Source organism: Macrobrachium rosenbergii, chromosome 52 (assembly GCF_040412425.1).
Source record: "Macrobrachium rosenbergii isolate ZJJX-2024 chromosome 52, ASM4041242v1, whole genome shotgun sequence".
Taxonomy (NCBI): Eukaryota; Metazoa; Arthropoda; class Malacostraca; order Decapoda; family Palaemonidae; genus Macrobrachium; species Macrobrachium rosenbergii.
Window position 1 is genome coordinate 15,604,587 of NC_089792.1, and position 69,834 is coordinate 15,674,420.

Sequence of the window (69,834 nt, forward strand, 5' to 3'; positions counted from 1 at the left end):
AAGAGCATTTAGCATGTTTTGGGATAAAAAGTAGATCCATACCATTCCCTGCACAACAGCTTCAGACGAGGAGATGACATTTTCAAAGTCTACCTTCGTTTGTTTCTGAGTAACAACAGTTTGAATGCCTCTTCAGGATTGGGTAAATTTTTTTTAGAATTTTTAAAGGAGAGAGAGAGAGAGAGAGAGAGAGAGAGAGAGAGAGAGAGAGAGAGAGAGAGAGAGAGAGAGAGAGAGAGAGAGAGAGTAACCAGAACGACTAACGGATTCATAGCACTCAAGTGTGTCACCAAATGTTCAGCCTCAGTAAAAATATATATTTTCCTTTCTCAGATATAGAATTAATATATTCTTCAGGTCAGAAATTATAACATATTTTGTATTCAGGGAAGTAATCAAAGTATGCATCCACTGACAACACAGCAGTAATAATAATGATAATAAAGAGTAATTCCCCTTCTTAGTTCGCCATTTTATCTGTTATTCGCATTTTCATCGAATAAATTCTGTAGTTGGGTTATTCAAACCCATAAATTCTGCTGAACGATTTATTAGAAGCCCGTTAGCCACTGACGATCACCCAAGCCCACTTAATTCAGACAACTGCGCTTCACTGAGCCTCCTCCCCGTCACATGCGAGAATTCTCAAGTGTGATTGGCTCGCCATTTTAGTGATCAGCCACTCTCAGAGACCTCGCAGCAACGCCCCTAGGGCACGTGATCCAAAAGAACCCAGTTCACCCATTCTGCATGCATCACGTAATGAAGAACACGAACCAAATTTATACTCCAAGTCCTACCACGCGCTATACACTTCAGATTAGGATTAGATAAGCAAGGCTCGTCGCCCTCATACAATTTCCTGCAACCTAAATACTGTTACATTACAATCATGTGTGGCGACTGTTTTCCATTAAAATATACTATACGAAAGTTTCTTGGGATTGCTGGTGGAGATGGAAACATTAGTGATAGAAAAAGAGCAATTTTTAAGTGTTAAGGAGCTATAACTCAAAAATGAGCCCTTTGTAAACAAAATTGTCATACTGTACTCAGTGGACTTGGTCACTGACACCTCTAGAGCGCTCTCTGACGACTTGGTGGAAAAAGTTTACTGGCAAATTACCTTCATTACCTTAATGTGATAACTATCATATGTGTTAACTTTACCGAACAAGCATGAGACAGAGATTGACTATGGGTAACCTTCTTATAACTTTTTATAATAGAATTTGATAAGATCACAGTGGAGTACGAGATACGATATGGATGTTACATCTAATGTTACTGCATGCTAGAGAGCATGCACATCTTTAAATTGAAATAAGAAGTGAAATATGAGATTTTTGGGCTTCACTGAAAATGTTTTGATATCTTAGCATTGGCACCCAAATGTCTCTCTCTCTCTCTCTCTCTCTCTCTCTCTCTCTCTGATGTATTGCATGTTGACTAACTACTAATTACACTTGCAGCCGCGTGCATATACATTAAGCATAAGAGAAGAAGTGAACTGAATAGAGAATGGACTACATTCTTTATTCTTGTTCTGTGATATAGATTAAGTTACTGACAGTAAGAGATAAATATTAACAGCGATGATGGAATATTGAGGAGGCTGACTTGCACGAGTAAATAAAAGTCAAGCTCATATACGTCAGAAGAATGAACAGCGAGGAAGTAAGTCACATAAGAGTAATACATTTGGAATACTGGCTAGTTATGAAATTTTGGGTCCATGGGGGGTGTAACTTACGAAGGCGCAAAACAGATGAAATTAGTATAATTGTAACGGGTACAATAGCGTCCACAATCTGTGGGGTAAAACGTTTGTAAATATAAGTAGCTCCAATGAAAACATTATCAAGATATGCGCTTAGGTGGTTCGAACATGCGCAGAGAACGGAGTAAATCGGTTCATAAAATCAAATAAGCACTAAACATTTCTGAAGATAAAAGTTCTGCAAAAGGCTTGGGTGTTGGTCTGTTGGCATATAAACAAAGTTATGTAGATGGATTGCATTCATCCTGATATACATAAGTCATTAGTTAGATGAATACTAGCTTTCATCAACATGAGACAGGAATCTTCAAAATCCTGAGAAGTTCCGTGTTATCAAAAGGTCAAAACTTAACCATTTCAATTTATAGAAACACTCTCACCACTTGATCGGTGTTATGGCCCCCCAAAAAAAGATTAAACAGCGACTTCTTGCTTGATGCCGTGGTCAATATAGTAAATCACACACCTAATGAGAAAGAACATATTAGATTCCCTTCCTGGTCTGCTTTTTACTGTCATAAAACCTTAGTTCCTGCCGTAAAAAAGGTAATACGGCTGTAAAATGTTACATTTTCACGCTTTATGGGGTAGCAAAGTTTTCCATAAAACCCCGAATGTCTGGCGATTAATTTTACATAAGAAAGTTTACAACCAAGTAAACACTCTCTTTCGAAACACAGCAGTGATGTGGCTGTTAGCCTCTTTTAATACACGGCGGAAAAATGAAGAAACCTTATACATCACGAATCTGCAATTCGTACATTTCCTCTCATTTTGGGGTCAGCGGAAGCTCTTATACTAGCCCATTTGTGAGAAGAATAAGAGCCTGCATCATTAACATACACTATCAATAAAGAGAGAATTTTTCTTATATAACAAGGAAATTTTCAGTCACCCTAAGCTGCTACAGCTTCTTAGTTCCTATCATTTTAGTTGTTCACTTTTACTTGATGATAAGTTCTAAAACCATTAAGAAGATATACTTTTAACAATTGCATTCACCGTTTTCTGCCGTCATTTTAAAGTTTTCCGTCAACCTGGTGGTCATACCCTTCCTAAAATAATGAAATGTTTATACATTACGAACCTGTCTATCCCAGTCGACCTGTTTCGTATAAGACGCAAAAGGTCATGACCTGCATGTTTTGGAAGAATCAAACCCGATACGTTCATTAAAACCATTAGCCAATTCATGTGCGCTAACGACCTTTCAGTATTTGTGGGGTTATCTACAGAGTTTTCATGTTTTGTTTTTTCTTATATCAGTCATCGAAGCTATATAATTAGGAAATGAATCAGAGGTTTTGGTGCTCAATACGGGAACCAGAGCAAAACAAACAACAAAAAGAACATTTTATATAATATATGTATATATATATATATATATATATATATATATATATATATATATATATATATATATATATATATATATATGTATATATATATATATATATATATATATATATATATATATATATATATATGTGTGTGTGTGTGTGTGTGTGTGTATGTGTGTGTAAAAACGTGTGTGTGAGTGTTTGTGTATATGAACAGGTCAGTATCCGTAGCTGTGGTCATTGAAAAATGCATTTACGATAAAGTTTCCATTCCTAAGTCAAAACAAAATTACCCCTGGTGATTGAGGCCAGAGAGCAGCAGAACAAGACAAATGCTGAAAGACGTAAACATCGAGTTTATACCTTGCTACGCCTGATTAAGTGATCTTATCATTGATGATTATGGCGCGAATTAACTCATCGTTTAAAGAAATAAAACTAGGTGACGGGTCATCGATTTCTGAACGTTATTATTAGGTTCGAGGCACTCTGTTTTCTTAAAACCATGCCTCTAATTCATAGGCTATATATATATATATATATATATATATATATATATATATATATATATATATATATATATATATATATATTCATATCTATATCTATATCTATATATATATATATATATATATATATATATATATATATATATATATATATATATATACACACACACACTGTATATATGTACAGTATGTATACATATCATACATATTACCTGTAATATATATATATATATATATATATATATATATATATATATATATTACATATATAAAACCACACATCTTACTATGTATATATCTTCATATTACTCATTAAGGTGGGATGGTTTAAATTCCAGTTTTCATTCACAACATACAATTTACCCAGTACTACAGTAGCTATCGAAGATATAAAAAAAATTGAGCCATCTCTCCTTTGTGGGAGTAAAATCTGAGTGTTTGTGCAAATCAAAAAGAAGGAAGTTGCTGAGATAATATGGTTGCTTATTACAGGTGGCTGAAAGGCTAGTAAATGTTGAGAAACGAAAAAGATTATGCAAAGACTTTAGCATGGATGAAAAGATGGATTAACGCATAATGAGGTTGTATGGTCTTGTGGAGAGAATCGAGATCGACAGATTTATAAAATTTGAGTATAATTCAGGCATTTGAAGGAGAGATAACAGAGAAAAATTGCTGGTGAGATCAAATTCATAAAAGTAGTGCTCGAAGCTCGAGCGTAGCTGAATTTGAACTCTTCTCTCTCTCTCTCTCACTTTATAATATATATATATATATATATATATATATATATATATATATATATATATATATATATATATATATATATATATATAAAATAAAGTAAAAAAGAGAACTATTTTGTTACACCATCCTTCCCGAAAACAAATCACGAGAAAACGAACGGAAAATACAATAACTTCTTTCGGACGCCACACTAAAGAAACTTCTTTTAATGCTGAATCATTTCCCGGAGGGAGACTCCACATTTCTCATCTTGTGACAAGCGAGGCGTGATGACGTGTGATGACATCACAGCTGGAAGGCGCGTTCAATACTTCACGTGATCAGATTACCCACCCATGGACCATTAGGGAATCATTATCTACTAAGAAAGGATGACTTTACTTATGAGCATCTATTAAAGACAAAGGTTATTCTTGTCTAGTGTTTCTGCCTACTCATTACGTTCATTAAGTCACCATAAAGCATTTACAAATCCATAAAGAAATCGAGATCTCAAAGAATCATACGGTCAACTTATAAGTATAAATACGTTGCGCATTTACTTAAATGAATTAAAATTCATTCACAGAGAGAGAGAGAGAGAGAGAGAGAGAGAGAGAGAGAGAGAAGAAGGGGAGAAAGGATCAACCTATATGCCCTTCTAGTCGTATGAACGAATCTTACCGTTCTTCTTTGTTGGAAAAAGCATATAAGAAGGCGCGCGCGTGTGTGTTGGAAGGAGGTGATGAGCTAAAGAGACGCCGTCGAGCAGAGTCTGCGCGAGAAAGCAAATGTTATGGAAATCAAATCACCAATTAATCTGAAGTGTGAGCGGGCGACGAATACAGCAGGTCTTTGCATATCAATAAAAACAAGCTTTCTTTGTCCAAAGCCAATCTTTAACCAAGTCTCGGTAAACAAGAGCTTCCTCGGGAATTATAAACTTACAAGATCCTCTGCGTACGAAAACCTATTGAAGCAGTTAGGACTAGTATACTATGTACCCTATGCTTATTTTGGGGAGTGCAGTGATTTGCGCTCACCTCGTTCCCCTTTGAAAGGGGCGCCGCCACAGGGTTAAGGGTAAAGCTTTCTGGTTTCTCTGCAAGTTTTGAGGATGAGGTTGCTAGCCCAATACTCATTTCTCGACCCTAACAGATAATGTTGAACAATTCACAGCTGGGTAGGACTAATGGGGGTTGGACAGGAGAGACCTATGGACCTAGAGAACTCTAGGTCCATAGGTCTAAAATAATGAAATGTATCATAAACGTACTTATCGCTATTTTAGTTGAGAAAGTAGCAAGAAAAAACCCCAAATGTAGTGAAGTAAAAATAAACAAAAAGTCCCTCGTGCATAAAATGAAATTATAAAAGAAGAAATTAGCAAGACGACAAATATATTGACATTTTTAAAGGAAAAGTATAATGAATTGGGGAGTCACTCTAGGGCTCTGAAATTGGATCCTAATTAAGTTGACATGCGCGCAAGAAAACAACCAGGGCAAAAAACTAAAAAAACACAGAATAACCTATAAGAACACAATGAAATTACCTTTACCATACAGAAGCTTCGAAAAAGAACTAAAAAGTATACAAAAAGAATCGAATACTCTATAGCAGAACTCTACGATGCACTCAATTTCTTTAATCAAGTTAAGAAAAATGTTAAAAATAAAAAAATTAAAACTCAAAACTGAAAAAATATACAAAAATGAGAGTTTCACAAGTAAAACTTGTACAACTCAGATTTTTATTGGGGAACTCACCAGACTTACACATCATAAATATAGGTATATATTGGCATATACAGGTAATCTGTCTGCTTCCTAAGGTAACATTCTTGAATACATTATATAAACTGTCTGCTTCTTAAGGTAACATATATTACTATATACAATAAATTTGTTTTAACACTAAAAATAAACTAGAAAACTATTCACATTAATGAAAATTTTCCAGATAAATGTGTAAACTATGCTGGATCTAGCCAGAATGGTATAAAAGTGTCAGTTACACAGGAAAGTACCCAAACCAGTCAAAAGTGGCCACGGATCTAAGAGTAATCAATCGCTCCCAATAGGAACAAAGGACCCATGGGACACAATGATCACCTGAGCCACCTAGCTGCACTTGCAAGTACATTGCTACGAAAAACTTTGCAACCCTATTGTGACACCCCCTTCCGTCCCAGCCCTGGCCCCTACGGGCATGGTTTGACAACTTCATGTACGCTACATAGGATGATAGCTTAGGAACTTGATGAACTGTAGCTCTGTTGTTCTTAAGAAAGTTTCAAGAGGTTTTTCTTATATATTCTTATGTAATAAATTTGGGCCACGACTCTTGCTCCAGTGGTGTACCAGGTTACAAGGTTTGAAGAACTTGAACCTGCACTACCTAAAAAAAAAAAAACTTTTACGCGGTTTGTAATTTCTATTACAGTAGCTTTACAAAAGAAGCTTTGTATACGACATTACAATATCTTAATTATTTCCTGAATATCTCCATTACCCAAGGATCAATGTCATAAGCTCGTTTGCAACTGATCCAGTGGTTCTGAAAAAGTCGACAGTATGAAAAGTTTCGGCCATAGGAATTTATGCATACATAAATGCATTCATACAATTAAGCATACACTAATACATGCATACCGACAGACAAATGCCGGACAAAAATGATCTAAACAGTTCACCTGGAATCTCCGCTCAGTTGAGCTAAAAAGGAAGCGAGTAATTTACAGGTTCTACTAAAGGAGGAAAGTAAGACAAAAGATAATTAACAATAAGAATTGTAACAGATTTTTCCATGTCCTGATTACAGACGAAAGATCGTCTTTCAAAAAAAAAAAAAAATAGCCTTGTCACATTGCCGGAAATAAAGACTACAAGTTATTTTTATGTATAGGCTTCCTTTCCAAACATTAGAAACAAATGTTACTGTGAACATTTGTAACTGCGAACAGTAAGTTTAGTGAAGCAGTTTCCTATCCAGAACTCAAAGACGTTAATATCCTGAATACGGGTATTAGCTTAAAAGTTAACAAGTATCCATATAAAGTATCACAATTCTGTTAGTATAAATAATCTTAAAAGAATTACAGAGTAAGCAATCTTACTGAACAAGTCATGTCGTAATTGTGAAACTAAATTGGTTGCATTGTCATCATCAAAGAGTATAATGTTTTACCCACTGAATGTAGGTTTCATACATGTGTATGTATGCTTATGTGAGTGTTTGTTCCATATTGACTACAATGAGGTCTCGTTTTACAGCGCTCTCTCTCTCTCCCTCTTGTGTAGAGAGAGAGAGAGAGACAGAGAGCCACTCAGCGGGCTTCCAACCTTCTCCCCCCACGGACAATCCATGCAGTGAAACGAGACTTCACTGTAGCCAATGTGGAACAAACACCCACATAAGCATACATACACATGCATGAAAACCTAAATTCATTAGCTAAAGCATACTCTTTGATCGTGACAATGCAACCAATTTAGCTTCATAATTATGACATGACTTGTGACAAAGTGCCATAGTTTCATTAGTTGTTCAGTAAGATTGCCTGCTCTTTTAACTCTTTTAAGATTGTTTATACTAAGAGAATTGTGATAGTATATATATTATGATATATATATATATATATATATATATATATATATATATATATATATATATATATGCATATGCACACACACAATAGGTGTACATAAAGACCCTTTACAATTCAAAAATATATTACAAAGCAAATGAACAGACAAATATGTGAAATTATTACAAAATGAGGAGAATATACGGAAGTTTTTTGCCTCATTTAATACACCTCTATATGGGCACCATTAGTTTGCATGAAGCACATCAAGACGGTACTCGATTTCTTGCCGCCATGTTCTCTGTAGCATAGTCTCCTCAATGGTGGCAATGGCATCAGTGATCTTTTGCTTGAGATCAGTGATGTCCCGCACCTTTGTTCAATACACGACATCTTTAATGTAACCCCATAGAAAGAATTCCAGGGGAGTGATATCTGGTGAATGAGGTGGCCAGGGAATTGGGCCATCCCTTCCAATCCACCGGTCTGGAAATTTTTGATTCAGGGGGCACGAACACGCAGTTCCCAATGTGGTGGTGCACCATCTTGGTGGAAAATGATGGTTGGTTGAAGGTCATCTATTTGTGGTGCCACATATTCAGTCAAACATCTGCAGTAGTTGATGTCTCACTGAAGAAAAACAGGCCAATGATTCGACTGCACATGATCCCATACCACATTCACCTTTGGACTATCTCGGTGAAGTTTCCTAGTCACATGGGTACGTTCTGATCCCTAGATTCTCACATTAGTTTCCCTGAAATATGAAAGGTTGCTTCATCACTACAACAAACTCAGTTGAGGGACATTTCATCCTCAGAAATTCATTCCAGCATATTAACTGCAAATTCTTTTCGTCTTGGTTTATCATCTGGCTAAAGTTCCTGTGTGAGTTGCACTTTGTAAGCATAGAATCGCAAAGTTCTTAACATGGGACTTTGTGCACTGCTGAACGTGGTAGCTACCAGATTCAACACTGTCTGGCAGCAGTACGGATGGACTTTGTAGGAGAACGATCAAAGGCTTGTCTTACATGATTGATGTTTTCCTCAGATGTTCTTGGCCATCCACTCCTCCCTTTACCTAACACTGTCCCTGTCTCCATAAATTTCTTGTGCTTTGCACAAATTGACGGACGTGATGGTGGATCTCTTCCATACTTAGTTTTGTAACTTCACTGAGTCTGCATATCCAATTTTGTTTTAATAAACCATGAACCACATTGTGCCTTTTCTTGAGGAGTAGCCATTTTTTTAGGTTCATTTAACAGTATTTCTTTCATTACCAAGGTACCTGAAATACACAAATGCAATATGATTAAAACTAGATAAATGCTGAGAACACAGAACAAATCTGATTAAGATATCTCATCAATGGCTTTTGTAATATATTTTTTAAATTGTAGAGACTTTATGGACAGCGTGTATATATATTTATATATATATATATGTAAATCTTTTTTTTAAGTATTTAGAAAATTCGCCCTGCAGTCCGTTAGCTAGAAATCAAATTTCATGGCGGCTGGAGAAGACCCTACCAAGGGGACAGATGTAGGTGTCCTAATTCCGATAATGCAAGATATTGGGGGACAGAAAGCCATTAGGGTACAAGGACCAGTCAGGGTAGTAATGGGCTGCTACACTGACCCTAAAGTTAATCTTAACCTATTTCCCTTTGACCTTTGTGCTGGCGGTTATTGCTTCTTCCAGATTTACTGCTGTCCAGTGTCCGCCCCTGGAACTGAATGGGGCGCCTCGGTGACCTCTCTCTCGTTGACTCCGTGCCAGACCCCTACAGAGTAAGGTCGCTTGATGCTAACAGTGCTAAGCTGGTGCTGTTCTGTCCTCATCCCACTGGCAACGTGTTGGGTCGTCTGTGGCCTGAATCCATCTTTTGCAAACGAGCTCCATGCACAGATGCAATAAGGTACGTCTTGAAGTTGCAAGTAATGCCAGTGTTCTTTTCCTTCTTGTGAATTTCTCTCAATTTTCAGTATTTCCAACTTTTCATTCTCCCAAACAAAGTCCCTTTGTTTCCCACAGCCTAGCATGCACATCTGCCCTCCTGACTTGTTCCAAGCCTAAATCAAGTTTGTTCTGTGATAATAATTAGAGCATTCCCACCATAATGTTACCATGTGCTAATTAAATCTAATTGATAATTACCTCCATCGTGAATAATTAATTTCATGTGAGAGAAAGTCTGTGTCAATGAATGCTGGCTCTTCAAGTTCTGGCCCTGCCCTTGTGAAACAATTGCCTTAGAAGACTCATATCCATCTTGCCAAGTGCATGAATCTTCTGCAAAAGGTAGTCGACAAGGACCACGTGCTAGGCCTCTCAGCGTTATTGTTGTGCTAATGTAAAATAATATTTTCAGCCAGTCTTAAGCAGTTGATAAGCTTCCTGCTGACCTTTTATTCATTGGCTAACTCTAATTACATCTTTTATTGCACATTGCAATATCCATATTAATTTCTATTTGCAAATCTGTAAATATATTACTTTACAATCTAACCAAATGGTATGAAAGGTGACCTTCCCATTTTTTCTGAACAGATGTAATTTCAAGGTAGTCATACCATTAATTACATTTACTGCTTATGTTCTGAGATCTAGAGTGTTTGGTCCTAAGGCAAATTACGCACAAAAGTCAATTTAACTCTTCCAACCGGACTCAGAACATAACAATATATAATATATATGTGTGTGCAAATATTCAAATTAGATGAGGAACAGAGAGCGGAAGGAGCTCTTTACGAATTGTGGAGGCAATTCTTGGAATCCCAGCAGTAGATATTATGGCAGATCTTTTCTCCGGAAGTGACGAGTGGTTCCTAAATTTAGGTGAAAGAATGGAGCTGAAATCTCTTGAAATGAATAACTGCATGCTGGTATTTACTGAATTTGGAGTACTAAAAGGAAAAGGTAATTCAGGGAATGGAATATAAATGGTTAAAATTACTAGTGTTAATTAAAATAACTAGAGAGCTCTGTTGTCATTTGGTCATTCAGATAGAAAGGGAGGGTAATGACAGATTTGAAAAGCTTCAAGCCTTGTAAGAATAACTAAATAAAATAAATAATTAAAATAAAAAAATAAAATGTGTGCAACACATTGTCGGTAAAGGACCTTATACAAGGTATTTGAAAAGGGTGGGAAGTTCCGATAATTAGTGTACACTAGGTGTTCATTCCTCTTGTGTTGATTTGAATAAGACGAAAGACAGCACCCGCTGTCTTGCCTTTTTTAATTTTTTCTGTTTGAGAAGGGGGGGCGTAAACGTCATTACCGAGAACTCACACACACACACATATATATACATATATAACCATATACATACATACATACATACATACATACATACATACACACACACATATATATATACAGTATATATATATATATATATATATATATATATATATATATATATATATATATACACATATATAATTAGTTTCAATCTGTACTTGAATAGTCAGAAGTAAACCGTACAGAAATTATTACATTCATTTGGTTCTATTTAAAAGTCAATAAACTGAAAGCTTTTTACTACTGAACAGACTGCAATCAACGCTGAAAAAACCTTGACTGGCGTGTTTAATAATCCCCCTGGATTTGATGAAAATAGTTCAAAAAAGTAGAATCACGCATCAATGGCGATAAAACTTCATTTATAAATAAAACGGTCTTTGCATGTGAAATTCAAGCTAAATTTTACTGCTTTGACTCTCCGTTATAAAATCATTTCCCTGTCACGAAAAAACCGTACAAAACACAAAAATAGTGTCACAAAATGACAGAACAATGGCATTTCTTTTAGTGACAATCCTTAGGGGATTATGAATCCAATTTTTCGTTTGAAACAGACAATAGTTTTAGTAATGAAAGTAAAATGTCGGCCCAGACAAGATCAACAGTGCAATGTTGCGAAGACACATTCTTGGTGCGACAGATCAGTCTGAGGTAACTATATATATATTTATATACATACATATGCATACATACATACATACGCATACAAACATATATATAAATATATATACACACAAACACACACGCATATATATATACACATATATATACACATATGTGTATATAATATATATAACTAGAAACCAGAAATGTCACAAAGAGTGAGAGCCGTTAATCTCTTTTTCTCCCGCGAGGAAAAGCTGTCCCTGAAATAGAATCAGAACGCATGAATGCATTTACGTAACAATTGTACCGCGATGCAGTAATGCAATAAAATGAGGAAAAAAGATTTTTAAAGCGCCTGAATCCGAATGCAATAATTGAGAAATGCTCGCCACTTCTCGACGTGATTTCATTTTGGCCAAAGAGTTGTCTGCTAGCCATGGTCTGTATAAGAGAGCATGATGGATACGCCCTAACAAAATGTGATTTTTAATAATGGCGAACAGGAAAGCACAAAACATACAAAGTTACAAATGTGTTTATATATTATATATATATATATATATATATATATATATATATATATATATATATATATATATAAAATATATATATATGGATAAAAATAACCAACACAAAGGTGCATGGTAAATAAATCTATGCAAAACAACTTCTTGAAATGTACAAATTATCAGCAAATTATCATATATAATGTATATATATATATATATATATACATATATATATATATATATATATATATATATATATATATATATATATATATATAGTAACGGGAAACCACTTCCTAAGCAAAACCCAAACCTCCAAACTGCCTTGCAAAGTAAATGAAGTATTGAGGAAGGGCGTGAGAAGCCCAGCCCCTATGTAAATTTCTGTCCATGCTTCCCTTTTTGGTGCATCTGTTTACCTTTCCTATGACCTGGTGACTGCTTGAATTACCTCTTTTCAGGTAAAAGGCGAATGGAGATGGAAGCCTGCCAAAACCCGCCAGAAAGGTTGAGTCCCCCATAAAAGCTGGTGAACATGGGTTGCCAGAAGGTCTTAACATAGACAACAGAGAATCGTGACACAAGTGACTGAGTCGCCATCTTGCGACCCCAGCGCCAGCCATCTACAAAGAGCGAGAAATTGAGCCTCTGAGGGTCATAAAGGGCCACAGACAGCTGGCCTCGGCCTCAGAACCCTGCCGGTAGCAGACCGACACACATCCCCTTGCATGCTCCTCATTGAGCTAACCCCCACGTGGTCATCTTTCGATCACCCAGTCACATTACAGTATATTTCTTGTTTAATTGTTGATACCTCACACTTGTTTTCATAAACTTAGTTTGATTTTTCTCGTGATTAATAAGCTTTTGAAGGGATCACTGTTACTTTTAGAGTACTCAGTCATAATTTTTATTGTTATGAGAGTTCAGGTATCTGGCTGAAGTAGAGGTAAATTTTGAATTCTATGATTAGTTATGTAATAACCAGGATATTGGTACACATCTTGACAATATGTATGTATGTGTATATATATATATATATATATATATATATATATATGTATATATATGTATACACACACACACACACATATATATATATATATATATATATATAAATATAAAATATAATATAATAAAAACATCATCGTGCTACTCAGCTATGTACAGAAAGATCCACAGTAATATACTTGATTTTAAGACGTAATATATTTGTAAAATATACAAAAGCTTATGGCTTTCGTCCATCCTTCTACGGACGAAGTCAAAATCTTTGAGGATATATATATATATATATATATATATATATATATATATATATATATATATATATATGTATATATATATATATATATATATATATATATATATATATATATATATATATATATATATCCATAAGATATACCATACTTATCTATGGTTTTAGTTACTATTTTATATATGTATCCATTTATACATAGAAATTATATATATATATATATATATATATATATATATTTACTCTTATATATATATAATAACTCTTCCACTGTCAATAACGACCACTGTCCAGAACGCAGAATGAAGCTACCTTGTTTTTGTTACAACCTTCGCGGTGATATGTACCGTCCGTAAGGTCAGGAACTTTGTTCAGCCTCTGTTTTCCCTTCAGTTTGGATGATATGAGCTGCAAACTACTACGTAAAACAAACAGGTCTGATGCTATATGCTACCGCATCACCTATAAAATATAACTGAACAGACGAAGAAGAGAGGCGAAAGCTGCGTTAAGACCGACCAGAGAATTTTGTCAGGATGAAACTCAAATCAAGTGTATAACTTTTTGGAGACGCGAGAGAAGACGAAGACTTAAAACTTCTCAAACTGATGACCTGACGTAAGGATTTTGCAACCTCTGATCCTTAAGAACAGCGAAGATTTTCATGAAGTTTTCTCCTGAGCTGAAAATAAGTTTCCCCTCTTTTGGTCTGTTTATACACAAGCAACTCACCCTTTCTCTGGTGTGTGTATATTTATATATACATACATACACTCATTATATATATACACACACACATATATATATATATATATATATATATATATATATATATATAAATATATATATATAAAATCACACATCACACAGGTGAAAAAATGAAGGCTGGGTGTAGGTCCTGACCGGTTTCAGCTTCATTCCTGTCGTCAATGGCATGGAAATGTAGCAGAAACCAGTCAGTTCCTACACCAAGTCTTTCATTTTTTCATCTGTGGTGTTGTGATAAACCAATCACATATTAAAGTGATTAACACATACACACACATATATCCATATACTCCTATATATTAATATATATATATATATATATATATATATATATATATATATATACCTATATATATATATATATATATATATATATATATATAAATTAAATGTGGTTAATTCAGGTGAAAACAATACTCACATTCAGTGACTCAGGCTCTGGAAGCATTGCACCACCTCGTTTGGCTCGCATCTAGTAAGTCGAGATAAATGAAATACTTTAGCACGAAAATCACGTCTCAAAAATATGGGAGTGACTTACCACACAGGCTTCATAATATCTTTCGCTGTTCCGTAAACTCCTTTTCATAAAAATCCTTGTACTTTTACAATGGTGCAAAACCAGCTGTGTGTAATAACTCCTCACCACAAAAACCTGTGTATTTTAGTTTTCTGTCCGTCCGCACTTTTTTCTGTCCGCACTTTTTCTGTCAGCCCTCAGATCTTACAAACTGCTGAGGCTAGGGCTGCAAATAGCTATGTTGATCATCCAACCTCCAATCATCAAACATACCAAATTGCAGCCCTCTAGTCTCTGTAGTTTTTATTTTATTTAAGGTTAAAGTTAGCCATAATCGTGCTTCTGGCAACGATATAGGACGGGCCACCATCGAGCCGTGGTTAAAGTTTCATGGGCCGCGGCTCATACAGCATTATACCGAGACCACCGACAGATAGATCTATTTTCGGTGGCCTTGATTATACGATGCACAGAAAACTCGATTGCGTCGAAGAAACTTTGGCGCATTTTTTTCTTGTTCTTTTTTTCTATTTCTCACTCACTTAGATAATGGCTTGTTTTCTTATTTTGTTTACTTCATACTTACTTAAGAAATCTACTTTACGTAATGACAACATGTTTATTGTCCGGTTATATTCGTCCAGTTTTCTGTGACAAACCTGTTCTTATAACTGCAGATAGAATTCACCGTCTTGATGTAAATACACAAATACATAAAACGGAAAATCATTAAAAGAAAAAGACACATGGCGTATTTTCTCCCTTTATGTAAAGACGATTACCGATCCCCTACTCATGTGATCGGATTGTACTTGTGATCCCTTTACACCAGGTTTTAATCGTATTCAGTGCAGGGATTAGGAGTAAGCCCCAGCAGCCAGGAATAAAGATTACTGATACTGAAAACTTATTAATTGTCAAATACAATCAAAGAGGGCTATATAAGTTGCTTGTAATTAATATAAGATGTATCAATGGAAACATGTGCAATATTGACAAGTTAGATGTCATTTGTACTAAATTTAAACACACACACACACACACACACACATATACACACATATATATATATATATACTACATAGATAAAAACAACAAATTCATAACAAAGTTTTATACTTTAGTTGCAGAAACATACATGCATACATACTATATATATATGTATAAATATAAATATATATATATATATATATATACATATACTATACTGTAGTATGTACGTATGTATGGTTCTGCAACTAAATAAAAAGCTTTGTTATAATTTGTTGTTGACTCATGCAGTATATCCATATAAGCTATGATAACATGAAAAGCAAATGAAACTTATATGTCATCATAAAGCACTACTGGGTCAGTATCGGTGGCATGGGACCTGAGAAAAAGGAGAAAGAAGCAATTTTATTGTCTCATTCCACTAGAAGTCCTCCGTTATCTGGGTAACTGTTTACTCGCCAATCGCCGATTTCAGTGGCCCTGCTTACGTCGCATATGCTTAATTAACCATGTCAAAATGGTGGAGGGGGATCACCTTAACGAGAAAATGGGTTCTGTCCCTATTTCTATTAGAATAGTTTTAAAAACTGAAAGAGATACGGTCATTTTTTTTTTCTTGGGGGATGTGGAGGGGGTGGGGGGAACGTCTTCGTGCAAGTTGGGCGGAAGTGCCGTCATTTTGCAAGAGCAGTTACTTAACATTTACGAAGTTACAAACTCTAAAGACGCCGCTGGCCGATTTCACCCGGACGAAACTTGAGAAAGACCGCCTTTGCTCGGGAACAGCTGGGGGTCTCGACAAAGGGTGCACCATTGTTTCTAATAGATAAACAAAAAAATAAAAGGTAAATAAAAACGAGAGAGAGAGAGAGAGAGAGAGAGAGGTGGGGTGAGGGTTTGGGGTTTTGAAGCTTAGTTCCGGACTTTTTAAGAGTTAGAGGAACGCAGCTAGATAGAGTCACGGTCCGAAAATGTACCGGCCGTGCATGCGAACAAGCATAATATAAAACTCGGTTGGTTGGGCCGAGTTTAGATTAGATTGTTCAGTCTGAGATTTGCATAAGACCGGCTCACTCTATACCAAGGTTTCCCAAACTGACGTCCGTGGTCCCCTTGGGTTCTGCAAAATTGTTTGTAAAACAAACAAACATATAGAATTTAGGCCAAAGGCCAAACGCTGGGACCTAACAGGTCATTCAGCCCTGAAAGGGAAATTAACAATAAGAAGGTCTGAAAGGTGTAACAGGAGGAATACCTCACAGTTGCACTATGAAACAACAGTTGTCTGAGAGGGTGGAAAGCCAGATGGAAGAAAGAGAATATGAATGGAGGTACAGTAAAAAGATTGAAAGAGGTTGCAGCTAGTGGCCGAAGGGACGCTGCAAAGACTCCTAAGTAATTCCTACAGTGAACCGAGTGAGGTGCGCTGACGGCACCATCCCCCTACGGGGAAAATTGTTTGCAGCCCACACAACCTCACGAAACAGGAACTCTAGTTTACAGCCTAAGAGTGATCATTTGCTAACTCACTCGTAAGATTTTTCGTAAATCAGACAATATCTCCCATGTATTCTTTCGCCGTCTTAGCTTATCGCCTGCCACTTCAAATATAAATGCTAAAGATGAACTTCTAACGACACATCTTAAAAAAGAAAGAAAGAAAAAAAAATATATATATATAGTTACTTCTTCAACTGACTTCATATCTTCACAGCACTTACGTCTTCGCTTGCCACGAAATGTTTCCATTATGTTATTCAAAAACATTAGGCAGACGTCGTGGCCCGTCCGATTTTAGGTGTAAAACGTTAAGAAAATGAGAAAGACAATTTCCTCATTAACCAATATCTGTTTTGATTTATGAAAATTCGGCTATTAAGCCAAGCACCGCGCCGGGGCGCTTTAAGCGATTCAGTGCTTTAGACAATGAAAACAGGAAGTTGCAGCGGTTGGACAGAAAGGCAGAAGAAAGGAAGCGGGAAGGAGGTAAAATAAAAGGCTAAAACGTGGGTTCAGCTAGGGGCCGAAGGGACGCTGCAAACGCCCTTTAGTAATGCCTACAGTTCATCCAGTGAGGTGCACTGATGGCACCACTCCTTACGGGGAGTAACCATTAGTTCATTTCTACAGGAACAAATCGATGTTACATCGATAATATTTTTAGGTTTAGTTGGGGGTCTTTGGCTGAGGGATATTATACACTCTTTGATCTATACCTAATAACGAAGAATGGTATAGGTGTTTCCTCTTCATAGATCGTTATCATCTACCTGTAATGTTTAAACAATTGAGATTTAAACAAAACTTCAATATATATATATATATATATATATATATATATATATATATATATATATATATATATATAATATATATACATTTACATAGAATTACCAGAGTCAATGAAAACTGCATTTTTGAAACTGCCTGAAATTTCCAGGCAGATGGTGAAATGAACTTAGGCGTTGATCTCCCCAGGGGCTAGTACCGAACACGGCGAAATACATTTGAACCCCAGGGCAGTGTAGGGTGAGTCACTAAACAGACCCTGGCAGGCCTGAAACAGTGTGAAATGCCTGGTCACTGCTGTAATATATGTTTATATATACCTATATATATATATATATCAAATGTATATATATATATTTATATATATGTATCTGCCTATATTTCATATATATCATAAATATATATTTCGCTATCTGCTGTAATATATATATATATATAGAGAGAGAGATTTATATATATGTAGATAGATATATATAGAGAGAGAGAGAGAGAGAGAGAGAGAGAGAGAGAGATAGATAAATTTCTGTGGCAAATACTGGTATAAATTATACCAGATGGTAATAATATAATGCATAATTTATGACAAAAAACTGAATTACGCAGAAAGAAGAGTTCACTGATACGAGGAATAAGACTGTCGAACAATATTTCTCATCTTCGCCCAGGTGCGTCAGTCCATTAATAAATCCACCTGATGCATTAACCATATCGACAGATAAAAAGGTTGGTTTTCGAATTAGAAACCCGAATGAAATATCTCTAATCTTAATAATAGTACTCTGAGTGACGTGTGAAATGTGTATCATGTGCTTCAAGGTTAAAGCACATGAAAAATGATTAGACGCTGCTGCAGAAAAATCACTGACGACTCCTTTCAGGGGGATTGGGAGCGAGGGAGGGAAGGTGGAAGTCACGAACTTGGAAAATGTTACTGCCCCGTGGCTTCATCTCATGATGAGGTCCGTATCAAATCTTACTACATCAGTTCGAGGTCTAGCTTTTAGCCAGGTAACCAACATACAGAAGCAGTGTGTCAGTATACAGAAAATTCCGTCAGAGAAAGATAGGGCGAGAAAAGATCGTAGCCTATACAATTAAACCAAAAGCAATGCCACCAAGCCTAGACATCAGTATGACTTATGTCACCCTTAGTTTTAATATGAAACGAAACAAGTCGGTGTTGCGCCAGCTGACAAATATCAGATTAACATCGTTGCCCTGTAAATCCAAGGCTGAACAAAATTAATAACATCCTTACGCAGGAAAAAAGGGCCAATTTCATCTAACACGCAAACTTGTATCCTGATTTTCAAAAATCCAACTTTCTACGGAATTGGGAACTTGCTATTCATGCTCAAGTTAAAATAAATCTTTATCAGGTGAGAGCGTGTAAATAAAATACGCAGTTACTCTAAGTACACTACAGACTAACTAGGGCAGCCCAGGATACTGCCATTTAACCAAATCGGATAATGAGCTTAGCCATTTCTAGATATAATACAATAAAGCCGATGAAAACATTAGGTCACACATACACAATTCTTAAAGTCCTAAAGGGGAAAAACATCCTGTTGAATTCTCTGGACTCCTCCAAAGTCATGAGTCCATCAAATATTTTCCTGCACCGAATTTTACATTTAAACGGCAGGGTGTCGGTAACAGTTACCTTAACCGTTATTAAACATCTGGCCTGACCCAGAATGTTTACACAATTGGGGGCATTTGCCCTCCTGAAAGTCCTGCTTTGCATGAGCGCTTCGTGGCTTAAGGGACTTGTTTGTTTACGGCAACTAGAGTGTTGCTAAAAGTGCACTTAGCATTCATTTTTCTTTGCTTACCTGTTCCTTTTTATCGCGTATATCTACCCCATATCTTAGTGATGGAGAGCGCTAATGCAAACTTACAAACAGATATGTATATATATATATATATATATATATATATATATATATATATATATATATATATATATATATATATATATATATATATATATATATATTATACATAAATGAGTGTGAATATATAATATAAATACACACATAATGTATATATATATATATACATACTGTATATGTTATATGTTATAAGTATGAGAGAATGAAATTTAATGAACTAATTTCTGGTTAATCTGATATTATATGTATAAATTTGTGTACACACAACGAGAACCCTCACAGTTCCATACATACATGTAAGAGGTTCTCGTTGTATGCACAAATTTTATACATAATAATATTAAATTAACCGGAAATGAGTGAATTAAATTTCTTTCTCTCATACTGATAATATTTATCTTACCGGTAACATCAAGTTCCCTATCACAAATCAGTAATAATAATAATAATAATATAATAATAATAATAATAATAATAATAATAATAATAATTTTTGTAATCTGCCTGTGCTCTGCAAAAAAACCTACCCTTTTTTTGGCATGTAAACACCAGGCCGCCGGGTATTATGTAATTCACATCATACAGATCCCAACGAACATATTGAAATTCTTGCCATGCCCTGAACAACGAGAGGGTAATAACGATTCGGAAATCATAAACTTCTCAGCCTACTGTTCAGTCGTACTCAGCCAGTGGCTTGTGAACCAACATGACGAACGAAGAAGTTCTAGATTTGGTCTATGAAATGTGTCAACGAGAGACTAGTGAGAAGAGAAGAGATAAAACGAGGAAATAATAAAGTTACGAGAGCTGGTGACACGAACTGCAAGGTCTGCCGTCGACAGGAACCTGTCAATCAAAGTCAGAATCCACTTGCCATTCGATGACTGAGTGGGTCAAGTCACTGTCATTGTTAATCTGTGCATCTATCCAAATAACGTAAGTCCGAATTCAGGCCGTGCAGATGAGGTGATGATATGCTGTATAATACCTTTCTGGCATACGTTTATTTCCAAGGAACACTGAATTTGACATTAACGAGTTATTAATGGCTTAATGTTTGAAAATATAATGCTGCATCCATTAATCTAAGACACCCCTTCTCTAGTTCCCTGTAACTTTCTTATTTTCTTAGCTGAAGTTCTGAGGGGGAAAACATGGAAACTGTCTTCGTACGGTTCTACTTATTATGTACTGCCAAGAGTCGTTTTAGCCAGTAATTCATGGCTGTCATCAGGGCAATGCTATTTTTTTTAAAATGAAACTACAATTCTATATGAAGCCACCTGAGTTTATGCTCTTTGTTAGCATTTCATATTCAAATACAGGACTGCATTTTTACTGCATACTTAGTATTGCCTTGATGACAACAATTAATGAGTGAAACAGCTATTGCCTCTGGATAAGAAATAGAAAACTGTACCCTGAGAATAAAAAAAGGTACAGAAATTCCAAACACTGTCGTTTTGAAAAAAAAAAAAAAAAAAAAAAATCAGTGATTATGGAGAGGACAGGACGGTTTTCCTTATGCCTTTGTCACTTTTACAGGTGGTCAGGGGGTTATTTTAAGCTCAGAAACTCTGCAGGTAATGAGAGTTAATGATATACAAACTGCCCGGGTCCAACATTGTTTCACCTATTCGACTAAAACAGGAAAACAAGATTTTGTGAGTTCGAGAATTTACGATAAAACAAGATGCAAGATGCTTCAGAACTTCTCTATAGTACTGGGATTTTATCTAAAAAATCGACCACGTTAGGTTTTTGTTAATAGTTTTATAAATCACAGCCAAAATTTTCTAGTTCTATATCCTGTATTCTCAATTTGTTTGAGAACACAAGCTATAATGAGATGTTAAACACAAATGTGCAGAGCCTCAGATGGAAAAGGATGGTTCATACATTCATCACTTCCTCTCTCTCTCTCTCTCTCTGGACATTCCGGTGCTGAAATGATGATATGTGAAATATTTCTTCTACTCTATAGCTCGTGTATTCTTTTTTGAATTCAGCATCCGTTATCATTAGCTTCTCTCTCTCTCTCTCTCTCTCTCTCTCTCTCTCTCTCTCGGCAACAGTCAAGCTCCACTAAAAGGAAAACTACTCCTTTCACTACGTTAACTAACAACAAGTGAATAAGGTGGAAAAAATTCTACCCTTTAATTAATACCTTGTACAGATATGAGAGGCAAATCTTTAACAAATAGTGAAATATTAGGGTGATACTGCACTAACTGTCTCACTCACGTACACATTACAATTATTGTATGTTGCCTCCTCAAACCTTTGGTTACCACAGGAATGCTCAAAAGGCTTTCATCTAAGCTCCCGGTATTAAAGGTTAACTCATCAAATTGGAAATCCAGAACTGTAGTGAATGTAATACTGCTGCCGTTAACTTATACGGAGAACGCCACCGATGTGACTTTTTCAGAGTTATGCAGAACACGTTGGAATAGGCTGAAATATGGACTACAGTCATATGGAACAAGCCCAAAGGGAGCATTGACTTGAAATTCAAGCTTCCATAGAACATGGTCTTCATTAGGAAGAAGTACGAGGAGGTAAAAGGAAATGCAGAAAGAGGGGATCTCGCTTATTGAAAAATAAAAACTAAATTAATAAATTAATAAATATATAAAAATGTATTACAATGCAAGGAGGTTAGTGGTAGGGCAGTAATGCATTGCATCTTCGCTTGAAGTTTTGAAATTCCAATTGCACGATATCCTCAAGAAGACCATTCCACAGTCCAACGGCGTGAGGAATAAAGGACCTCTGGAACCGAGAAGTTCCACAGCAAGGCACATAGAGGGAGAATTATTGGGAGCTGTTGAAGCAGGGATCAGGGAAGTGTTGGTAAGCAGGGTTGAAAGTGGTGACAGAGGCTTATTTTTCAGTAAGATTTGGGAGCTGGTCCTTTAAATTTTGAAGGCGATCAAAGTTGATTGGAGCTTTGCTGAGGGTGAGATACAATCCCTGAGAACTATCTGGTAGTCTTCGATCTTCACAGTATATCGTTTGTGCTGCTTCGAGACCCCGACCTCACTAATGGGATCCATGGTTCTGTCCCCTATGATATGGTACATAAAAGCATGTTATTATTGCATTCCTTATAGATTTGCAATACGATGGTTGAAGGAGAGAGTTCAATGCAACGCCGAAGAGAGTTTGTGTAGGCAATGAAGTGTATGAAGTTCTGCAAGTTTTTTATACACACAGCGTTTATCCGTATCTTTGATGAGTATATATATATATATATATATATATATATCATATATATATATATACATATATGTATATGTATATATATATACATATATACATATACATACATATACATGTGTGTGTGTGTGTATTATGTATTGTGCATGATTGCACAGAATTTTTAGTCACTTATACCACAATACGAGACGTATCTGTAATAGCCACTTTGACCTCTGAACATAAGATGCTACGGTAGTGAGGACGGGTACTGTGTTATTCCGTGCGATAGATAGATAGACAGATAGATAGATAGATGGATATAGAATGAGAGACAGAGAGGAAGGATAGCTGTATGTTATTCCCAGACGGAAACTTCGAATGGAAAATGGTCTATTTAAACTTGCTCAGATCTCCAAGTCTTTAGTTGGTGTCTTTATTTCGGTTTATATATTTCTACAAAACGGCGAAACTATGAATAAGAAGTTTCACTGCCTCTCTACAGTCTCCATTTCTGAAATCATTCATAACTGCAAGTTCCAAAATCTTAACACTGCTCAACGAAAGAGGAAGTCACATTAATAAATACTAACACACTTAGTCTGAATAAACGAACAAAACAGACACCTTTCCCCTACCTCTAATGCCCGAGCCTATTCTAGTCTTCAACTTTCAAATCACCGTGAAGGCTAATATAGTGTTTATCTTTTTTCCACTTGAGTTGGTTACGAAGACAACCTTTACTAACCAGAAGTGGAGAGGGAATAAGGGACGTTCCTGGCCGTTATGAGGCATATCCAACTTCAATCGACTTTTACAAAATGGCTGACCTGGTATGCGACGATGGCAGCAGGAGGTTGTTTAACTATGGCGAATAGATAGTTTGACGAACATTTGGGGCTGGCTCACCCGTCTTCGTAAATGCAGGTGTGAGGGTTAAAATTCTTCTTTGCAGAATAATGAATAGTGAAGCATTGTATTATGTAAATTAAATTACGAATTATCCTGCAATTCAAATAAAATATATATATAAAAATATATATATATATATATATATATATATATATATATATATATATATATATATATATATATATATATATATATATATATATATATAAATGAAAACCTACTAACTAGATGGACTTCAAAATAAACAAGTAAAAAATGCGCCGAAGTTTCTTCGGCGCAATCGAGTTTTCTGTACAGCCGCTACAGCGTATAATCAAGGCCACCGAAAATAGATCTGTCTTTTGGTGGTCTCGGTAAAATGTTGTATTAGCCGTGGCCCATGAAACTTTAACCACCGCCCGATCTGTCTTTTGGTGGTCTCGGTAAAATGCTATATTAGCCGCGGCCCATGAAACTTTAACCACCCCCCGGTGGTGGTCTTTCCTATATTGTTGCCAGAAGCACGATTATGTCTAACTTTAACCTTAGATAAAACAAAAACTACCGAGACTAGAGGGCTGCAATTTAGTAGGTTTGATGATTGGAGGGTGGATGATCAACATACCAATTTGAAGCCCTCTAGCCTCAGTAGTTTGTAAGATCTGAGGGCCGACAGAAAAAGTAAGGACAGAAAAAGTGCAGACTGACAGAAAAGCCGGAACAATAGTTTTTTTTACAGAAAACTAAAAATCACTATTTGTTCCTTAATACACCCATCAAGTATTAGGAAAAAGGCACCCATATTAAAGGTTTATAACCGATTCACAGCCCTCTCCATTATGTGTCGGCTTATAAATACCTTACACTTCACTCTTAAAAACAAATAAAATTGTTATATGACCTATGAATCTGGTAAAATGGACTTCCTCTCTGACAGAGAGAGAGAGAGAGAGAGAGAGAGAGAGAGAGAGAGAGAGAGAGAGAGAGAAGAGAGAGAGAGAGAGAGAATATAAAATTGGCTGTATTATCAGTGAGACGTGACTTGATACCATTTCTGTAAAGGGATATTGAAAAGATGTCAGTGACTGTGAATAAACCTCTCCAGAGAAAATATTGTTTCTCTTGTTACAGCAAAAATATACATTTATTTCTGTATCTTAAGCTTTTGAGCGCATGAGTACTACACATTAAGCGTTAAAAATGATAAAACTTTAACGACTAAAACAAGGTATATAATGAAAAGTTCAAAGAGGATTGCGTGAAATTCTGAATCTCTTGCCATTTAGAACACAAAGGACGAATGAAGACCTAGGTTTAAAGTGTGGTGTCTTATTTGGTGAACCGCATTTTGGTTTAACAAACATTAAACAAGTAAAAAATGCGCGAAAGTTTCTTCGGTGCAATCGAGTTTTCTGTACAGCCGCTACAGCGTATAATCAAGGCACCGAAAATAGATCTATCTTTCGGTGGTCTCGGCATAATGATGTATGAACCGCGGCCCATATATCGTTACCAGAAGCACGATTATGGATTTAACCTTAAATAAAAAAAAAATACTGAGGCTAGAGGGCTGCAATTTGGTATGTTTGATGATTGGAGGGTGGACGATCATCATACCAACTTGCATCCCTCTAGCCTTAATAGTTTTTAAGATCTGAGGGCGGACAGAATAAAGTGCGGACGGACAGACAAAACCGGCACAATAGTTTTCTTTTACAGAAACCAAAACTGATTTTTTTTTTCAAATTCAGTAATGTCGTAGACAGCGGACTATTTAGCTAACAATAAGGAAGTGCCGTTGAATATTTAAATAAACTGAATAATAAATGCCTTTCATTTTGAATGCTTGTCTCAAGAAATTAGTACTACATGTACAATAAAAAGTTGCAGCCTTCTCTTCATGAGTTGTGATTTGAACCTTGTAGTGGCAGTGTGCACAGAAAATGTTAGTCGATTGTTGAGGGACTGTTTGTTTGTTCCATAATAGATCATGAGAAGCAAGACTAAATTTAGCATTATCTACCCCAGTTTCATGCATGATGCTCATAAAAAAAACCGATTATTTTGAATCTGAATTAGCTGTATTGACATTCTAGTACTTTCCTTGATTAAATATGCCACTTTGAATTTACAAACAAACAAAATTAATGGTTGTTTAACAACAAAGTATGAGCCGCTAGGCTTGAAGACTACTGAACATTTTTGGAAAAGAAAATAAGCCGCACTCTTCCACTGAAACTATTAACAACCCTGAAAGTAACAACTATTCAGCAAGTTTATGGCAGAACCAAAACATTTTACACCATAATAGTCTCTTTTGATGGTTTATTTGAAGTAGATCAAAAGGAATCTTGCATCGCTTCAAGCTTGTATAACTAAATTAAGGATAGTTACTTCTCAGTGAAGATAACAAGACGGGTTAAATTCATATATATAAAAAAAGACTTGTTCTCTAGTACAACAGAAGACCGAAGGGGTTGGCTGGGCAGCAAAAAAAACAAGTAAAAAATGCACCGAAGTTTCTTCGGTATAATCGAGTTTTCTGTACAGCATATAATGCTGTATGGGCCGTCGCGACGCACGATCCTGGTTAAATTAACCTTAAATAAAATAAAAGCTACTGAGGCTAGTGGGCTGCAATTTGGTATGTTTGATGATTGGAGGGTGGATGATCAACATGCCAATTTGCAGCCCTCTAGCCTATAGTAGTTATTATGATCTGAGGACGGACAGAATAAGTGCGGACGGACAGAGAAAGTCATCTCAATAGTTTTCTTTTACAGAAAACTAACAACAGAAAGGCCAACCCTGGGTAACGGAAAGAAACAGCGACTGGGCCATGTAATCCTGGATGCATATCGATTTCCACTGAGTGAGAGGATTTGAGCGGAAAAGTTTCAAGACACCCGAGGCATCGATTTCAAATCTGATCATGCAAATGTAAATGGAAAGAGTCCCCACAACGATGCAGATGAAAATAAAATGGTCAGGGGTGCTCGCTTCCTACAGATCCTCTTTCATACGACGGGAGCTTCACTGGTCAGAGGATTTTACACGAATGGCCGACCCTACGGATACGATTCTGGTAACAGTGACTTTCTGGAACGTGAACTTTTCACCTTCACAACATCCGATGGTATCCTTAGGTCAAGTGCGCATTGTCACCGATAAATATTTTGCATGCATGAGTAACATATACTGTAAATATACGATTTCACATTTGACAAGATGTACTGCTCGACGTCAGACCTTTCAGAATGGTCACAATAAGTGAACAGTCTCAAGATTATAAATGAATTAATGTTTTAGGATGAAATAAAGCGTTAAGGATCAAGAAATGGAAAGAAAACAGACACAGAGAAGACAAATAATGCCATTGTCAAGTAAACATCAGCGAGAGAGAGAGAGAGAGAGAGAGAGAGAGAGAGAGAGAGAGAGAGAGAGAGAGAGAGAGAGAATACCTCCTATTACTACTGTAAAACGGCAGTGTATTCCGGGCCAGGGCAAAACGAACTTGTGAATACCAAGAGATAGGTTAGCAAAGGAAAAGGATTTTGCGATCGACAACCCCTTCCAGAAAAAGCACTTCTCTTCTGTAACAGAAAAATCCATTACCAACATTGAGGGTATGAAACCTGCTTCAGCCAAACCCCTCGCTGCACTGCTGGAAGCAAAACAAGGACATCCAATACAACGCCATATCAAATGCAATCAAGCCTAAGGTAGACAGTTATTATGAGAGCATTTTCACCCTGATGAAGCCCCCAGTTTCACGCTTTCACGATGTACAGTTATACCCAGCAATGAGTGATTGGCTTAGGAAAACGACCAAGTTGAATAGCTTTTAACCTCCATGAACAAGCGATCCAAGATGCTATTTAAACTAGTAAAAAATGCGCCAAAGTTTCTTCGGCGCAATCGAGTTTTCTGAATGAGCCGCGGCCCATGAAGCTTTTCAGCCACGGCACGGTGGTGACATGTCCTATAGCGTTGCTAGACGCACGATTATGGCTAACTTTAACCTTAAATAAAATAAAAGCTACTGAGGCTAGATGGCTGCAGTTTGGTATGGTTGATGATTGGAGGGTGGATGATCAACATACCAATTTGCAGCCCTCTAACTTCAGTAGTTTTTAAGATCTGAGGGCGAACAGAAAAGTGCGGACGGACAGACAAAACCAGCAAAACAGTTTTCTTTTACAGAAAACTAAAAACCCAAAGATTAAAAATGTAATGACGTTAACCCAAACACGCATATACACAAAAACACGCTCTCTCTCTTTCACATGGGCACACGCACACATAAACACACACACTATATATATGTATAAATAAATATATATATATATATATATATATATATATATATATATATATATATATATATATATAGTAGACTATAATCCGTTACCTGAGAGGTATATTTTAGAAGAAATTTCGCCCGTGCTTGTATATCAAAATCCTTTCTTTTTCGGAACTTAATCTCGAAATTCAAGTTAGCAGAGCACGAACCTCACTTGTTACCAAAAGCAGTTGAAGTGTCATCCATTCTCGTTCACATTCGGTCGAATCTACAGCAAAACATTTCATAAACACACACGCAGGCAACTCAACGAACTGGCAACATATAAAGACGGAGTACAAATCACACGATTCGTCAGTTCTATCCAGTACTTCAGAAGATTATCCAGCATTTGCCAAAGGTTCGTTCTCCACTTACGGTCGCTGGCTTTTTTTTTTTACCTGTTTGTGATATAAGTGCGATAAGTTCACGACATGTGTTGATGACGTTTAAGTGGCGAGGAAGTACTTTTACAGGTATTTATTTAACTCTTAATCCTATCCTGTTAAACCTCAAAAGCGCTTCCCGGTACTTCCAGACTGCGGAAGTTCCTGTTGCATTCACGTGAGCCTGCATCTTAAGAGTGGATTTCACAGCCGTAAAACAGAGTTCATAAACACTTTACACGCAGGCAACAAAAAATCCAGACACCCCGAGAACTTCCAGCCTATGAATATGAATATTATTGCTCTGCCCGTAGGGGGTAATTAAGTAAAAACCCAATAATCTTAATGTTGCATCAAAACTGAAACAGCTAAAAAAAGAAAAGAAAAACCTGAAGTAGAGATATATGAATGAAATTCTTCAGTATTCTTGTCACTGACTTGGTTTGTGGGCTACTCATACCTGAATGTATTTTTTCTTATTTCTGCTTTATAATGGAACCAAAAAAAATTTTTAATAAGATTTTTTTTTTTTGTAAATCATATGCAACAATTTTAGGAACATACTGACTTTTGTTTGTATTGAATTTAAAGATGACGGTAATTCCTTTTGTTCAAATAAATTAAAAAAGTCTCATTTTCCAAACCTGAAGCAGTTGCTTCAATTAAAATTTAATCTTCTTAATTTCCTACATTGTGCTCCTACTAAAACCTCAAAGCGTGTTTCTTCTAATATTTGGCCATTCCTATTCGATTTTTTTTTGTACCAACGGGGTATTTAATTTTAGTTAAATGTTTGGATAATACTCCAAAAATTTCCCCGAGAACTGCTTTAAGGTGCATGAATAAAAACTGACGTGAATAACAGGATATCGGATGTGTCCTTACTTAGAGCTGTATGTTTTCTTCCATTTATATAATCACTGTCATCGTATGTAACACTTATATGTATGTAAATATTCTCTCTGATGAGGAAGCTTTTGCCAGCTTGGTAAGGCTGAAGAAGCAACTGATCAGGTTGGCGAAAGTTCTTTATAATTGTGGATTTTCTTCACCGGTTCTGGGATCACGAGAGTGATCGTATTTATGACCAACTTAATGATAAGGACAGACAGTTTTCTCTCTCTCTCTCTCTCTCTCTCTCTTTCTTGATACGTCCACCCATTAAAGTAAAATCTGTCATTATTTTCGTAGTAGTTCTAAAATCTAACTTGGCTAAGTTGCTTCTCAAGCAGAACCACTGAATGATCTCAGCACTGCAAAAAAACTTATAAAAAACCTGAAAATAGAGATAATACTGTTAGGAGACTATAATATTCTTTTTACTTTAACCTCACTGATAGTAGTAACTAAAAAAATTTTTAATTATTTTTTTTATCCAGCATTCCATTTGATGTTTTTTTCAAGTTCAGTTTCAATAATTTGCAACAATTTTAGGAACATACGCTGTCATTTGTTTGTAAAAAGAACAAACTAATTCGTTAGTTAAGATGAGTAGATGCTTCAATCAGCAACCATTTGTTCAAAGTTTCCTTGAAGCAGCATCCCACAAAGGGTCAGTGAGCAAGCTGAATGTCCGAGTAAAATTTATTGTAAAGGCAAAACAAAAGTACACCACTTGCTCAATATATAGTCCACTCCGGAATTTTTGCCCTCATACTTGATCAAATCTCGTCAGCTGGTCTAAAACCTTGATGAGAAACTTCTTTTCCTGAAGCTGATTAACCTGAAAGATTAGTTGACATCAACTTTTGGTATTTTTTCTGTTCAGCCTCAAGTTCCAGTCCAACTAATCCGATTTGTAAACTTGCCGATTAAGGTTGGGATCAATAACTTACGGGCTATAACGACCAGCCAAAGAATCTAAAGAAATCTACTTGACATCAAGGATCGTTTAGTTCTCTAAAAATCTACCCACTGACTGAACAGGTACAGGTAAAGGTAGGTGGAACAACCTTACTATTCCTGACACCTCTTTGTCCCTCGGTATCAGACAACTTACAAGAAGTGTTTTATCTGCTTTAATTGAGGTGTTAGATTTTGCAGTTTTTGATGCATGTGTATCCTGGAAGTTGATGAAATAAGGTGTTTATGTGTTATTTTTATGAGAGCTACAACTGCTATGAGAGCAATGTAGAATTCGGAATTAGCAACACTGAAAATGACTTTCCTTTAGAGGAAACTTTCCAGCTTCTTGTTCTTGCCCTTCTCACGCAAGGGTTTATTTTCTTGAACAGAACTGTATTCTCTTAACCTTGTATGTTACAACGTGTGTGTGTGTGTATATAAATATGTGTATATATATATATATATATATATATATATATATATATATATATATATATATATATATATATATATATATATGACTATTTATCACATCACCGTGATTCATATACAATCAGAAAGCTACAAACGTCCTTTAATATCCAATTCACTCTACCTCATAAGTAATATATTTTCATATATGTTACCGAAGGGAATTTTCAGTTGATATAAGTCCACCGTCCTGTGGGATCGAACCAGCGACGGACGAGTTCAGGACTACAGTGACACACTAACCAGTCGGCCACAAGAGGTATAATGAATACCATCTCCCATCAACCCACCCGTCGAACTCAGGTGTTTTGCGTTTGGAGACGATATCCACCCACCTCTGCCATGTTGACCGTAGTGCGTTTGTCGCACGTAGCCATATTATGACTATTTATCACATCACCGTGATTCATATACAATGAAAGCTGAAACGTCCTTTAATATCCAATTCACTCTACCTGGCCATATATGTTAAAAGGGGAATTTTCAGTTGATAATACCACCGTCCCGTGGATCGTTCCAGCGACGGACGAGGAATCAGGATGTACAGTGACACAACCTTCAACATATATGAAAATATATTTACTTCCGAGGTAGAGTGAATTGGATATTAAAGGACGTTTTGTAGCTTTGTTCTTATATATATATATAATATATATATATATAATACAAATTATATATATATAGACACACACACACACACACACACACACACACACATATATATATATATATATATATATATATATATATATATATATATATATATATATATATATAATATAATGTATGTATGTATGTACGCAGTGCAAGCAGAGCTCTGGTCGATTCGCAGTCAGGTTCTCGACGTTACTCTAATGAACACGATAAACGATATTAGTTTGCTCCAAAGATCATATAGGCTGTACCTACTGAAGGGATTTTATATTTCATATCCCGGGGGCTTCACCATGACTGATGAACTCCTAATCCTTACCTACCTGGCCTTTGTGAAAAACTTTGTGAATACAACCTTTCGAAGATTGTTCTGAAAATGGGCACGGATGTCATCAACAGTACAATATTCCTCTATTTACTCCGGTTTTATTCCGATGGGCATCCTTGTTCTTTACTGCAAACTTTTTCACAGACAAATTAAGGATATGTAAGAAATGTGTTGCTTATACCAATTAAGCGAGACTTGAAACTCACTACTGTGTTAAGTATACCTTAGTTTTACCAGACCACTGAGCTGATTAACAGCTCTTAGGGCTGGCCCGAAGGATTAGACTTTATTTTACGTGGCTAAGAACCAACTGACTTAGAAAACCAACAGCCTATTGTGAATCCGAACCGACATTATAGCAGAAATGAATTTCTATCACCAGAAATAAATTCCTCTAACTTTCATTAGCCGGCCGGAGAGTCGAACTCGGGCCTAACGAGTGCAAGGCCACAACTCTACCGACTCTCCCAGGAAGAGCTATTAATCAGCGGTGGTCTGGTAAAACCAAGGTATACGAAAACTTACCAGTAAAAACGAGGCAAATTTGCACAACAGAAGTTTTGCCTTGTTTTTACTGGTATCGTCGCTTTTCATAGGCGTTGGTTTTCTATCAGTAACTATTATCCACCTAAACACAGTATTGTGTTTCAAGTCTGGCTTAATTGGTATAAGCAACCATTTCTTACATTTCCTTAATTTGTCTGTGAAAAAGTTTGCAGTAAAGAACAACGATGCCCATCGGAATGAAACCGGAGTAAATAGAGGAATATTGTACTGTTGATGGTTCATCCAGCCGACCAGAATTCATAAACTGGACCCGGACACCCCCCACTAACTCTCACTCTCTCTCTCTTCAAAGGCGCAAATCTTCTAATCAATCATGCAATTGACGGACAGCCAGTGCATTTTCGGACGGACAACCATTCGTGCAAAATCACAAGCAACTCCTTGCAATTCGGCGGGGGTCGGCAAATAAATTTTGCTATCACCTTGTAACAAGAGTGCGCATACGATATTTATCCCGGATCTAAATAAAATGCAGTTTGACCAAAGGAGAGATTTCCAAAATCATCAACTTCTTTTAAATAACATTGTAGTGTTAGCTAATAGATTCACAATTTCGTGAAAAACAATCTGTGTAATAAAAATCCACAATTATATAGTAAATATATTACTATGTAAAATATGTACAAATAAACCATATTTTACATAGTAATATATTTACTATATAATAGTGGATTTTTATTACACACATTGCAGTGTTAACTGTATTTTTTTTATTATATACTCTTTATGTTTCCTATATATTCTTAGCATTATACAAAAAAGCTTCACTAAGACAAAAGCTGTCACTAACTCTTAAGTCTAAAAGCTGTCACTAACTCTTAAGTCATTTTAATTACGACAGTTCTATCGAAGATAAGCTTTCATCTCCCAGCAATCATGAAAAAAGTCTTTGTTATTTTTATCAAAAATTCCCTTCACATTTTACTACTTACTTACTGGCTTCTGCAGTACGGTATATTCGGTCCATAACAACATAAATCACTTATCGCCCGCGTTCCAATTGCTGAAGACATTAAAGAACCCAAAAGTGTGCGTATACCAATCGTTCCAACAAGTTTCGATAATATATGCCTAGCATTTTAACCTGTGAACGAAAATTTCCTTTGAGGCAAACTAATGCGTAACACATGTCGAACAGAGAGGCGAATAACAATGATTCACTTGGGTCAACGCGTCAGCTGTACTACCCTGGACCTTAAACCCTCCTTGACGTAATTCACTAGTTATAAACTAAGCAGCTGACATGTTAGTAGTAGCTTATCTCCTTCTTTATGGAGAACTAACAGTAAGCAATAGAATTCAACCTGCTTTGCTACAGCCACGCCTAATAAGTATTCAGTTGACAATAATTCAATCACCGGGCCAATGGCTAAGAGATTGAGCATTTTTGGTTTCCTATGGATAAATGATTAAGAGGCAACTGGTTGCACGCATGTTGTGACGGAGGTTCAATCCGTCATGAAAATGCTGTGATATATTCTGCTCTTCCAAACCAAAGATTATAAATACGGTACGAAATCACAGCATTTGAATCTTGCATAAATTGCTTAAGCCGTAATGAGAAAGTTAAGATAGTAAATAGTAAATTCGATGCGAATACACATTGTGTATGTACGTATATTATCTTATATAAAGCAATTTGAGGTCTACTCAGCATGAAAAACATGTACACCTTAGATTATTTAATGGCAGTCATTAAATCAAGACTGTATTACAAAAATTTTGAGACTTAGGAAAAAAATGTGTATATATACAGTATATATATATGTATGTGTGTGTGTATATATATATATATATATATATATATATATATATATATATATATATATACATACATACAGGCGATTTAATAATCAGTTCAAGCCACATGAAATATTCAAAAGGCAACGACAGACTTCCGAGAATTTTCGTGTATTTTAGACATCTTCTGGACACATAGTGACAAAAAATATAGAGGTAGCAAGCAAAAAAGTTCTTGCATAAATAAAAATAAAGTATTATTAGGCCATCACCAACGGAAACATTGGCCTATCAAATGACTGTGTAAAAGTAAGAATAAAAGTGTCCCAAAAGAAAAAAGGATTTATTAAAATTGCATCCTATGCAATTCTAAATAAGAAAGCAAGCCTAAGTGCTGGTCAACCAATGCATGACCTCATCTGAATAAACAAATAGTAAATGTAATTTTATATACACACATAATGGCAGTAACTATCAAATTCAAGGTAAGAATAATACAAGTAACGGTAATAGTAACAGTAATAAAACAATTCCCTTCAAACCATAAGTCAATCATATGATAATCTTGAAACTCTCTAATTTATCAATGATGAGATAGTCTAGTTATACATACCATGGCTCAAATTTAAAAATATTATTTGTAAAACGTCTTTATAAAAGGAGATTGATTAACCGTTGATTAGCTTTTGCATTAAGGACTGTAAACCTGCATTTCTTGGTAAATATTCTAAAAAAATTTGGGGTAACCACTCCTTCTGGCGCTTAATAAATATTTAGATAAATTGAACTGATCGACAGCCTTATATAAATTTACTGTTGAAAAGGAAAAACTTTCAGTTTTGCCGTTTCTAGATATAAAGTCCATAGGATTAACCATAATCATAAATTAAATTTTTACCGAAAGCAAACAAAAATAAGCTCCTAAGTCCAAAGCCCACTAGTATTCAGAGCACCACACGAAAGCTGAATCATCATTCTACTCCATGTTTTTCAGAGCATTGTGGATATGCAGTCGTTAGCTTTCAGATGAGGAGTCTGACAAGATTTGATGTATTAGGGAAAAAAATTCAATATCTAAAGATTTTTAGGACAAAACTTTACTAAACGACAAGACAATTTTGTATTCAAAGGGGGTTAAAGGATCCTTTTAATGCCCTAATATGTAAGGTTTGCTTGATCACAAAAATGTTTATTAATTACATGACATATTTCAAAAATTCAAATCAAGATAATAATTCACAGGCTGAATCTATACCATACCATGTAGGGCTTGTGAAAATATATATATTAGCAAAACTGGAAAAAATGACCAAAAAGTTTACATCGACATACAGACTGTTGGAACAGTACAATCCTCTAAAGCTCATTTAATTCTTCCTATTACTTGTGATCAACCTATTAATCGGACAAATCCAGCAAGAATTTTATTGTTTACTGATTATATTAACAAGGATATGACTGAATATTACTGACGAAATAGTGACGAGAATCGAGATTACCCTTTGATTGCTTTTGTGTTAAAAATTAGCAGTTTTGTTACTGATGTTACCATTTTATTTTCATTATTTTGTCACTAATTTACCATTATCAATTTCTATTTTATCTTCATCGTCTTACACACACACACACACACACACATATATATATATATTAAGTCTGGAATTGACTTGGGTCAGTAGGGGAGAACTATGTGCTGGCCTGGTAGTGGCACTTCTGCTGCAAACGCATTTGGGTCTGTCACGATCCAAGTGCATGGAAACAGCATGATAGAACGTTGAACCACTGAACCGATGCACCGGAAGTGCCCAGGTTCCGGTGGGGTATGTGCGTGTGTGTGTGCGATCTCCCATGGGATATTTATGAGAGGAACAGTGACACTCACAGGGAGACTGCCTCGATCTTGGATGGCTGATAAGTGCTTTTAGCCTGGTTAGTGTTTAAAGAAACCAACACTATGAAGATAAGATACATTATCTGGGCCATAGAAAAAGCAAGTAAGATCGCCCATTGACATTTATATCTTTTCCAGACTTTAGAGGGAAAACCCCCGGTTGGAAAGCAGGGAAATTGACCGATGTCTACATAATGAATTTTCATATTTAATGCTCCATTAGACATTTTTCTGTTTTGAACATGTATGTAATGAACACCATTTCAGGTTTTAATATAATGATATGTTTCTTTCAACAGGAATTCGAGTTTCGTCCTGAGAGGACGAATATTCTCTTACATACTACATGACATGTATTGTGGTCTAGAATAATTATGATCTTATCACTTTGTTTGATGACCAGGGTGTTATTCACAAGTATTGCAAGGTACATAATTATTAATATGCTTGTCTGTGAAACAGTATTTCCTCTAGTTGTGAATTCCATTGATAGGGGTGTGAATCACTCCATTTCATGACCATAGCTTTTGCTGAATCACTTTTGATAAATTTGCAAATAAAGTCTAGTTTTGTACTTCAGTGTTTAATTTCAGTAGGCCTTTGTTTTAAGATAGATACAGTGAGAGAAGTCTGACATTGGAAGGAATTTGCTGACGTCCAGAGACGTCTTAGGAAAAGTAACCAATGGTTTTTCATTTTGTTTTTAAAACATGCCGGTCAGGTAATTAGCCAGTTGCAGTCTGTTTTGATTGTTTAAGATTTCTTTTAGACTTTGTCCCATACCAGAAGAAGACGCCCTGATTTCCACCATGACATTGACCTGGGTTCGATCCTGACGTGAGTCAGAAATTTATTTCTGTTCCAAATCACTTATGTGATTGAGAGTAAGATGATTTCTATCTTATTCATGTTTTGAAGGGATAATTCAATGAAATGTTTTCTATTTCTAGAACTTTGCTGAAGTCCTTAATGGAAGTTGGGAAAACTGCTGGTATGCAAGCAGTTAAAGCTTTTGCCCAGGTTTAGTTTTGTTTAAGTTGCTCTCAAGTTCCAACTTCTTTTGACTTGTATGGCCCAGTGGAAATTTTTCTTTGATTGTCCACCTAATTAGAAATTTTGACCTTAAAGGTCCTGATACCTTTCGAGTCACTGAAATTTATTTCTGTTCCACACGTGATTGTTGTTGATGATTTCTATATATATATATATATATATACATATATATATATATATATATATATATATATATATATATATATATATATGTATATATGTATATATATACTACATACCTATATGCATATACATACAGTATATAGTAAAACGTTTGTGCATATCAGCGCATACTAGATGTGTGGACATAATTGTTTTGAAATAAATAATGCTGTTTGTTCTGCGTAAACTTCTTCACATTTTATATGCAAACTTGCCAAAGACATTTTTGTGAACAATAAGGAATTTGTTTGGATTGTTACTTTTTACTTAAGCTACAGATAGAAAAATTCCCTAGTTATCTTGACCTTTAGACAGCATTCTTCAACCAAATGAAGGACAGTAAATTACCTGTTTACTGACCGACAACATCAGAACTAACTTAAATTAAACCAAATATTGTTTTAAGACAACTAAATCTCTCTGCTATCAGGGAGCTTGTGGAGCGAGTGACGTCACTGGGAAATTGTAGATTCTGTCTAGATGAACTGTCTTAAAGGTCTGGGGAGAGCTAAAATCTAGTCTAGAATAACATACAAGTGTTCCCCATATCACTAACGTACCAAGAGCCCTCATCCCTGATCCTTACTACTCTTTCTTTAGTAGTTTAAATACTGGAATGCAATGTTTTTCTATTTGAAACTTGATAAAGTGGTTAGCCTGCTTATACATGTCTTCTGTTTTGTACCTGTCGACAGAAATCACCACAGCAGCCAAGACAGAAAATGCCTTCTAATTTCAACTGATTTACTCTTTTTTGTCAAGTTTTCTTTAACTTCATTATGTAGTACATACCAATTTCAATATGACCTGTATCTCTACCCTCTACTTAGTGTGGTAACAGTTCACCGTAGAACTCTTCCTTAATAAGGATTATGGCCTTTTCTTCTGGTAGCACCTATTTTCAACAATTTTTATCTAATAATACCACTGGTATTATCTGACACCCCTTGCACATTGTCTTTCACACCATCTTAATGCTCAAATTTTAGTCCCCCAATATATCTATTACCGGGCCTTTGAACACAGCTATTTACGGACTGAGCCTTTGTCTTCCTATTCTTTTGTATTCTTCTGTTGCTTGATCTCTTTTCTTTCTTCATTTGACATCGCCCTATACTAATGTATTCATTTTACTTCTCAGTGTTCTTTTTTCTCCGAGAAATCAGTATAGTTTCTACTGAGGTCACAAACATATCATCCTGCAATTATACACTGAAAGCACAAGAAATTGGGATCATCATCATTTTATTAAAAAAAGGGATTACAATAAAATTGCAGTTAAAGGGAAGCTAATAAAACAGAGAACTAGACCAGTTATAAAAAATTAGCTGCAAAACTGAGTGTTAACGATAGGAATTTACTTTAAATGTCGGAGAATTAAAGCATACATACTTCTTTCTTCATCCCCAATGCTATCCCTAAAGGGTTGATTGCCTTGTTCTCCAACAACTTCTATCGAAAACAAAGTCTTCTCTAAATTCTTGTTCTCCAGATCCTCCCTCACTTTATCCCCCGTAAGGAGGTAGTGCCGCCAGTGCACCGCATGTGGTGCACTTTAGGCAGCGGCCCTTAGACCACTAGCCGCACCCACTTGTTAGCCTTTTACTTTACCTCCATTCCCACTCCCTTTCTTCCAGCCTGCCGTCTAACAACTCCGACTCCCTCTTTTCACCTTGAGCACTGAATGGCTGAAAGTGCCCCAGTGCTTGGCTATAGCCAAATTTTCATAAATCAATCAATCAATGCCTCACTTTATCACGCCATCTAATCCTTTGCCTCCCCCTCGACCTTATACCCCTAACAGGTTCCTTCCAAGCCATCTTCTCACCTTCCTCCTCACCCATCCTTACCACATGCCCAAACCATATCAGCTTCGACGCTCTACCATATCAGTAATCTTTGCCACTCGCGCACTTCTAATTTTCTAGCCTTTCATGAAACGAGATCCCCAAAATCCACCTCTGTACAGATTTCGCTGAAGAAAAATTACAGAACTTAATGCATCACTTACATACAATGGTGCTATCGAGAAGTGAAACACTCACTGGTTCGGCTGTATGGCCCACTACATTTAAAGGCAACTATTCTTACAACAACTTGAAAATAACAACTATTATACTGGCAACAACACTCTGAGAATGTTTTGGATTAAGGTTAAAACTTTCTGCAAAAATATACCAAAGTTGTTACTTGAATCAGTTTCAAAAAGCAAAACATTCTTCAGATCGAATCTCACCATACCAGCTAATTTTAATTCTATATGGCACTGTACACGAAATGAAACAAATCAATCCCTCTTTTAACTCAATATCAATTCATACACAGTCTTCAACTATTCAAACATTAACAATATATTCAAATACAGTCGACGGACTACGCTGACATATTATGTAAGCAAGTATAACAAAAAACACATGCATACAAAGACTTATTGGGGCACATAACAAAATCACACAGCATAACAAGTTAGATGACAATTTGACACGTAGGCTTTATACCTCGGAGAAGATGAAATACAGCCTTAACAAAACAACTATTAAGCACTGAATACAAAGATATTTCCCTATATGGGAATTGAATGTAATAAAACATACCACCATACATTACTTGTCTTCCAATACAAAGTAGGGGGAGTTCTTAATAAACCTTTCAAGTAGCAAACATTCTTTGCTTAGTAAATTCCATGAAATGTTTTGATACAGCAAAACCTATTGGATGTTCTGACTAACGAATGAATGTTTCAGATACCTGATTGATTTTCGACAGCATTAGTTCTTTCAAATGACAACCCTGGAATACTAATAATCCTCTTGTTCCAAAGAAGCTACTTAACTTCATCTGCATTCAGATCTCTGCAGACACACGTAGAAACTTCTGGATCGCTAGGCAGCTTCTTGTGTATAGAGGCAATGAAGTACCTTCATAGGACTGGGTCAATGATGTTCCTATGCATGGCAAGAATAAGAGAAACAAACAGGAGGTCTCAGTTAGGTCTAGTACTATTAGACATGAGGGATCCCATATGCAAAACGAAGAGGTGGAATCAGCCCTGGTTAACAGTAATGTTTCTCAGGAGTACTTCTGCTAAGTAAGCAAAAGTACATCTGAGAAGCAATAACTCAATCAGACTGACTGCAGACTTGGGTCTTTGCTATGGTCTACATAACACTTCACTCAATACAACTGACCCGTACAACACAAGTTCCGTCAAAGTGCAAATGCTATTTCTACATAATATGAATCAATACTCCCTACCATACTCTCCACCATTATGAATGAATAAAAAAAATCCCGACACAAGTTTGATATTTATTTCACAGTACACTTGACTCTTCTTTCGGCTCTGATTTTTTTTTCTCTGGAAATGTCACGGGAATTTTACTTTGCTCCACAAGGATGTTAGCACATTATAAAATATTAATAATCATTTTGGGATATCACTCTAATATATGACAAGTATAATCCACTGCACTGAGCAACCTCAAAATTCTATTGGTTTTCCTTAAATATAGTGATCACAATCATAGCACGATTTTAGGAATTCCGTCCGACCCGTCTGAACATAACGTGCACGGCATCATACAACTTTCAGACATGTTTCGCAAACTAAATTATTTTGCGAGGGTGACACCCATCATTGGGATTCCTTACTACAGTATTTTGAACAAGAGCGTGCAGTAGGGAGGACATATCCGCCAATACCAGCTTCTACATACAAATTCGTATCCTCCAGAACAGGGTAGTTTTCAGGATCCGAACGATATCCTACATAGAGACAGAAGCCGTAACCGCAGGCGGTCTCCGTTGGTGAAGTTCTTGAAACTTAGTTACTAAATCTATGGAACACTCTTGCAACGTTTCACTTCTACACCTCTGCTCAAAGGTGATACTTAAAACGAAAAACATTATGGTTTCCATGGCGACATATCGTCATATCTTCATCAGCTTCACAAGTTAAGAGCTCAACTGATATCCTGCTCTCACCGACAAAAACTCTAGGAGCAGTTAACTAAATCGTCCAAGTTCTTTATCATTATAGCTTGTTTTTTTTCTCTCTCTCTTTCTTACAGGTACCCACTTTTAACGATATACTTTCATTACGTTTGCTGTAAAACTAAGGTATACTGTACTTAACTTGTACTGACTTCAATTTACCTATCGCATTCCTCGGCTCTTCACTAGGTTAGGTCATCTGTAAAATCACTGGAAACACAACTGATATGATTGCTAGCCTTAAGTAACTCTAGTTCTTTACTTTTAATCTTTCTACTGGCATTTACAGGGGAATTTTTTATCATCTTTTTTACGGAGGTAACAAAATCCCAGATCCCACGGCCGCTTGTAATTGGAAAACTGGCAACTGTTAGTTGTTTCCGGGAAAACGATGATTTCGTAATTAAAAAAAAAAACACACACACACACAATCCAAGACGTCAAAAGTTAGCCACAGTAAAAACATCTTATTTCAGACCTATTATTTCTCATTTTATTGCATAACAAGTGCCTGTTTCATGTTATCTCACTCTATAAGATTCACGATTTCATTACATATAAATATCTGCATAAATCTGATATATTCGTATTAGGAAAGGAGACAAATAAACGTATATTTTACGATAGTTCTTTACTGAAACTAATTTGATTCGAGTAACTTAAATAATACCGTATTAAACAAAATGTTTGTATTGACAATAGAGATATATCTCACAAATAAACTCTAAAGGCTCATTTGACCAATCATCAGCTGGTCACATACATACATATATACATACATAAATACAAAAATACATACATACATACATACCGTCATTTAATTTTATATATGTGTGCAACTGTACTGGTACTGATAACATATAATGCAACGCAAGGTTAAGGTATGTAGCTGCCATATTGTATATACATTGCTGGACTTAATTCAATCGTAGATATAAAATTTCAATGCACGTACTTTTATTGTGAATGTGAATATGGCCATTAAAAAGTTTAAATGCAAAATAGTTTGTGTGTGTGTATGTATATATATATATATATATATATATATATATATATATATATATATATATATATATATATATATATATATATATATATATATTATATATATATATATATATTGTTACATTCTGAGGCTGGTTGGAAAAATGAACATGGTTTTCTTAATTAACTACCTTGAGGGCCAACACAAAGTGCTCAGAATGTAAGTGATAAATGGAATGAATAAACTGACTTACCTTGATATTACATCTAAGTAAACAGAGAATTGAAGGTCACCATGGGGAAAATTTAACCAGTTATTTAATTTAAACCGAATTGCTGAACCATCAAAATCCCTATTCTGAGATGCCAATACCAGTATTAATAAGATATGTCTCTTCAGAAGCGTAACCTATACCCTATCTATTTACCTACTTGACTATCTATTCATGTCTATTACCACTGCCCACCACACTGTTATGACACAGAACGGGGTCAATTACAGTCATAATCTCTTACTACATCTGTTTCAAGAACAGCGTCATATCATCTTACATCCCTAAGATCCTCTGGTAACAATGGCCGGTGTTGGGTCAGCACATTCTTTCTCTCTCGTCGGCTCCCCTCCCTGTATCTAATTTCAGACAAAGGCCTTCTGGAATTAAACATTGAGATACAAAACTAGACTTTATTTGCAAATTTAACGAAAGTATTTCAGCAAAAGCTACGGTCATGAAATGGAGTGACTCACACCCCATAAAAATGGAAATCATATCTAGAAGAAATTCAGACTCACAATCCATCAAATTAATGATTCTAGACCAAACAATACTAGTGACTGACACCTTGGTCACCAAACAAAATAAAAGGGTCATAATTATTCTATACCAAAATAAATGCTATAGAGATGTTAAAAAGAACACCACTTCCAAAATTTTCGTCCTCAGAGGATGAACCCAGAATTCCTGTTAAAAGAAACATAACATATATATTAAAACCAGAAATGGTGTATGAAAAAGACATTTAAAGCAGAAAAATGCATAATTGAGAACAGGTTGGGAAAATGCATAATGGGAAAACAGAGGAGTTTCACTGTGACACAAACTGGGTATTCCACATAATGTCTGGAAAATGTGTTTATTAATGAGTTGTCTTACTCACATTCTATGGCCACAAATAAACGTACCTCACAGTGGCTATTCTTACCACTAACACTGCACAAAGAGTGAATCACACCCAGCCGTAAATTGAAGTCAATAGCCATTGTGTGTTTCTCTCATAATATGCCATTAGAGAGTGCACATACGCACGCACTCACTTAATAACCCCTCCCCGGAAGCGTGACAACACCGGTTCAATGTTCGAAGGATCACAACGCTTCCATCAATCTGTCACGCTGTCTCCATGCACTTTGGCCATGATCAGAAGGCAGAAATGTATGTGTCAGATACCTGCTGTATCTAACTGTTGAAACCCCCAACATCAACACAAATGCCACCTGCACCGGATATACCTTTCACAGGCCAGTACATAGTTCGCCAAAAGACTTAATGTATATACACACACATACATATATATATATTATTATACATATGTATATATATATATAATTATATATATATAAATATATATATATATATATATATATATATATATATATATATATATATATATATATATATATATATATATATTATATATATATATATTATATATATTATATTTCCAACGTGACCTCATATATCATTCAAGAGCAAAACACTCAGAGCGTCACCTTTATGGAAATGGATTCATTCCGCCTCGTAACATTCTAATCTCAGCTGGTGTACGTATGTATGCGCTGAAAAATTATTTTTACAGTTGTTGGTGGCTCAGTTATTAAATGTTTGAGTTCAGGCATGAAAACAAGAAATCTTTTATGTTTTCAATCTGGAGGCAGGGCTCTCAGATTGGGAAGCGCAAACAACAAATTCAAATTCCTTGCTGAATAACTTAGACAAATTTATGTGATATATATATATATATATATATATATATATATATATATATATATATATATATATATATATATATATATATATATATATATATATATATGCACACACACACACACACATAATATATATATATATATATATATATATATATATATATATATATATATATATATATATATATATATATATATATTATTATATTTTTTTACATATTTGGTGGGCTTTGGCGAGATGAAATGGATATTGATTGAGAGTTTGCCTTATGGGCAACTCCCCAGAACCAAACATGTAGGCAAATGTAACAAGAATAGAACTTACCGTCTGATTACATTTAAAACAAAGGGAAGGTCGCTAGAAAGCCAGTAAGTCCCCTTGATTTACTCTATTTCACATAGCTCAAACAAGTAGAATAAATCCTGGCTGGTATGCAACCCAGCAAAGTAAGTGCAACACGTTATCTTACAACAAAGTTACAGTTAACTAGCTTTAAAAATGCAATTGAATTTTGACACAATGGTAACGCAATGTGGAGCCCGTGGCTCGTGCTTTCTGGTTGCTGTGACCATCCGTTTCAGAAGCTGAATTAATAATCTTTTAAGGCATCCTCTCATAAGAGTGACAGGGGGCAAAATACGAGGGACAGGATAACACGTCTCTGGAAATAGATTTCCCAGATAAGAATTCATACATAAAAACCTCTCACCTGCAATAATCGATCACACTGGAGGGCTGATGTACTATATGTTAATGAGCAATGGATTATTTTAGTGATAAGTTTAATTCATATGGGGAACAAGCATGCTAGTATGTGAATAAGGGACTGGTTACCTAGCAACGAGACCTACAGCTTATTGTGGAATCCGAACCATATTATACCGAGAAATGAATTTCTATCACCAGAAATAAATTTCTCTAAGTCTTCACTGGCCGGCCGGAGACTCGAACTCGGCCCTAGTAGAGTGCTAGCCGAGAACTCTACCGCCTCGTCCAATAAGGAACTAGTCCAAGGAAAACAAGTAAAATTTGAACTGATGAGCAAGCACGGTTATGGACACAATATGACAACAAACTCACCTACCAGATCTTTGGTGAAAGTTTCCAGAAAAAATGATTAATGAATTGGTGAGAGAAATGACAATTTTAATGTTTATTTCACTTCATTTTACGCCATTTATGTATGTATTTAGACATTCGTCAACAGGAACATTATATTGTAAAGTGTGAATACTATGTTTCAGATTGCAAGTTCAAAATGCGCTGCTGCAGCGTGCTGATCTGCTTGGTGGTGTCTCTCCCCACGGTGGTCTCTCTCTTTGGCTTCACTTTCATATTTTTGAACGGTCCGCCTACGCCTGTGGGTGACGCTGGAGGAGTCTTAATCGGCGCCGTATCAATACTGGTACTTTGATTTTCTCATGTTAGATGTTCATGTAACGGATCTCAAAATGATTGTCTTATTCCTTTGTAAGTTTTAATAATTTCCTGTGTATGAAGTCTCGTTCTCAGTTCAGTTCTACAAAATGGCTTGAAGTTATCATAATTTTCGTAACATTATTATCAACAGTAAGTTGTTTAACGATGTCACTAAAATAAAGGATGATTAACCTCTTCCAACGCACTGAAATATTTATTGTTTCGTGAAATAACCGAAAGAAAAGAAAACGACATTTTCTCTCCTGTGTTTCCATTTGCTGTATGGGTCAAATGATACAAACTCTGTGTAAAGTTGAATTTTGCTATTCTGTGAACTGCTGAATCGGAAAAATGCGAGACATTTCTCTTATTAAATGACAAACCAAACTCAAACACACATATGTGGTTGCAAAACTGATCAGGGATAGTGTAGATTCTAAACTGGCACTTCCTAGAGCAGCAGTAAATAAGTTTAAAAATGTTATGCATTCATGTGGTTATAATCACTTTAACACGGAAGTTGAGCGACATTACCCAGGTGAAAAAAAAATACAGTTATGACGACAAACGGGAAACAAGAGGATCATATTGTAAATGTTGTTGTGGACAGAGGTTAATGGAAACAATTGATTCTTATAAATGTTGGAGTACAAATATTTCAGACTATGTTAGGATGAGTGAAAAGGTTGAGTCACTCAGTAGGTGAAGCAAGAAGGGTAACAGAATGTGTGTATAAAAATGAACGGAAATATGATTATGTCTGTTGAAACAAAGGTTGGAATGTTTGAGGGTACTGTTGAACCAACTGTCCTCTATGGCGGTTAATTCAACAGATGGACACTTAAAAGATCGTGCAGTTTTTGTGGTACTGTATAAGAAGCCAAAGTGTGAGATATGTGGATATGCAGGAGTTGATAGAAGTGCTGTGGTGAAAGTGTGACTGCGTTCTGAGATTGTCTGGTCATTTGGAAAAAATTGAGGATTCTTGGTTGGTGAAAAAGGTAAACAGTTCAGAAGTAATGGAAGAGAGGAGGAAAGGAAGACCTAGGAAGGGATAGACAGTTGGAGTGCAAAAGGAAAGGAGGGGCCTCAACATCCAGGAATCGTGAGTGTGTGAAAGAGAGAGGTAAAAGGCACACAGCGTGTAAAGGGGATTCGTTGCACTTCTGTAAACCTCCTGTGTAGGCGGGGAGGAAGGTTTCTGCACAGGGGTTCATCTATGACTCAGCAGTTCAAGTGTGAATGTGGCCATGCTCGTTGTCTCTTCCTTCCTTAGTGGCCATCCTTGCTCAAGGGAACAGCTTACTGTTGAGAAACATCTATAGTGTAATCCTTTTGGCAAAATTAAAAAAATACTAGTTGCACTTGTATTCTAGATTGTGGTACTAAGTGCGCTGGGTTTACTCCCTATTGATATGAACATCGCCTTGAAGACTCTGTTGGATATCAATAGGAAGAAGAGAGATGTCTTTTTGGATGTCTTCACACTCTTATTCCAGAACTCGACGCTCAACCAGGTATGTTGGAAATTTATTGCAAGTTTCTTTTGTGCCAAGAGAGACTTCTAAGTCTGGCACTGTAAACCTCCTGTGTAGGCGGCAGCAAGGTTTCTAACAGGGTTCATCTAGATTAATAGTTAATAGTCTTTATCGTACTTTGGTTCAGTATCCAAAAATTGCAAGAAGACTGATGTGGCGTGGAACTTGTTCAATCGATAAATAAATTTTAGGAATCCAAGTTAATAATGGTTCATCGATAAGAAAAACTCTAAACACCTGTCATCAAAATTCTGTTTCATCATAGTTAACTAGAACACAATGTTATCAAATCTTTGAATCTTTGACGCAAGTTTTGATAAAGTTTTGACATGTAAAATGTTTTGCCAGCTTGATGTTAAAATTACCACCTCTCTCTCTCTCTCTCTCTCTCTCTCTCTCTCTCTCTCTCTCTCTCACCTCATCAAAATTCTGTTTATATATTATATATATAAATATATAAATATATATATTTGATATTTTGATAAATTTTGACATATAAAATATATGTTAAATATATATATATATGATGTTACATGATGGTGCACTCTCATGTGGGGGGATTTAGATTTTTGCTTCAACGCTCGTTGGTTTGCTACTCTTGCTACTCGAGCAGTTGGTGTCTAGAGAAAAAATTCTTATCATTTTGCATACCTGGGCTCTGCAGGTGCTCAATACCGTATCTCCTCCTGGCTCTTGTGTCAACTGAAATCAACAATGTTAATCCAATGAACAGTTTAATGTACCTACAAACAATTTGAAAGATTAATCTCCCCCCTCCTCTCTATTCCTCTTGAATGTCTTTGAAGGTAGAATTTCTTATACCCCCGCACTCCATGTTACATTTTGTTCACCATTTTCTTTCTGTCAAGAAATTTCTAGAAATATCATGTTCTCAGAGATGCTTAATATACATGGACCAAGCAAGGGCTATTGATGACACTACTGAGTTTTCACTTTTTATAATCTTATTTACACCACTAGTGGCATTGGTAAATGGTTCACTCACAGAATGACATCCAAGAAATAAAAAGAAATGAAAGAATTACAAGGAAAATGTAAACAAAAGAAGAGTGAAAAAAAATCAAAGGCACTCAACGACATATGTATTACAAAATCATGAAAAGGAAGTTGCGCTCAATGATTTAGTGGCTAACCATAAATGCAAAAACTAAGTCTTTAAATTAACCTCACCACACCCACAAGTGGCCAATGACTGGAATTAACCTTACATCCATTCCCCATAGAATGAATGAGCTCAGGTTGTTTAAACTTCCTGGAGGAACGAAATTTACTTTCTTTACATGCAGTAAGGGACCCTGTTATGAGGTCCTCTCCAATTTACGGTTTCACATAAAAAAAAAAAAATAGACAATAACCAAACCAAGCTTCAATTCGAGCTATGCATTTGTGCACAACTGCGATGATTTTATCTTAAAGATACAAAATGAGATGTCTTATGGAAAGACTCCCACAGCATCAAAGACTTATTTTAGCAGTGTTATTTTACTCTACACCTGTTAAATGTCAACTTCATTGCAACCATTTAGTAGAGATCTACTTGGACACAGCTATCTATTTCTTAACCGGAACCTTAAAAAATGTGAGTTGGACACAGCTATCTATTTCTTAACCGGAACCTTAAAAAATGTGAGTTCAAGTATGCGATCGCCCCAACGAGGGTGGTACATAAAGAAATCCTCTCATGAATTTTTCTGGTACAACAAAATTCACTATCTAGACCAAAGACAATTAATTTTGTTATGGAAAAAAATATTTCGATGGGTTTAAGAAAACAGTCTACAATTTTAGGAGCAGTGTACTTAACACAAATACTTCTCTCACAAGTGGTTACCAAGACTAAGCAATCTCTTGTATAATTATGCCGCATTGCAATGAGTGTTATGTCACTCGGTTATGACAATCCTTTAAGGAGAACACTCTTAAAAAAATGAGCTCCTTCAAAACTTACAATCACTCCAGCAATGCTTTCCCACAAAAGAATTGATTTCTTTTACGTTAAAGTGTAAGCTACATTAATACATAATCTCATTTCACCCTTGTTGAACTAACGACGCTCTCTCTCTTTTAAACTTCTTTACTTTACCTAACTTTATCAGTTCAGGTACTTAGCTTTTTGGCTCATGCGGGTCCGGCGTTTTCTCGTGGTAGTACATTCACTTAGACTTCCCACCACCGTTAGTGGCAGAGGGGTTGGGAAAGGCCAGCTGCAGGTCTCAAGAAGTCTCAAAAGTATATGGTGTCGCTATGCGAATTGTCACAGTTGGACACCCTTTGGATTTCTCAGTTTCCAGTACCGGAATCACTGCCGGCTGCCTTCACGCGTGGTTTCGATCCGGTCATCTTGTGACTTTCTTTTTATTCTTTCTCGGCCAACTAACTTCTCCTTAGCAAGTTTCAAACATCTACCCTATTCGAGTATATTTGAAGAAGGGCCTAAGGAAAACTGGCCTCTCATTGGTTGGATTTAAAATTTCTGACAGGCAGGCCTACAGTAGATTTTTCTCGCCTTGTTGCTGTGACCTTAGGACATGGGTAGCAGGGGCAATGGAGGCAGAAAAACCGACCACTGAAGATTCGCAGGTCAAAGATGTTCTTAATCTTCAATTCTCTTCTGTTTCATCGCTGCGATAAATCAACACCGCTCTCCAATCTTGACGATCTGCCTAAGAGCGTTAATGGGCTTTTCGGCAATGGATTTGTTCCAGCGTCTGTTTGTTTGTCTGACGGCCATTCCTTTGGTAACGACAAGTGCACAATATTCTAAAAAAAAGTTATAGAAAGTTTCTGAGAGAATTTTCTTGAAAATTACATTAACTGCGTCTACAACAGAACTCGAATATCTGAACGCCCATTAGGAAAATTATTGACAAAACTCACTCTTGTTTCATTTACAGAGAGAGAGAGAGAGAGAGAGAGAGAGAGAGAGAGAGAGAGAGAGAGAGAGCTACTGTCTTGTAGCTAAATTTCTAATTAGGAGGAAAATGCTCCGGGAGCTAGTAATTATTAGCGTTTAACCAGTTCCCGAAATTCCCTCTCGGACGTTTTTAACACGGCTGAGGATACCATGAATTAGTAATTTATTCTCAGGCCTAACACACACACACACACACACACACACACACAGAGAGAGAGAGAGAGAGAGAGAGAGAGAGAGAGAGAGAGAGAGAGAGAGAGAGAGCCTCATTATATTCATGTAATTTTATGGAGAGCATCTCAGCATTTCCGAGCAATGATGTACTCCACAACTGGTGTTATATACTGTAGGTGTTGCCCATTACAGGTTTTAATCATTGAACCACTAAAGGGCTTCTTTATAAAGATTCTGTATATAAGGACAATGAGAAGGAAGCCATCTGATTGAGAACGATTTTCTGCAAACAGATTTCCCCAGCGTTTTGCTTCTTCTCAGCTTAATCCCTAGTCAGGGTTGCTGTTGTTAATGAGCCTTTTCCCAGGAGCTTCTATTTTGTGTCTTCCCTCTGTTCCTCGTGTCTTGTCTTCTTCCCCAATTCAATCTCTTCATCTCCTTTTAGGTCTTCTCTCCTTCGTGTCCCTAGCACTTCCATTTCCATGATCTCTCCTGCAACATGTCACTCATCAGCTCTCCTCCTCCTCAGAGGCCCAAACCGTCTCAATCTGGACTCTGGGGCTTTCTTTAACACTGATAAAAAGAAATGAAGGAGGCTGTGAAAATGGGTTTGCAGTTAAACTTTTTCACTGGATGCCTTTCTTCCCAAACTCTCAAGCTTTCTTTGGCATTGAGAAGAAGAACTAGAAGTATGGTAAAATGAATATGCAAGAAAAACACTTTTAATTTGATGGCTTTCTCTCCAATGAGAAATAAAGCTTTTATATTCACAAACATCAAGCTAACCTGGTATTACTCATCTTTTCCATTAGCTTGCAGATTTAATTGTTTAACAGAGATTGGTACGTAACTAGTGGATTCACAGGGATTCTTATTAGGTTTCTTAACTGGAATGACAGTAACAAATTTCCAGCTACGAAAAAGTATACCATTCTCTCACATCTTATCTATTATTTTCAAAAGAAAGGTCACAGCCTTTACTGGCAGCTGATTTAAGCAAAATATCTTATGAATTTAAAACAACATTCACATTTTTTTACCAGGCGTACTAGCTCTGAGAAGAAGGATGCTACGGATAAAAGTTTTGTTTAACTTTTTAATCTTAATAGGAAAAGAATCTCTGGTATCTGTTGGAGGCAAAGGATCTCTAGATTCTTCGATAAAAAATACTTCATTATATATCTCCTTCCCATTTTCATAAGTGAAACAGACCGATCTGATATGTTTATGGTATCCACAGCTATCTTAAACTTATCTTTAAAGGTAATAAGCCTAACATGGTTGGGAAGGAAATAGTTGCGGCAAGAAAGCCACACTTAATTATGGCATCAAGAGTTTTTTTATATATATTTCATCTGAGATGAGTCACTATTTTTTTATTTTTGATTCAGTGCTTCTACCTTCATCAGGTATTGCATAATCTAGTAATTTTTCTGGAAACACTCTAAAACTGGCCCAAAAGATCAACAACAGACATACATTTGCTCTGCCACATGTTTTATTCCACTGGAGTCTCTGAGGTTTCCCTTTAATTTTCTGTATAGCATCATGAGCACTTTTCTAGGTTGCTTCAGTAATCATGAGGTTCAGTATAAGATGATCCAGGGAGCTTCAAATTCTTGGTCCATAAAAACTGAGGGATGGCCTCCTGAAATATTACGAACCTGGCTTAGAAATTCATGCTCCAATACGTTTCCTCAGCCTTCCTAGAAGGAAATTCAGTTATCTTCAAATGCAAATTCCTCCTCAAACAAGATCCATTTTTCTCTTTCATCTGAGCATGTTGATGGCAACACTGAAGAAACCTACTAAAATGTGAAAGGATGAAGCATTAATGCGACAAAGATATTTATATTCGAACCGGAGGAATTTCTCTTCTACCGGTTCAAGAGCCCTCTCGCCTGTCACACGGCTTCAACAAGGCACATTCTATGGTGAAGACTTGCGACTTCAACAAGGCAGACTCTCATCGAGACAGTTGATGATTATTTGCCACTATTATGTCTCGGATTACAAATAAGTCATTCAAAAGCGGTTAGTGATAAAGTATTCATTGTATCTGAGAACACTGACGGTAACTGAGTATTCATGACTCGCATCATACGAGAATGGCAAAACAACATATTTTTAAATTCACTAACTCGACAGACTGCTCTAAAAAGGGTGAATTCCCACTTATGTCATGCAACTGGGAGTGCCATAACCATCCCCAAAAACAAATTTGTAATAATATTTAGAGAGAGAGAGAGAGAGAGAGAGAGAGAGAGAGAGAGAGAGAGAGAGAGAGAGAGAGAGAGATGGTGTGGCTCGAATTGCAGTTTTATTCTTTCCCAGATATTAATATTCTTTCCCTATTAAAATGTTTATTACAAAATACATTTCTCCCCTCTGTATGTTCAAAAGGGATACATACAGTATATTAAAGAATTTATTCAGCAGTTCAGAATCTTAATAGACGATAGACAGAGAGCATAACTCCGTGAATATTTATTTCAAGCCTTTTTTTCTAAATGTAGGTTCCAGATGTGGACTTGGCACCCTGCATAAGGTTTTTCATTTGCGATCTGGAGGACGTAATCAGAGCGATCCACAAATTCCCTCACAAGTGGCCCAATGACATCGACGAAGAAGACGACGAGGGGAACACAGAGGAGGAACTAGCCCCTGAACCAGAGGTCCCCTTGTCTGAACTTCACGTGGAAACCGTGAGGACTCTGTTCCAGTAAGTTTTCAGCAGAGATTTCTGTCAACGTTAAATCTCTCTCTCTCTCTCTCTCTCTCTCTCTCTCTCTCTCTCTCTCTCTCATCAAACTTATCGTACTGTATGAGGATTGCATTAACGGTAGAATTATCACTACGATCAATTACAATACCATGATTTTCGTCAAAGTGATTAGTGTTACAGTCATTTTGTCAGCAAGTAAATGCAAACGAGGTTAGCACGCACAACGGAAATGAAACTGCAGAACTGCTGTAACAAACAAAGCCGGGTTATGATATTGCAGCTACTCCTACTACTGCTAGCTTAATAATTATTATATTACTTCACGCTGACTAAATCTAATGGTCTTGCATTAAAAAAAAGGTAAAAAATAAATTCAAGAGGAGGCAACTTTCAGGAAGAAATTAGGTAAACGATGGATTTAGGCCAAAGGACCAACGCTGGGACCTCTGAGGTCATTCGACGCTGAAAGGGAAATTGAGAGTATTAAGGTTTAAAAGATGCAACAAGAGGAGAACCTCGCAGCTGCACTATGATACAATTGGAAGATATAGAATATGAACGGGGGTACACTAAAAGGAATGAAAGGGGTTGTAGCTAGGGGCCGAAGGGACCCTGCAAAGAACCTTAAGCAATGCCTACAGTGCACCACATGAGGTGCACTGATGGCACTACCCCCTACGGAGTGAGAGGGGGGGGGGCTGATGAATTTCGGAAGAAAGGCTCGCCAGAAAATAAGAAAGCTTTTCGGGCAACAAAGTACGTCTTTTAAACTTCATCTTCAAAAACACAAAGGCCAAAGAGGTTCTCAGTTCCTGTTTCCAACAAGAACAATGAAGAGTGAAGCTCATCAATGTCGGGAGAGTTGTAAACTTTCCAGCCGACGGGGAAAAACAAGGGCTCATAAAAACTGAAGCGGATTCATTACGCGACATTAAAGTGAAAAGGATCGGGCATCATTAAATCCTGGAACTCTGCAAGCTCACGTTCTGAAACGGCTAAGCCTTTCGCTTTTGATCAAATCATAACCGTTTGTCACGAGCAGAGCTAATTCTTAATGCAAGAGAATGTATTTTACATTCGGGATTAAATCTTGCAACAACATCACAATTGTTGCTTTGAATAAAATGAAGCCATAAAGTGGATATTGCTAATCTAGTTATGTCTTGATAAAGCTCTTTGTTCTCAGTGACGGCTTAAATGTTTGAAATGTTAATATTCTTTTATTGCATATAAAGTTATTTTGCTCACAACGCCCAATGCTTACGCTTTTATTCAGATGTCTTGCAAAGAGAGAAAAAAAGCTTCAAACTACTTATCGTATAAAATCGGAAATTTATGCATGTTTTCTACGGCCTCGTAATGAAGCATACTTTCTTTGTGGCTGAAATGATGGAATACTATCGGGTTATTTACGGGCAATTTGTTTCCCCTCAAAATTCAGTCTGTGACTTTTTCAAACAAAATTCCGTAACCAACATCGTGACGGGCAGCAAAATGACAAAGCAGATAACCAAAAAACAATGCAGTTCATTGTCAAAAGATTTTGGCACGTTTATTTGGCAACCAAGATTTTCAAAAGAGGTAACAATAGACAAAGGAATGTAAACCGATTTTGATAAAAAAAATCTATACCAACACGATACAAAAATTAAGAGGTACGACTTTCAGTAATTATTAATTTAACTTCCAAGAAAATAATTATTGTCATGACCGTCACTGCCAATGTTCAGACGATTGCTGTTATGAAGATCATACAGGTTTCCATTTAGTTATGCTTTCGTGAAATGCGCGCTCTCTCTCTCTCTCTCTCTCTCAACAGAAAATACAGTATCTTAAATTCTTAAAGGTGCGAAGGATCCTGTCAGCAATTCTGTGGACAGGTACGCATCTATTCATCATTCAAAACAACTCATCAGGTTTCGCCGATTAGCCACATTTCTTTCTAATTCCAGAGGCGAGGATCCAACAGAGGAACTGTTCGAGAGCAGAAGAGGGCTGCCAGCTACAGAAACCCTTTCGGGGCCTGTGTGTACTGAAGCTTATAGGATCTGTCAGGGGAGGTATGCCAAAGATTTTCACTTTTCTTCTTCTTCATGAAAATGAATCTTTCTTTCTCTCTCCAGCACCGGGGAAAAGTTTGGGACCTCAGACTGTCAGGAAGAGGTCGTGGTGATTCTTAATAATTCTAAAGGAAGACGTCGGAGTTATTTTTCGAGTAGTTGTGGGAAACCAACCAAGATATTAACATTAATTTACTTACTGGAATATAAATAATTTACTTTTGCTTGAAAGCATATATAATGTTGAGTTTTACACGAACTTACTATGGAATGGTTAGTATTACTGCTATTCTTATAAAGAGAAGCTGAAATGCTCTTTTTGTTAAATAATTATAAGGAAACTTACGCATAATATTTATCTTCTTCACTGGAACAATCATACTTTGTTCTAAAGTTAAAAAAGCAACGGGAAAATAAATGTGACTTTTTGTCTTTTTAATGTTTATTAAATTTGATTTACGTTGAGAATATTAGTATCGATGTTCTGTTGTGTCGTAAGTATTGCTTATGTTCTCTTTTGTCCACAAAATCATTAATTAATGTTTTCATCCTGAGTACCACATCTACTTGTTACAAAGAGAGAAAAAAATATTTTTTTTTTATTTTCTTCTTGTCAGAAAGTAACACAGGCAAATAGGTAGACACTCTGTAGCTGCAAATGGCGTGCTTTTCCTTAGAAGGAATACGAAGTTCAAGAAGTTACATATTACTTAATTTATTGAATGCTGAATCACATCCATCTGACATAAGTGGATTTGAATACAGCATTTGTCAAACCTCATACTAATTCAATTTAGCTGGAGAAATGGAATAAAATGATTCTGTTTACCACACGGAAAGAAATCCAATGAATTCCATCACTGCATGGAACAGAAATTGGATTTTGAAATCATTCGATACTCATTTTCACTTCTTTTTCATAATTTACAGCGCCAATTATCATATACAGTCCTGACAGCCCATAAACTACCAAAAGCAATGGATAAATTCTAAGACTTAGAGCAGACTGACTTCGACACTGCCTTACGTTAGACCTGACTACTCTACAAAGACTGACATCGTTCACACACACAAGACATGTCTTCAAGACAGCTCCAGGAAGGCAACGGACTTCGTAGCAAACTACACGCAGAGACTGATAAAGGCTGCCTATGCCTATAGAGATATGACGGCTAATGTGATGTCTTGGGAAAATTTCGAGAAAAGTAAAATACTTTGAATCAAATAGGTTTAGGGTTTTCTAGGTCGGGGAAAATGTACTGTACTTCCATGACTTTTGAACAGTATTAAGGGCATTTTTCATTGTCCATTATCTGACTATTGACAGTTTATCAGATCATTAGGCAAATGATGTACACAGACAAAGGACGACAAGGACTTTTTCCATGAGTATTAATTAATATTTTTCAAAACAGGGCATTGTTCTTAAATGATGAAGGTAGATATCACTGTCTTATTTTCCTCCTACATCTTTTAATCCATCCACTGCTCTCAATAAATGAATTAACATCAAATCACTCTTGATGACAAGGACGAAATGTCCCAATAAAATAGCAAGCAAGTTTGCGTCACTGGAGGCAATGAGGGATTTCAATACTCCCTTTCATCTGCTGTAACAGTTTGCAAAACCAGTAAATAAGAAATTAAACCGATAATTCAAGATAGTTGAACTAAAAGTACCAATTCAACTTACGTTAAATAAATAAAACCTGCAAACTTAGATGGAATAACAGAGACCAGTTTGAATAATTAAGACCAGTTTGAATAATTAAGTTGATTTCCCTAATTTATCTGTATGTCCACGTTTACGTGTTCCTGCATGAAAGCATCCAGATTTTGCAGGTTTGTTTATGTGATTTAACGAAGCAGTTTTTCATCATCCAACATTTTCAAACTTCTTATTCAGAAAAAGTAATTTTTCCCGATCCTGCTTTTATTTAGCTTTTACAGTGTGAATACATAATTTAAGCTCCCCCAAAAAACTGCTGAAAAGTACGTTTTTATACCCCCAAAATGGCCGGGTGTTTGGGTTATTTGGTATGAAAGGCTCCTCTCGATTTTTTCATCCTAATTCGGACTATGCTGAATCAGCAAGAAGGAACGGACCATTGGAAATGCCGAGTTGTTGGGATCTTGTAAGGAATTTTCTGAAACGTTTACTTTTGAGAACTAGCTACGTTTGCGTTTAATATTAGTAAAAATACAAATTAAAAGGTAATACAACTATCATTATTACCGTGCTAAGTGAATGCTTCTCTTGACTCTGATCCTATATTATGTCGTTAAAAAGCCCAATGTTTTCATAAAACCGAACTTGAATGTCTTCTTCATGGCTCACTTACCAAAATAACGGATCTGATTTCTAAAATCAAGATTCCAAATTTCATCAAAAAAACAGTCACTAAACTGACAGATTCTTCTCTTATTTATTGCAATTTATTTTCTTCTTCCATACCTCTTTATTAAATTAATTTGCTTCCTTTATTTAGTCTGTGTCCCTCATTAGCAACCTCAAGTCAGGTCTATTGTGTGGGAACAGAAAGCGTGGTCACCCCCTCAGGCCAGACTGAAGGCTGGATAAAGAGAACAGGAAGTAGAAATTACGGCTTGCGGTCTGCCCAACCCCGAGCCCAACCGCCCCCCCACCCCACCACAACCAAAGTGAGCACCATAGGGTCAGAGCAACGTCCAGAGGCCTTGTTGGAAGTTCAGTTGAGACTCGGTCATTCAGTGACCTCAGGCGGCAGTTTGATTCATAACCAATGTTATAAACATCAAAAGAGTGACCTACAGAATTACGTCTTCTGTATGTGAACATTATTTGACCTTACGGTGTCGCATACCTTCAAAAAGATATGGCCTTTATTCAAGTGCTGTTTTCCTGGATGTTTTAATACACATTCATACGCAACACTTCTGCTCAAACTTGAGCCTATAACACTCACGTATGAAAACGTACATCACCCAAGTTCTCTCTCTCTCACATCTCTACACACATATATATGTGAGAGAGAGAGAGAGAGAGAGAGAGAGAGAGAGAGAGAGAGAGAGAGAGAGAGAGAGAGAGAGAGAGAGAGAGAGAGAGTAACCGCAGCCACAGACACACGAACACTGCATATATGAGCGTGTATGCATATGCATGAGCCTAATTTCATTTCTCTAGCCTCGAGACTGCACACAACGATAATCTAATAAGAACTTCTCGGTTGCTAAAACAAAATAAAGAGGAAAACAATACAAACTCAATCTGGCACGAAGTTGCTCAAACGGGCTTTGCTTACGACCGTCCTTTGAGCCAAATGTCTCTTCCATTTTGTTTCGAACTAAGAAGGTGGAATGGAATTCCTGAGATCAAGACGCTCATTTCAGCACAAATAAGCGAGGAAGAAGGAAGAGGCGGAGGAGCAACTTCCTGGAAGGATGGTATGCAAGGAAGAAGGGACTCTACATGCTCGTAGATGTGGGAGCATTTTTGTAAAATGAAGTAATTTTTTGGAATACAGAATTTTGTCTGGGATGTGATTTTTTATGTCTGTGATTTTATGTTACCACCCGCATGACTGAAAAAGTGCATTTGAGAATACTTCTGATATACAATTTCATATATAATTTCATTAACAGCACTAAGATGTACCAAAAATATTTTCAGTCAATATCAACTTTATAAAAGACGGTAGATAGTTATACTAAATCTCTCCTTTTCTCAGGTGAATACAGATTTGTTACTAATTTATACAAGAGAGATTAGAGGACTGGACACACAAAAGAAAAGCATACAAGTGAAAAGAGTTTAGACGTTTTAGAAGAATGTTTGGTTAATATCTCCTATTCTTTGAGCACAGTTTACCCAAAATGACAGAACTCTCACGAATACTAATGATAACAAAATATATAAAATCTTTCAACATATTTAATATGAAGAGCCTTTCATAAATCCAAAGGCTGACTATTGCTACTATATTGACTATATAATGAGTAAATCCAACTGTTTTCTCATGAAATTATAAAAGTCCCAGATAAAAAACTTACCCCAATAAATCACAAGCTCTTGGTTCAAATGATAAGTACATTGGCAAGATAATCTGAAATATCAGTTATCATGAAACTTTCCATTAGTCTTGGTCAATTTTTAGTCCCATGTCTACTATTTCCTAATACTAGAGCAATAACAAAACTGGTCAAGGAAATAATAAACATCCTTATTCCAATATTTCCAGCTTACGTTCTATAAATGAATATTACATAATTATTTTCCTAAGAGATAGAAAAACTGAATGCTTGTCCCTTGGACTTGATTATATTATGTTTCAAAATTTTGGACTTGAAGTAATGAAAAAATAAATAAAAAAAGAAGAGAAAATAAACATCGAAAGCCAGAATTCCCTAGGTAACAAGATTTTTCAAAGCTTCATTAGCTGTGCACTAGATAATGACTGAACTACGACTCTGAATGAAAATTATCCAGTTTGACCACAGTGATATCAGCAAGAAGGATAATGATATTTATAACCACAGTGATATCAGCAGGAAGGATATTGATATTTGTAACCACAGTGGTATCAGAAAGAAGGATAATTATATCTATAACCACAGTGATGTCAGCAAGAAGGATAATGATATCTAAAACCACAGTGATGTCAGCAAAAAGGATATTGATATTTATAACCACAGTGATATCAGCAGGAAGGATAATGATATTTATAACCACAGTGATATCAGCAAGAAGGATAATGATATTTATAACCACAGTGATATCAGCAAGAAGGATAATGGTATTTGTAACCAAGTACACTCTGCACTGGCGAACTTTGAGAAACGTATAAAAGTTTGAACGACGTAGACTTGTCTGAAAATCGCATCATAGAATCAATACAAATTGAAAGTAACGCAAACAAAAAAATTCTTACTTTAAAATGACCTTTAACAGCAGTTATAAGATCATGAAGAAAATTAAAAATAACATTCAGAAGAAGCACCACAAACACCTTTTACTTTATGCTCAATAAACTGCTATTTCGAACAGAGAAGAAAGTCAGCGACTTCTTGCCCAGGTGGGTAAGGTTTTCATATATGTTTCATGGAACAACCAACAAATGATGATTCGAATATTAAACTGAATTTAGATCTCTACCCTACCTGAGGAACGCCAGGATGCATGCGTAACATTTACCGTTAATATGATAATATTTCTGATTATGAAATTAAAAATACGAGAAACGAAATCCATTACAGAAAATCTAGCAAGAGGAATGATTATAAGCGCTTGTGTTTGCATACAGAAAACTCAAGGAGCTGTGAACCTAAAAATTCTAAAGTTAGCCTTAACTATGTTTAATTAAATTTTCTTATCATAATTCTTCTACCGAGCGCAGGGATCAAATATCGTTTGGTAAGATGAAGAAACAAAATAAAGAACTAAAAGGAAGATATAAAACCTACTAGACCATTTTTAAGTAGTATTTGCTTAATAAAATATATAAGTATTTTTAAATATAAAACCCAGCATAAAAGCAATCAGTAACAACACATAAACATATGTAATAAAAAACTGGCCAACCTGTAACAAATATCCATTAAACCTGTCTCAATTTTTTCCATAGTGAAAATCGAACTGATATATCAAAAAGATAAAATTCCTAACCTTAGGTGTACAAATACAATATTGTATTACCATGAAAAAGCAGTTTTCCATAACTTCTACCCTCGGCCCAATATCAAGTAAAGTTGGCCTGGCCGTTCGACGTCCTCTCAAGATACGAGCTGAAGGAAAAATGGTCCCTATGAAATTCTCGTCCAGACCGCCATCAAATATCACCCTGAGTAAATATGCAAAAAAGATGGCGGCTGGAAGAGAATTTGCATATGTCTCAAAATCTGTAGGATGTTGGACACCCTAAAATCTTATGAGATATTTTAAGGCCACACTAAAATGAGAAAATTCTGATTTCTCTCCTATATATTCATAAGGTTATCATCCTTTCTTATCTATCCACTTTTTGTGTGATTAACACTCATCTATAACAACGATTTCATATTGTGGTGTTTTTAGCATAATTTACTTACCTCGGGGAAATTGTAGGTTTATCTTACACTGGAAACTTAAGACAAAATAGAAAAGGAGACATCATAGAACTTTTCTAGATAGTGACCGCCAAGGGTTTTAACCCGGTATGTACTCCACCTTTGCGGCGTGTTTAGTACAAGCCCGTTGGGGATTGCCGTAAAAACATAGAAAAAGACTGTAAATATCATAAAGATAATGACCCCAAGAAATATTAGCCCTAGATAACGACCCCCAAAAACCCTTGGGGGTCACTGTCTAGGAAAGATCCTAGATGTTTCATCAAGGGACAAGAGTATCTAACTCATGTACGATATGTAAAATATATGTAAAATATACCAGTCATGAGAAAACTCTGTATATGTGAACTGTCGCCGAATAATATACTTCAACCTGGAATTTTAGAGTTGAAGTATTACAGAAGAAATTAATTGAACGAAGATTCCTGCAGAGTGAACTAAACTGACATATGATGGCTCAAGTTAGACAGTGGGACAAACAATCAATATGACAAAACAATAACACATCTCCCAACAATTATGAAAAATAAAACTATGAACCAGACCTAAACTATCTGATATATTAATATAAAAGTTTAAATTCCGATAAAATAACCATAAGATAAACAGGTAAGCTGCTTTATGCATATCTAATCAGAACTTATGGGTTGAATATTTTCAATAACAGAAAGTATCCGAGATAATTTCTACGAATATTAATGGATAAAAACCCCAGGCGGTCAGGGAGTGACTTACATTGAAGTAAGACTCATCTAGTACATTAATTCGAGTGAAAAGCTCGATAATAATAACAATGATTAAGCGACTTGAAGCCAAGAAGTTAAAAGTTGAAAACGATCCGAAAGCACACACTGCCGAAGTATTTGAGGGCTAGTTATGAGAGGGTAGGAGCCATGAACAATAATTAAAAGGAGCGAAAACCGACCGAAGCAAACACATCCAAAGTGGAAAAGGACTCCAACGATACTGGGTACTAGAGAACGCCAAGTGGCATTCTTTCAGCTGGAAAACTGTCAATGCCTTTCCCTTATCCTTCAGAATTAACACTGCCAATTTAAGCGACGTGTTTCTGACGACTGAAAGCAGCGATTCGAGTAAGGTAAAGGAACAATGAAATCTTTAAACGCTTTGAAATCTGTTAACGCCAAACGACACTTCCGTATACCACCAAAGACTAGGTACGTTTGCAGAAACATGGTACCATGAAAGGTGGAGTTTTAAGGTGGCAAATTTCGATCTTAACCTTTGGAAAGCTTACCTCATTGACCTGGTAACCTCAACTTTAATTCCATTTCATACTAACCTATCTGTGTTAGAATAACAAATAAATAGAGTGCTATATATCGTTTGCTTCGATAAAGCTACATTATCAGGAAAATTATGCTCCATTAAACAACAAATCAAAAGCATTACTATTTTATGAAAAATAATCGTTTTCCAGTCGATGCCACTACATCAAAAGAATTATCAATAAAACTGAAAACTTTAATTACGAAATACAGAATGGCATACTTCGCATAAAACATTAACGGTCCCTAAAATTGTATCATTTTTCAAGACCAATGGACGTTTATATGACAAAGCTCTGCAAAGGCAAGAAACAAATGAACAAATAAAATTAGAAAGCTGGAAGACTGCCACAAATATCTGACTTTGGAAATAATCATTAGTAACTCCCTTTGAACTTTTCTCATTCTTTTCGAATTTAGCTTTGTAAAAATACAAAAAATTTTAATGATTTAATAGTTTTTTCCGCACATAAAAATCGAGTTAACTAGGCAATGAGCAGTCACATGCTCCATCACCTGAAAACTAAAAATGAAAAACATAAAATCCGAAATAAAGCAAAATCAATCCCAGCGGGCACTCACAGCCAGTTTTTGGATCCCTCTGAAAATTTCTGTCCTTAAACAACAGACTGCTATTAGGATACTTGGATCTTATTTGGATGAATAAAGTATGGCAACAGACGGAATGACAATGCAATGGGTCTGCTATTTGCTTGACACTATTTGGTGGTATATTCTTTAGTACTGGATTATATTATTGAAAAGCGTTTTCCATACAAAAAGAAACAGAACCCTTCCTGGTCATGGAAATAAAACTATGTAATCATGGTTATCTGTTCGTAAAGCTCTGATAAGATGTTGGAGCAGTGTATTATTGCAGCAATTTAATTAATTATCAAACCGCAGGTTAATTCTTGTTAGCAAGAAGCATACAGTCTTATACAGTATTACACCATACAGGGTGTCAAAAAGAAGTTGATAATGTTTTACAGACAATAAAAATGTCATCATTCAGCAATCTTCCTGAAAGCATCAGTACTGCAGGTCAGTCATATGAAAGTACCAGGTGTTATGTAAATGTAATTAGTTTGTATATGATCCTTGTAACACGCCCCTACAAGTAGGAGAAACATTACACAGTCGAAGATTAAAATTGCATGAGAAAACGTTTGGCATTCGTGACCATCCACAATTAAAAAAAAAAAAAGATAACCAGACGAGCCATATTTAAGTCAAGAGAAATAGGATTCATTATGGCACTGCGTTAATTTATGTTTTCCTCGATAACTTTCCTCTCCCTCGGCAGACCGGCTCAGTCATATACCCCACCAAGACATCTGATGAATTATGTCCTTTCATTTATTTCGCTTTACAGAATCTCTGACTGCGTTTCAACGGCTATTCTTGATAATTCCATGTGATGAATTATGTCCTTAATTTATTTCGCTTTACGGCGTCCCTGATTGCGTTGCAACAGCTATTCTTGATATGCCAGTAATTCAAAGGGGAGAACGTTTCTGCCTAATGTGCGTAAGAGGAACATGAGTGCGTTTTAACACGAATCAAAAAGAAAACATGTTTGTTCTCGACCTTAATAAATAAACTGTACTGGCAGGTGTTTATTTTTTTTAGAACCCTACAAATAAAACAACGAATGTAGTTCAAAAGTAAATACAAATGGCGACTCAATCGGTGGCGAGTGCTAGCAATGCTCTTCGTAAGAAAAAGATGAACAGGAGAAAAGTTAAGTATATCTTAGTTTAACCAGACCACTGAGCTGATTAACAGCTCTCCTAGGGCTGAACCGAAGGATTAGATTTATTTTACGTGGCTAAAAACCAACTGGTTACCTAGCAACGGGACCTACAGCTTATTGTGGAATCCGAACCATATGACGAGAAATGAATTTCCATCACCAGAAATAAATTCCTCTAATTCTTCATTGGCCGGTCGGAGAGTCGAACGCTGGGCCAATAGCGTGCTAGCCGAGAGCTCTACCCACCACTCCAACGAAGAGGAGAAGAGAGGTGGTGAAGTAGGTGTGAGGGCAGAGACATAACGAGCACCAACTTAAACTCAGTCGCAGACGATAAAGTACGTTGGTGACAAATCATAATAAGAAAATCAGATGTGCAATATGGACGTTGCAAACCAATATAAATTATACAATACGATACACAAAAAGGTAATAGTACAAGATACCAGCAGACATACTAAGCTTTGAAAGGGAATGTCTATACCTTACGTATGCGGTAAAATTACGCGCGTGATTCCATAACGTACTCTCAAGAACATTTCTTACGTTACTGTTAAATTTGGTATCGGAGGAGATGCTTGGTATGAGGGTCAGAAAAAATTATGTATTTGCTTCAAAAAATAATGTTGATGTTTTTTTAGTATGAGTATTCAGTCGAATGGGATTATTTTATTTCAAAGGCGGCCCCTCGTAACCAAAGCCTCCATTATCATGTTTTCTCAATGGCAGTAAAAATCATAAAATTTAACCTAGCTACCCGCACCTTTCGTTATAACTAAGGATCCGTTCGTTGAACTATGGTCATCATGGCAGTGTCGCTTGTTCGCCATCTTATTTTTACTAGTTTTGATATAAGAATGTAATAAAACACTCCACCCATTTCTATTAAATAACCTAAGCAAGAGAGACAAATGCAAGTATGCTAACTATCATATCAGCTGCATGATATGATATGTCCTCCGCGAAATCGCCCAAAATTAAATCGTCTAAAATCTGACTGAGCATTATAAAATTCAAGCCAGCTGAAGAAACGCAGTTTGGATCCGACAGGCCAAATGAAACATCCAAAACAGGGACTGTCAGTACTGTATATGAGCTTCCATGACTAAGGTTTAGGTCATGAATTATTACTTTTACATGATTGGAAAAGTTTCAGTCATTTAAAATATAATAGTATCGACCAAATCTTCTTAGTACTGGCTCAACAAATAGAAACAACTGGACAACTTAAATGCTGGCTTCTAAGAATAATTCAACTTCTACGTGTTTAATATTAGGTAATTCATTTTGTTTAATTCACAGTTTAATCTTTCATGCATATAATGTTGAAAAAAAGAGGCTATTATACCACTTGATATTATCACACAGCTGTTTCGTAAATAAGCGATCACTTACGTTTTGCTATTATATAGACTAAATAAACTGTCTCTCTACCTTCTACAAACTAGTAAGAGCATGGAGACAGGACATCAAATAACCGAACAAAACACAGTAACTATCCATGAACTTGACTCATTTTTTTGACGATTTTTAAAGCAGCCTTAGTGTGCTCATTTCCCGCTTGTCGCGTCTGCGCTCAGTAATATTTCTCTTTGATAGGCTTCTGTAAAGTTACTTACCATACTAAGGTACTCACTTTTAAATCTGAATAACTGTGAATTAGCGTAATATGCTGACAAAAGCAAAATAAAAAAAATAAAATGTCAAAATAATGCAGGAAAGTTAACAGAAAACAAGATCTATACTTTCCTGTAAAAAATATTAACCAAAGCTATAATATTAGGCGTGAATTTCTTTACTACCATGCAAAACCTACTAAAGTTGCACTGTAGTGACATGATTTAATGCCGTTTGTACCAACAATTGTACATTAAAACGTAATGAAATGGCGCAAAAAATTATATCTTAGATTCTATCGACAGCTTGTTTAGTGACTATTTCATGCTAAGGTACTCAGTTCTGCGTCATGTTAAACTTAAAAGGTTGTGATGTTTCGAATATGTTTAAAAAAAAAAAAAGGCAATTAAAAAATAAAAGGTCAAAAGGATAAGTTGAAGTTAACAGATATATTACCTTCTGAACTATTCAAGATAACATTGCTATCATGAATAGTTCAAATATAATTAAAATGTACAGGCTACTAGATGGAAAAAAAAGATAACAATAATGTTGTATAATTAGTAGAAAAATATCGACCAAAAATAAAATATTGTACACACATAATTTTCGTCTCCACTGTGCTATACTACGATATATTACCTTTACAATGACATATTGTTAAATGATATTTATGAAGGCTATTGTGCAATAAAATGTGGGAAAAATATGGAATAAATTTTATGAGTCGCTATCAACAACTTGCCTTTATCGGTCTGTGCACAGTTAGTTTTCAGGCTAGGATTCTCATTCCAAAGGGGAGAATAAGTGTAATTCATTGCTGTATATTCAAAAGGGGAAAATACCTAATATGGAAAGTCAAAATGACAACCTGAATTGTTAAATAAAATAAAGTTTCCGTCAAAAATTAAGTAGTAAAGCTATTCAAAATCTTCCATCATGCTAAACTCCGAAAATTAGCCTTCCTAATGAAACAGCGTTTATTTTTGTGCGCGCCAAACTTGTGCAGCACAGGAAATTAGCGACATTTCTGACGGTATGTGCACACTACATGTATATATTAAAATAAGTTACCTTTGCTTCATCCGTAATTGTTTTAACATATTTCATAACCAAAGACAAAGGATCTAGTTTACTTTTAGCCATGCTTTCAGGAAACAGAGTAATCAAGTATTGTAAATAACGTATATGACACAGGTATTACCAGACTGCAAAATTATTTAGCACGGGTACGTTGCTTAGAATACAATTAATTATCCGACAGGCTAATCTTCAAAAATCAATTCTTTTAAACTGTCCAATTTGTCATTCATACTTAACAGACCTTCAGTCACCCTGGGGAAATGAATTTCCTACGCCTCTGAAATAAACATGTTACGAAGGAAAAATTAATATAGAATAGAAATGGATGTGAACAAGTTCTTAATTAAGCTAGGTAACCGACCAGCACTTTTCTACCGTCAAACGCAATGAATCTAAATATTTATACAATACTGAATGGCACAAGAATCTGTCCTCTTCTGATTTTCACATTTATATTGGCCTATTACATTTCAAAATATAATTATTTAATAATATAAAGGTGAGGGGAAATATGAAAACTGTCAGAGGATGAACAGCTGAAGAGGGCAAGGATTAGATTTATTTTACAAGAACCAATTGGTTACCAAAGGACTTGCAGGTTTTATAACGAAAATGAATTTCTTTAAATTTTAAAGTTCATTGGCCGGTTAACGTCCACAGAGTTTTGCCCATCAAAGGAACTATAAAGGCGAGTGAAATATAAAAACTAGAGAGACTGAAGCAAAACGTTACAAGTTTACCAAAGGAGGTTTAGCAAATGACTTTCATTTTAAAGTATGTTAACGTCCTACATTTTCATCAAAATGCAGTGAACTAGAGGCTAAACATACTGTACCCAAGACTGCTCTTCAAGAGGTATATACTGTATTTACAGTATTCACCATCTAAATACACTTATGACGTAGTTTTGATTTCACTTGCAGTTTTGCGCACAATCGTCTGTCAGCTTGATGTCAATGCATGGTTCTAAATAAAATAAACATAGCGAATAACTTAGCTTATCAAAAACAAGACCTCAGTTCTTATGGTGATTCTGAATTGAGTCTGAATCCGCTCTTCACTTATCGACAAGGTTAGGTTTTATAGATCAAGTACTTAGTCTAAATGCAAATCGATATTATCAGCAACTTGCGGTACCCTGAGACTATCAAAGTGTACTTCAGACTACCAAATTAAATTTATTTTACATGAAGGGTTTTTTTTTTTTTTTTACATAACAGCTAGACAATCTACAAATCTGTAAAGATCCTCTTAACTATTTCATATCTTTACTAGCAGTACCTTCTAAACCTAGCTAATCTATCATAGCTCTGGCGAGTTCTGATGACGGTTATGTTACCCGTTGAGGGTACTATTTAAAGACATGGATTCATCCCATGTACTCACAAAGCTGACACTGTGGACCTTATATCTGTACTCCCAGGCCGCTATACAGGATGCTTAAATATTTAAATATCTTATTACTCTACTTTAACTGGTGACCACCGAATGCAATGTGCACAGGCTGGCGCATATGCGCGTAGAGTCAAAATAAAGAAAACCTTGGATCAAGATTTTAATCTAAGGTTAATTGCATTCTCAATGTAGTTTGTTTCCTTCTCAACTTGTTATAAATTAGTATATACAGTATATATATATATATATATATATATATATATATATATATATATATATATATATATATATATATATATATATATATATATATATATATATAGAGAGAGATAGAGAGAGAGAGAGAGAGAGAGAGAGAAGAATTATAATGTGGAGGCATTCGCAGCATATATAAAAACCGTATGCGCTACTTATACCTGTTCATCAGTCTTTCATTATATATATATATATATATATATATATATATATATATATATATATATATATATATTCGCGCATATATATATATAAATATATATATACTTATACCTTTATAATTTTTTTGTTAGCAAGTAGGAGAGTCTTGAAAGTTTCTGTGAAAGCCTATTTCATAGCTCGAGCGATGACGTCCCGTATGTATCACAAGTCTTGAAGTTTCGGCGTACGATGCTGTCAGACCATTTTATCCGTTTTCATTTCTAGTTCAAAGTTCAGTGATCTATTCCTAGCACATTCCTTCACACATGTATTTTCACAAATGTTTGAAATTACACGTTAACAGAAGTAATGCATTTCCCGTTTAACTCTGTAAGTCCCCCTAAAACTTGATCTTTGGCAAAAAAAAAAAATTTTAATATGTCCCAGCAGGAATAATAATCAGTTGTTACTCTTCAGCAAAAAAAAAGGACAAAAAAAAAAAAAAAATTACTGACAATATTTTATCACACAACACTCGACACTACACTATCATGTGTTTTACTGTCACACAAATTCTGCAACGGCAGTGCAATTCAGGATAAAATTACACCAAAATCACACTGAAAAGTAATACAGTATGAACCTTGAACCTGTACTTTCGGTTTCTTTTCCTTCTCTCTTCCGTTCATAAAATCTCTTTGTGATGGAAAACATGACAAAATATAAAAATAAATATTGAAAGAAAAAATTGTATTTGAAAA

At 35.8% G+C, this 69,834-nt stretch overlaps 1 protein-coding gene across 1 annotated transcript; it reads left to right on the top strand.

Moving 5' to 3' along the window:
- Positions 1-28,874: 28,874 nt before the first annotated feature.
- Positions 28,875-55,772, top strand: LOC136833895 (uncharacterized). Its single transcript, XM_067096185.1, has 5 exons — positions 28,875-28,904; positions 45,850-46,010; positions 47,401-47,541; positions 53,188-53,393; positions 55,349-55,772. The coding sequence occupies exons 2-5, from the start codon at positions 45,864-45,866 to the stop codon at positions 55,491-55,493; spliced, it is 639 nt and encodes a 212-aa protein (XP_066952286.1). The 5' UTR covers positions 28,875-28,904; positions 45,850-45,863; the 3' UTR covers positions 55,494-55,772.
- The last annotated feature ends 14,062 nt before the right edge of the window (positions 55,773-69,834 follow it).

Coding starts and splice junctions, on each gene's coding strand:
- LOC136833895 (XM_067096185.1), top strand. CDS start 45,864: ATGCGCTGCTGCAGCGTGCTGATCTGCTTGGTGGTGTCTCTCCCCACG. Junction 47,542..53,187: donor AGAACTCGACGCTCAACCAG/GTATGTTGGAAA, acceptor TTCTAAATGTAG/GTTCCAGATGTGGACTTGGC. Junction 53,394..55,348: donor ACCGTGAGGACTCTGTTCCA/GTAAGTTTTCAG, acceptor TTCTAATTCCAG/AGGCGAGGATCCAACAGAGG.